This window comes from Copadichromis virginalis, linkage group LG4 (assembly GCF_057382275.1).
Source record: "Copadichromis virginalis isolate Kocher_CV1m ecotype Utaka linkage group LG4, C_Virginalis_male_GT1.1, whole genome shotgun sequence".
In the NCBI taxonomy this organism is placed as follows: Eukaryota; Metazoa; Chordata; class Actinopteri; order Cichliformes; family Cichlidae; genus Copadichromis; species Copadichromis virginalis.
The window spans coordinates 12,315,209-12,385,902 of record NC_140621.1 but is presented as its reverse complement, the minus strand read 5'-3'; the positions used below and the strand labels follow the sequence as shown (position 1 = coordinate 12,385,902).

The 70,694-nt window shown below is 42.1% G+C and overlaps 5 protein-coding genes across 5 annotated transcripts; 3 read left to right on the top strand and 2 right to left on the bottom strand.

Annotated features, from left to right (window-relative positions):
* Nucleotides 1-4,273: 4,273 nt before the first annotated feature.
* top3a (DNA topoisomerase III alpha) lies at nucleotides 4,274-22,212 on the bottom strand. The gene is made up of 19 exons (XM_085453617.1): nucleotides 21,687-22,212; nucleotides 20,505-20,564; nucleotides 20,342-20,415; nucleotides 20,175-20,250; nucleotides 19,909-20,017; nucleotides 19,649-19,792; nucleotides 19,377-19,547; nucleotides 19,178-19,278; nucleotides 17,804-17,878; nucleotides 17,597-17,679; nucleotides 17,094-17,304; nucleotides 16,767-16,952; nucleotides 16,484-16,613; nucleotides 15,711-15,824; nucleotides 15,452-15,617; nucleotides 15,176-15,322; nucleotides 14,424-14,546; nucleotides 7,316-8,064; nucleotides 4,274-4,845 (listed from the first exon to the last, which is right to left on the bottom strand). Exons 1-19 carry the CDS (start codon nucleotides 21,915-21,917, stop codon nucleotides 4,682-4,684), a joined length of 3,114 nt encoding a protein of 1,037 aa, XP_085309743.1. The 5' UTR covers nucleotides 21,918-22,212; the 3' UTR covers nucleotides 4,274-4,681.
* A 552-nt stretch (nucleotides 22,213-22,764) lies between these two features.
* Nucleotides 22,765-33,229, top strand: smcr8a (Smith-Magenis syndrome chromosome region, candidate 8a). The gene is made up of 3 exons (XM_085453616.1): nucleotides 22,765-23,944; nucleotides 25,572-27,344; nucleotides 30,034-33,229. Exons 1-3 carry the CDS (start codon nucleotides 23,343-23,345, stop codon nucleotides 30,488-30,490), a joined length of 2,832 nt encoding a protein of 943 aa, XP_085309742.1. The 5' UTR covers nucleotides 22,765-23,342; the 3' UTR covers nucleotides 30,491-33,229.
* Nucleotides 33,230-43,543: 10,314 nt separating this feature from the next.
* On the top strand, nucleotides 43,544-50,174 carry polr3h (polymerase (RNA) III (DNA directed) polypeptide H). The gene is made up of 7 exons (XM_085453614.1): nucleotides 43,544-43,621; nucleotides 43,842-43,976; nucleotides 45,033-45,129; nucleotides 45,309-45,395; nucleotides 46,335-46,398; nucleotides 46,529-46,763; nucleotides 49,619-50,174. Exons 1-7 carry the CDS (start codon nucleotides 43,604-43,606, stop codon nucleotides 49,667-49,669), a joined length of 687 nt encoding a protein of 228 aa, XP_085309740.1. The 5' UTR covers nucleotides 43,544-43,603; the 3' UTR covers nucleotides 49,670-50,174.
* Nucleotides 50,175-50,710: 536 nt separating this feature from the next.
* Nucleotides 50,711-58,389, top strand: csdc2b (cold shock domain containing C2, RNA binding b). The gene is made up of 4 exons (XM_085453615.1): nucleotides 50,711-50,881; nucleotides 52,375-52,745; nucleotides 53,468-53,590; nucleotides 56,318-58,389. Exons 2-4 carry the CDS (start codon nucleotides 52,564-52,566, stop codon nucleotides 56,478-56,480), a joined length of 468 nt encoding a protein of 155 aa, XP_085309741.1. The 5' UTR covers nucleotides 50,711-50,881; nucleotides 52,375-52,563; the 3' UTR covers nucleotides 56,481-58,389.
* Nucleotides 58,390-59,501: 1,112 nt separating this feature from the next.
* Nucleotides 59,502-70,377, bottom strand: pmm1 (phosphomannomutase 1). Its single transcript, XM_085453613.1, has 8 exons — nucleotides 69,951-70,377; nucleotides 68,817-68,934; nucleotides 67,881-67,957; nucleotides 67,588-67,679; nucleotides 67,261-67,360; nucleotides 65,677-65,752; nucleotides 62,634-62,749; nucleotides 59,502-61,413 (listed from the first exon to the last, which is right to left on the bottom strand). Exons 1-8 carry the CDS (start codon nucleotides 70,032-70,034, stop codon nucleotides 61,291-61,293), a joined length of 786 nt encoding a protein of 261 aa, XP_085309739.1. The 5' UTR covers nucleotides 70,035-70,377; the 3' UTR covers nucleotides 59,502-61,290.
* Between the last annotated feature and the right edge of the window lie 317 nt (nucleotides 70,378-70,694).

Below are 70,694 nucleotides of genomic sequence, written 5' to 3'. Positions count from 1 at the left end.
AGCCAGATTCTCAATTTTGTTTGGCTCATCAACTTAATTTCGCATTAATGCAGAAAAAGGAGGAAGAAGGTAGGATTCTTCTGAACAAGGCTAACAAAATATTGTCAACCACCTCCACCCCCCCAGTAGCAAAGGTCAATGTACACATGTAGTGTGTAGATGCTATCAATCTTTCCATCAAGCTCTGCACCAAAAAGCTAAAAAGTTCACTCACTGAAAACTACAAAGACACTATGTCAGTCTGGTCTAAGATCATAATATGACTTTTAGGGATTTATTGTTTTTTAATTTTCCCACTTTCACAAGTCCTTAGATGCACCACTGGACTCCAGCCTGAGCATGAAACAATATGAGCTCTATGTATTTTTATGTAACAGAAGTAAAGCTCAGCAAAGATCAGAATCTGCAATGGAAATGAAAGCCTCGCCTTCTCTCTCTCCCTCTCCCGTGGAAACGTCCACCCCTTCAACCACGTTTGATCCAAATATGGAACGAAAGAGCTAAACACTGACAGAAAGTCTTAATTTTACATCCTGAATGCTAAGCAACCTCTCTGCAGAGAGGAGAGCTGGAAATACAGCTGACTATAACTAAGATGAAGGTCTCAGCGATTAAATAATAACTGCTCATGCGATCAAGGAAAAAGAAAAAAAAGATGTTGTTTAACAGTGTGATCTCACGCACTTTTCAAACTTTATACCTGAGCATCTATTCACCCAGCCCCCAGGTGAGAACAGCTCATAAAGGTGGCACAAGTATTGTGGAAAAAGGGCCCAGAGCCAAATTCCTACTGTCTTTCATTGAGGTTGGTGTGGATCAGTTTACAGAAAAGAAAAAAAAACCTCTTTGTAACTCCACACAAACACAATTCATCCACACGGCCTGTGGTCCACGCTCTCTCTGCACCTGGAGCACTTGCATCACTTACGCATTGGGTGCCATGGCAACTGTTTCCACGGCAACAACTGAAAAGCTGGATGATGATGATGATGATGATGACACAGCAGGAGGAGTTGACAAACACTTCAAGGATGAAGAATGAGCTGAACTTGTCGACCTTTGACCTCCCAGTTTTGAGATTATATAAACATGTTAATCCAATGACACTGTTGTGTGCATGTTTAAATGTAGCCTCCGAGATATGAAGCAACAAACTGCTGTGAAAACACAGGACAGATGTGAATGTTGTTACCTTACACGCACAACATACTAACAACAGACAATTTAAAAATGTCAAGTGTATTTTTCAGTCAAGAGAAGCTTGAAATGATCCAGAACTTGTAAACATGTGAAATCATCCTATTGCAGCTTGTTTCTATTGCTCATTTAGGGCGGGGCTAATCCAGCATTTGGGCGGGGCTGATTTATAGACGATATTTGCTGATATGTCAGTATCGGCATTTGTAACGGCTAAAAATGCAGAATGAAAACATAACGGCGAGATGAGAGACACACCTTTCACCGTGTTATGAGTGTTGGATTGTGTTCACCACGTGTTTGGACCTAAAGCTACAAAGAACAACCTGCTGATCTGAGCAGAGTCAGGCAGACTAAACAAGTAATCTGTGACTTGTTGTGATGATAAAAGACGATTATTTTAAAGTTTTGTTGTCATGTTATTCTAGTGAAGACTCACAAATAACAGCACTGTTATGCTGGAATGTGTTTAGGTTTTGAGTGCCTGAAAGATAATAAAAAAACCCGTCTGAAATTGGCCACACTTTACTTATTTAACACAACATCAATGGAAAGCATTTTAAAAAGTAGCTGTAACATATTGTAACAACCTGATGAGATTGTGAACAGTGGTTATGAGAAGTTTGCAGGAGTATGAAATGCAGTAATTTACAGTGACCTTATTAAGCATTAATAAACTGTTAAGAACTGAAAGGTTATCAGATTATATGGTTACATGAAGAGTGACAGAAATATTAACACGTTTTAACATTTAGAATTAATTCCGTACTCACTGTTTACTTAAAACAAAGATCATTTACTGGTCCAAACAGCAGAGAATATACATCCTCATCCTTTGATTTAAGAACTACTGCATGATCACCATCATTATAAGAACCAAAGTCAGTCACCCCAGTTTATATTGACTGGGAGCATGAAAGCTAGATTGTGATTAGATTAATATCTTTACCATGACTCAGTGTTTTAATTATTACTTCCTTCCCTGGTCAGTGGCTGTGCCTTAAAAACTTTCAATTTTTAGCTGCACACACAATTTAAAAATTTAAATCTACGCCAAGATGCCCCTGATGATATAATGATGACCTCACTGAAGCTATTCTGTCAGAGTTTTTTGAGCAGAAGAACTTGTAAAAGTGGCAGAGTGCCCTTTTAATCTGATTTTGTGCAGTGAGTATTTCCACACGGGCGCTTTAATAACCAGCAGTGAGTTTGCACAGAGCGCTGTGGTGTTTTAGTTCCGGTAAAGTCCATAAAGCTCTGGTGATCTGACCGCCTGTTCTTTATGGTCCTATAGGGAAGAGTACACCTATCAGTCTGAAATACGGGATAAATGCGCCTCTTTTCCCGTAAGTAGGAGGTCATTCCTGCAATTCAGAGAAGAGATACGGCGGTCACATGACTCGTTATCTGCCCGGATACTACTGTAGCGGATTTGGGAGTCGGGATGGAGCGGCAAACACAACACGGCAGGACGGATCAAAGCGCTCGCTCCCACCCACATGTTATGACTCACATATGAGTCACCAAACGTGCCAGTAAAATCAGGGCTGCTTCACTGGAATACGACCAGCGAAAAACATTAGTGTAACTTACAGCCCAGTACCGGGAATCCACGGGTTTATTTCTCCTGTCCTACACCCGCAGGGGGTGCATTTCAAGGGAACAAAGGCAAAAGGCATTTATGGGAAGACGGAACCGGTCAGACTTTTCCCTGGAACACAAAACTGCACAACTTTAGGAGAAAGAACTTGTTTACGCTCAGCATTTGGTTTTAAATAGGCCTATGGGTGTGCGTTTCTGTAGTCGGGCCTTGTGGTGGAAAGATTGCAAAGTTGCAGAGAAATTTTGACTACGTCTGTGTACTCGAGTGTTTTTGCACACTACGGTTCATCCCGTGAAAAATCACGGAGTGATTTGAAAGAAGTCATGCAAATCTTACCTTCAGACTATTACGCAACATACAGTCTGAGCTACAGGCCTTAGTATGGCTATATTATCAAAAATAACTGTATGAAATATGCTCGCACTCCCTCTGTGTTACAATTATTTTTTAACACAGAAAGACTATATTTTATTTTATTAATACACAAAAAACTCACAAACATGAAGCAAGTGCAACAGAAATATATAAAAGCAAAGACGTAGTCATTTATATAATCATTAATGAAAAATGTGCTTGGTACAAACTGAATGTGACTGCATTAAATTAAAGGTGCACTTTCACGGGCTCAAAATTATTGGGGGTAAAAAAAAAAAAAAAAAAAAAAAAAAAGCACATTCATTACAATTATGAGATCCTTTAATGTACCTGTAAAAGTCTTCATGAAGGAAAGATTTTGCATGGCTTCATAAGTGTTATTGGATATGAAAGTTACATACTGAGAGATGTTGTGGGGAACTTTTTTTAGATTTGGTTGACTCTATTCCTACTTTTTTCAGGCCAGAGCAAGTCTGTTTTCATTCATGCATGCTCTGCTTAGTCATAAATTTTGTTTCGTTTCCAAAGTAGGGCCGACTGAAAGTTTAAGACTCAAAACCAAAAGTAAATGAACAAAGAGAAGCAAACAACAGACTCAAAATAAAAGCAAAAGCTAAAGCTAATGGAAAACCCCGAACACTCCAAGCGAAACCAAAAGTTCCCTCTGTCATGACTGCAGAGATTCAATGTACTATAAAATGTTAAAATGAGTTTATTAACTTTTATCAGTGCGAACATCAGATGACCAGTCCAACCTTTGCAGTGTAAAAACAATTTTTTTCCCCCCGCCTTTTTCTTCCACCTCCATAAATCGATACATGAAAATATTCAGATATCAATACATTTGGCCGATTAGTCTTGACCGGCATGCACGCCGTCTTTTAAAATGAAGTTCATTTGTTGCTCGGATACTGCTCCTGAGTCAGAAATATACAGGATTTTAGTTAGGATTTCGAGATTGTAAAAAGCAGAAAAAGACAGTGGAGTGGAGGATCGGTTGATCCAAGGCCATGTGAGCAAATTTTCAATAACTTGCTAAGCGCTTTCAGGTTGCTGTGGTTACAAACGCGAGTAATAAAACTAGTTCAGCACTTCAGCGTTTGTCTCAGAGTTTATTTTATGTGTGCTCTCCAGCATACATGGATCGTGTACAGTTCTGATTGGTTTGTTTTACACTTCAATATTAGCTTGACCTTATTTGTCCTCCCAAGCCCCACAGAAGAGTCGCTCATCTGGAACTGATCTGAGTACAGCTGAGGCATCGGTGCTGAGTGAAAACAAAAAGAAAAGCTGCAGTTTATGCTGCTGTTGGGCACTTTTGGTATTGGTTTGGCCAACACATGTGGGTGGAACACTTTCTGTTTTGCACACACTTATCCTGTTGACCCAGTTGCTTTGCAGATGCCCCACTCTATGTATAGTCCAAGTTGTTTAAAATTTAAAACTGAAGTCACAGACTTCATTAACTCTGCCCAATTATGGGGTGGCTTCAGTCACAGACAGCGGTCATCGCTGAGGACAGGTGACTCGGGTGTGTCCTGGCATGTGGCAGATGCCACAGGTGCGAGGTTTCTTAGCAGCAGGGGGTCTGTTAGCACTCGGACCTCCCATCATCTTCCTTCCCTTCCTCCCGCCGTCTCCATCACTATAAAATCCACCACCAAAACCACCTGACACGGGGAAACAGAGATCAGAGTTAAAAGAGTCAAAGTTACCAGTTATAGCATAGAAAGTACCAAAGAATTTTTTTCAGCATGTTGGGACTGCAGGTACATGTCATGTTGATGCCTCAAGGTCTCTGTGTTCGTGAGTCGTGACAGTACTTTCTTTTTTACCATCAAATGGTGAGCATAATATCCTTTTTTTTCTTAAACAAACATAATGTGCTTTGTAGAACTTTCGTAGAATTTTACAGCCAAATCACTGCAGTCAAGGTCCACTAAAACTCAATAGCATACACTGCAAATGCCTGTCTATAATACATTTATAATGTCAAGTACGCTTGCTTTTACTGAGATGACTCATCTTTTCAGAGAATCTATTAGAAAGTCTTGTATTGCTTGGTCTGAAAACCTGAATATGTCCACGAAGAATATAAAAGGTGGACGTAGTAACTGGAATGTGACAGAGCGCATCCAGGAAATTTTGTAGATCAAGTGAGCAGTTTGGCAGTTTTTCCATCTACTTCTGTACTCAGACTTCCTTCTGCCACCGAATGAGTCAGTCCCTGCTGGCCAGTAGAAGCACTACAGGTTTAATGAATGCACTTTGACTCTGGGTTCAATCTGAGACCTGAAAACTATGCCCATCCTTTTTATCCTAGACAGATAAGACCAGATAATTAAGATTAAGATGAAGATTAAAAAATTTCAGCTGGTAAACTAAAAGTCTTCATGCCAAGTTTTGATGGCGTGTAACAATAAAGAACACCGACTGGATTTCCCTAAGTATCCTGTCAATACTTTATTGGTCCATACTTTATTAGTATACATTATCACTTCTTGCATCAGTTTTATGATTTGTTGTTGATAATGTTTCGCTGTGTGTTACTTTCTTATCACATGTGAACTCTCGCTGCAGTATGAATAAAGAAATTTGGACCTGATAATAACGGTGTGTTTTGAAGGGTGACTATGCTTAATCAAACCACACTGCTTCAGTTATTACAGATAAAGCTTTAATTGGTTCATGTGGGCATCTACAGAGCCAAGGTTATTAAAAAAACACTTCTGTATTTATTTACAAGTATTAGAGCCCGATCAATATAGGATTTTTAATATCGATACCGATATTTTGGTTACTTAAACATCTGATATTTTGGCTGATATTACTTTTTAGCCACACCAAACACAAAGAGAGATCCCTGACATTTGTTATGTGTAGTTATTCAATACACTGTTGAGGTACCTAAGATAACAAGCAGTTTAAGAAACTGCAAGTGGATTTGCAAAGTGCACGTGGTCGACAAACTGTGCAACGTCAACACTAATAACGTGGCTGAAGGGTGCTTCTCCTGCCTTCGTCTTTATTTCTTTAATTTACATTTATTGACTGTTATAATTGTCAAGAACGACATAATAGTGCATAGTTAATATCAGCCTGCAGATGAATCAGTCAGGCTCTAACATTTGTCTCGTAATATGGTCATATTAGAGACATTTTGAATTTGTTGTTTACAAACATCTGCCAATGTCAACCATGTGACTTAACCCAGTGAAAGTGGGTACACCAGTATAAGATCAGTGTCTATGCGCTGCGAAGATCAGCTTCCAAAACATAAGTCAAACTAGTTTTCTATTTTTAGGCTGTATTTATGTTTTGGAAAAAAGATACGTGTAGTTTGTAGATGCTATCCATATGAGACCAACTTGTTGATAAAGGTTCACAGTGAAGGCAAAACACAATCTGAAAATGAGCTCATCCTCATGTTGTCCTTGTGACTCACTCGTTCCTACGCATAATATGTGTTTCAGGTGAAGCCAATACAAAGGCAGTATATCCGCAGCGCATCCACGTCAAAGCCCAGGCTCAATAGCAATGACCTCAATAGAGCTGGTGACTCCATACGTTGTAACAATAAAGCAGTTCTGTTAGGAAGTTTGTGACGAGATTTCCCTGAAAATCAAGCAGCTGCTAGAAACACTTGTTCAACTATTTGTCCTGCCAGGAATGTGTTTGTCCATACTTGTTAAAGGAAATAAAGATGAGAATTAATTTTATGCCCATTTAACAAAGTAATCTAACTAATTACATACTTTTCCTTTTCACTACCTGAGCCAAAGAAGTTACGTGATTGGTTCAGACTGTTTGTTTTTTCTGTCTGCCTGTTTGTTAAACGAATGACTCAAAAGGTTGTGGAAAGATTTGCATTTTTATCAGAGGCGGGGCCTAACTCATGTGTAAGTGACTGATGACTATGAGTCACTGTGTATGGATCCAGGAATTTTAGGAAGCATTCTTCACTGTTTTGTGTGTAATGTGCATCATATCTTCACAAATGCATATTGAATTGAAGTCAGAGATAACAGTGACACAGCTCGTGCATGTGTAGAGGGAATTTTCAGCCCTGTTGGAGGTATGTGGTCTGACATTGGATTATGATTAGGAGCTCAGAGGAGGATTTGTGTGTGAGAGCCCCACCTGGTGGAGGTACGTTCTCATCAGCCCACTGAAAGAAGCCACACTGCTGCTCTCTTGGCTTCCCACAGGTGTGGAACATGCGACCCTTGTTTGGACCGTCCTTCTGCACCGTTCGCGTCACGGCTGCCTCGTTGCAGTTGCACATCACCTGTTCCAAATGTCCTGGTGCACCCGCTTCCTGCCCTCTGCTTCCTTCAGATGTGTTTCTGAATCCCAGAGATGGCCTAGGAGGCTGGGAAGTCCCCGGTGCTGGCGGTGGCAGCCCTCGATTCTGTGGCGCCCCCTGCTGACTTGGTTGATCTGCCCAAAGAAAGAAGTTGCAGCTCCCGGCGTTGCACTTGTAAAACTGCCGGCCTTGATTAGGGCCGTCTTTGCGCACAGTCAGGAGGAGTGCATCCTGACCACAGTTGCACACGATCGCGTCACTGCTGGCGTTTATACTCATACTGCGGCCACCTGGTGGAGACGTCGGCTGTGGGGTCCAGGAGGGCACAGGCGGGAGAGAATGGCGAGGATTAGAGATTCGGGTTCTGGACGGATCAGGTCTGGGTGGCCTTGGAGGTGGAGGATGAGGGTCATCTCCTCTTCCACCCCCTCCTCCAACTCCTGCACCACCACCACCTCCCCCTGGTCTGAGATATTTCAGGTCCAGCACTTCTCGGAGGATCTCGTCACAGCCACCGATGCAGCCGACAAACTCCAGAGGCATCATGGGAGGAAGGCTACCCCTGCGGAACTTGAACTTCAACCTGAAGAAGGGAGGACACACAGGAGGCAACCTCAGTATGCACATCTAATAAATGAGCTGTGCTGTGTGGCAATCCATCACTTATTTAACATCCAAAGAGAGTAAGTCACTCTAAATGAGTCAAGTAAGCTACGGGTAAGCTCAGTCCTCTTAGCTTGCTTGACTCATTCAGAGTGGGCAATTTTAGTACAATCAACACAATCAGAATCAAATACCTCAGGTAATTTCAATTATTATACTATTTGTTCAGCAGGCCGACTGTTTCCACCCACAAAAGTCAAGTGGGTATTGTGATGGCTGTGGTGTGGAGTATTAAGATTTCACAGTTCACTGTTAAAAAAAATCCTCCTGCATAACGTTATTGCAGAAAAGATTCTTAAACACATTCTTGACATAAATAGTTATATTACGGCAGAGGAGGGCAGAAGGCTGGTGGCGCTGACTGGTTGGGACCTTTCTGGATTGGGATCTTCTCCCTGCACCTGTGTGAGTTTTCTTCAGATAGTCCGACTGACTCGTGACCCTGCCTCTCGCTCTGTCGCTGACAGGCTCCAGTTCACCACACTCTTGTGGATCTGCACATGTGCTGCAGAAACACCATGAAGCTAAGACATCAATGATGACAAATTTCTAAAAAACAAAAAACCCAAGCTTTGCTTTCTGCACTTTTTTCTAAAAAAATGTTTTCTATTAATTATTATTGGTCAATATTTGTGCCAATACCAACATGTATTTGACACTCCAGCATGGCCCCATGAATGGATCTATCAGCTTGCTAATCCACCCCTTTGATGCAGAATGACGATCATCATTGTTTGGCATAAAGTATGTAGAGATATGAATAAACTCTAGAAGATGAATCCTAATTACTTAAATATTTCCACTGACAATGAGGTTCATTCTGTTGTTCTGTGCTCGGCTGTGACTAAAAGACATTAGAAGGAAACGCTTAAAACCCCCACACACATCTGGATGTCTTAAGGTACAGGGTTTCCAACATGATATAATTGGCTCAGTGGTAACGACGTGTGAGTCACTTTTGCGCTTCTGCATGGACATTTGATTAATATGTGCTTCACTGTGTAACGTGCGGTGGAGATGAAGCCAGCCGCGGAGGTGTGCAGGTGGATAGCGAATGAGCAACAGCTTCTGACTTTCCAAAAAGTACTCATTTATTTACAATATCAAAAATAAGTGCTACCTCTACCACACATTACTGAAGAGCACACTAGTCCGCGTACACACGGGAGCATCCATTACAGGAGGAGTGCGAAGAAGAACAAAAAGGGGGTGACACCAGTCGTGAGACAGGAGGCGCCGCCATGTGGTGATACACTGCATTACGATAGCAACTGTTACAACTGGCGTAATTAAATTTGATCCACAGAGACGATTTATCAGTGAACCAAAGGCATATCATATAGAAGTTTAATTCCATGCAGTGACATTTTCTGTCACCCTCTGTCAATTTTAGTGGCTGTAGGTAACTGAAATTACCAGTAACTCAGGAGTATACACCATGACTTATGACTGAAATGTAATAAAATATATATTCTCATAGAAAACTGTGTGAAGCACTGAGGACAAACAGTCCACCATAAAGTGGCTTTTTCAAAAATCTGTACATAAGAAAAGTTGGTAAAACAGGGCAAGTTGCCGTGGCAACAAGTGAGGCGGTAGCACCAAGCAACAGTCTACTCCTGCGCACATCTGCATTTATCAGCATATGAAGTTATCCAACAAGCTGCACAGTGATATCTGATTTAAAAAAAAAAAAAAAAAAACTACATCGCTGACATTGTTCTGGAGAGAGGGCTGGAGCTCAACTTTGAGCTCGCCACCAGATTGGTTGCCATGGTAACAGATGCTGGTGTGGAGCACTTTGGCTCACTGCGAGTGAGCGTGCCCTATATTTGGACTGAGCTGAGCCACGTGCTCGTAGGGTTAACGCCTACTTGTGTAAACAAGATTTGGAGAAATTTCTCGAGAGCGTCAGGGCCGTCGCTGTTTGTTTGCCTGAGAGGGTAGCATAAGGCACGGAGGGAGTTTAGCACTGACGTGACCACTGAAAAAATAAATAAATACATGTTTTTTTTCAGTTAATGTGTGAGTTAAGTCTCTGTTGTGCTGAGAGGACGAATCTTTTACAAAAGCACTCATAACTTAGACATCCCTCCCTAAATCAGTCAAGTACAAAGCACCTTCAAAAATCATGCGTTCTGAAATATAGTTAGCATAACAACACGTGAAACCCCTCACAACATAAGGGCTCTGGCTTAATCGTGTTACTGTGCCTTATGCCTGTGATGAAAGAACATTCAACACCAGTTACAGGTGCCAGTTACCAAAAACACAACACTCAAACACATGCAGAAAGCTGGACTGCTCCTGCATGATTCGAGAACGTGTTAATTTCAGTGAGAAACCGAAACGATCGTCCAGGTCTGATGGAGACCTCAGAGCTGGATTATATGGAGCAATTTAAATGAGTTAAAGACAACAGGAAAGCCATGAAGCAGTTGCTGATTAAAAAGCATCACTGAGCACAGCGTGTGAGCACTCTAACAGAGAGACGTGAAGCATTGCAAATGTTTCTGCACATTTCTGCAAATGACCGAGTGTCCAGAGTTTGACCAGTTACTGGTTGAATACGTCTTTGTGATTAAAACTGATCACCTTCTATCAGTTGAGTAGTTTTGACTTCTAAAATATGTTCAAACTATTTCATTGTGTAAGTCAGCACATGCAGAACAATTCATCTAACTGTCAAAGTCTGCAAAGGCCACATGTCACTAACTGAGCTGAGATACATCTACCTGTAGTACAGTCTGCTTACAGACTGGTACTTATACGGTGCTTTTCTATATTATCTGAGCACTCAAAGCACCTTTTCCTAGAAGCCTCATTCACCTAGTCACACAAGGTTTGTTCAATGCACTTTGGAGTTCATTATCTTGTCCAAGCACACTTCCGCATGTGGACTGGAGGAGCCGGGGGTTGAGCACCGACCTGCTGATTAGCAGACTCTACAGACTCTCCTGAGCAAAAACTGCTTAAAGTCTGGTTAACTGATTTAGTTCCTCTTCAAACTTGATTTTTATTAAATAGTGGAGCGTTTCTCACACCAGGCCTCTGGTGTCCAGTTAGCTTGTAAGTCTAAGTCATGAGGCTGGAATTGTAAAACATTTTTATATAGCTCGAGAGCAGCTCAGGAGGATCTGAGTAGTGCAGCAAAGAGAAAACAACAGAACATCAGTGCAAATACTTTACAGCATATGGTTCTTTGGTATTTCCACTGTTAAGCTGGAAGATAGCGTGTTACTGGGAAATCTACACCATAGCTAAGTCATACACGCAAACCTCTCTGAAAATCTACACTTTAACCGTATGCCTGATGTGTACCTCCCTAGAAATGCAACAACACGTCGTGGTGACACAGCGTGCATCTGCACTGACTGGTCTGTTCAGTAACAGTTCCTCCTGTACATTTCCAGCTACCCTTTGTTGCAGCAGTTTTTGAATTTATCAGTGAGAGAATAACAACCATTGTACTTATATTGATGCTAATAATGCCAATAATAGATATATAATGACTCACACATGTCAGTAAATTCCTAAAAGAATGGACGTGAGGAAATGTACAAAGAAGTGGAAAAACAGAAGTGAAAAATTTTGTCCCTGACAAAAAAACAAAACTGACCAAAACAAAGAGAGGTGGGGGGGACAGGAAAGAAAAAAGCCCCTGCATTTCTATCGACTATAACAGCAGGTCACTAACACAGGGTAATTAACACATAATGCAGCATAAGTGCAAGTGTGAATAGGTTATGTGGCCCCCTGTAGCACAGACCCTGACAAAAGTCTAAATCAGCAGGCATGATTTAGGGAGATGATTTAGGTTGAGACTCTTTTCTGCGTGACGCTAGGGGACGTTTACCGAATCCTAAAACAGTTTTGTAACTGTAAGAGTCTTTTGGAAATCTGAGGCCAGAGTACATACTTTACATGTTATATGTTATTAAGAGTCTACATGTTTTTGTTCTGTACATATTCAGATTTTTTCTGCGTTGTACTGTATTGTGTGACCGTTGCAGGGAAGGTCGCTGCTCTTTAAATCAGCATTTGAACTTTGATACATAACAGTGGTCAGTTAGGCTGAGATAGATGTATCTCAGTACAATAAGTAATCAGTAATCATGCAGGACAAGACTGCTGCAGTTAAAGTCCACTCTTATTCTAACAGTACCAAACTTGACATTTGCTGGTTATCTATTTTTGGGGATGTGTCTTCAGTGCTGAGGACTTCAGAAATATAATTAGTAAACTAATATATTTCTCCTGGGTTCATGTGACAAGCAGGAAGTGAAACAAAAAGAGCACTTCATGTTAAAGCTGTGACTGTCAACATTAGTAGGCTGTCAAAAAAACAGGAGAAGAAAAAAAACAACACAAAAACCAGTCTGTCAGCTGTTTTTCCAACGTACTTATTACTGCTTAGGGTACCTTACGCTCTTCTGGTTAGAGCAGAGAGTTAGTGTTACACTTCCTGAAAGACCTTAAAGACTACAAGCATTAGAGACACACACACACACACACACACACACACACACACACACACACACACACACACACACACACACACACACACACACACACACACACCAAGTAGGAGGCACTCTTTGGCCTCTTGTGAAGGCCGTTTATCTACAGCACTGACCACATAATGTGCGATCACTGCTCTGGCTGGACAGCAGTGGATTGCAGAGGAAAACAATCCCAACTCCTTTAGTGCAGGACAGTCGTAAATACGAATGCTTCTTACCTATTTGTCACTCACATTGCATCAGAGGACATTTGCATAAAAACTGAGTAGCACTACAAATCTACTGTGCACAGTTTAAATGAGCCTAATGAAACACACAGAGCCAGAAGGACACAGTGAACAACGAGGACATGTGTGTGAAGACTCTTCAGCCACGCTTACAGCTCTGTGAGTCTGTATTTAAGGTGTAATTATTCTTCAGCTGGAGTGTTAATGACACAGTCAAATAATATGGCTCAATAAAAACCATATGCAAAAACTGATGAAAATATCAAAATAAATACAGGAAAATACAGAAGAAAGAAAATGGATGTTTAAAAATGTATTCATTTATTCAGAATCCATTCTAAACTGTGTCTCTGTGGCTTTTAAACCCCCCAAAACGCATAGTGTACGCTGTTAAGTGCCAGGAGGATTGCCAGGATTTATACATCAGGGAAACCTCTGGCGAAGCACATGGCACAACACAGAAGAGCTACCTCGTCAGGCCAGGACTCTGCAGTCTATTTACACCTGCAGGCCAGTGGACTCTTTCAGTGATGAGGATGTTCACATCTTGGACAGGGAGGAACGCTGGTTTGAGCGCGGAGTCAAGGAGGCCGTTTACGTGAAAAGGGAAAGAACATCTTTGAATCAAGGAGGGGACCTAAGGGTACATCTTTCACCATCTTACAATGCTGTGATTGCAGCCATTCCCCAACTCTCTGTGAACGGTACTCACAGCCATTGATCAGTGGTCTTTGATCAGTGAGCTTTGATCAGTGGTTGTTGATCAATGGTCATGAGAATTTGCATAATTATGATGAAGGAACTGACCTATTGTTCCTTCAGTGGTGCTAGCTTCAGTCATTATGCGAATGTACTGTTGATAAGATTGGGGAAACCTGCAGTCAGCTGAGACTGAAGAAGTCACTTGGATGAGTGACGAAACGTTTCTCCCACTGAAAACGCTACGTCCAGATTAACAGAATGGTAAATGGCCTGTATTTGTATAGCGCTTTACTAGTCCCTATGGGCTAAGGGCGCTTTACATTTTCAGTCATCCACCCATTCACACACTGGTGATGGCAAGCTACATTGTAGCCACAGCCCCCCTGGGGCGCACTGAGAGAGGCGAGGCTGCCGAACACTGGCGCCACCGGGCCCTCTGACCACCACCAGTAGGCAACGGGTGAAGTGTCTTGCCCAAGGACACAACGACTGGGACTGTCCAAGCCGGGGCTCGAACCGGCAACCTTCCGATTACAAGGTGAACTCCCAATTCTTGAGCCACGATCGCCCAAGAATCAACTTTTGGACATTTTATTTTATTTATTTTATTTTTTTAAAGGGAAAATACAAATAATCTTTTTGTACTACAAAGCAAATTACAAACTTGAGTCTTTGAGGAAGAGACAGATCAGCATTGTCACAGCATTACTCAACCCTTGATCCCAGTAAGCTAGCCTTACTTTATTTAGGACATTTCAGTTTGGTAACTTATCAAGCACTCCTATGAGGCTTTAATACTGTCCAGATTAATACAAATCAATACTCACATATGAATGGGGTGTGGCTGACAGGTAGGACATGTGCTTTCATCTCTGCTGACCTCGAGCACCACGTCGGGAAACCACACTGCTGTTTTACAGGCTGGGAAGCCCACACACGACAGGTATTTACTGCAGGAGGAGACAGAGAGCAGCTGAGAGGTCAGAGTGCAGCGAGGGTGCAAAAAGCGTTTATGTCCGCTACGATGGTAGAAACCTCCCCCCCCCAAAAAAATAATCAAAATGAATAAATGTAACTAAAAAAATAAAAGTAAGATGTGATGGGTGCGTCAGGTAAAAAGTGAATCACATGAAGTTCCTACCACACAGGACTGTGGTGGCAGTGTTAGGATCTGAGGTTCCTTGAACTGGTCAAGTTCAATCTTTTTCCATTAGTATGCCCCTTGGTGGCACATTAAAGATGGCAATGCCAGAACTCATCAGGCTCAAACTGTGATAGTTCAGCTCAGGGAGAATGACACACCATTTTCACACACCACGGAGTCCAGACTTTAACCCCAGTGAGAATCTTTGGGATGTGTTGAGAAGACTTTATATAACAGTCCAACTTTCCCACACTGGGAGATGCCACAGCGCATGTGTGCTTTTACCAAAGGTAAGGACCAAAATATTAGAAGGTGTGAGTTTCTTTTTTTGCCCAATCGGTGTATTTTTAACAAATACATCTCTACTGCCTGCTGAGGAAGGTTGGAAGAACGCATCCTTCTTTTTTACAGCTTCCGTTGTTTCCATCGTCTCACCTGTTTCCCTCTCTCTTCTTCTTCAGCACCATGTCCCGACCACAGTTAGGGCACTTCCTCACCGGCAGCGGGATCTCCATGTCCTGCTGCTCTGCTTCAGGGATCTCGTGAGCTGCACCGAGATAGGGAGACAGCGCTTCATCTAACCTGAGGGAACAGCAGACATACGACTTCTTACCAGCAGGATGCAGCGATAGCAGGAAAGGTTATGCACTAGTTTTAATATTGAGGATGCAGACATACACACGTGTAAACTACAAGGTAAATGCAACTAACTTCTTCGCTTTCCTGACAGACTCAATGAAGACGGTCTTGTATTTCTGGATGTGATGCTGCAGCACGCTCTGTTTGTCCTTTCGGCCTTCTGACACCAGCTTGAGGTCTGCTTCCAATTCAGCACGCAGGTTCGGTTTTGACATCTCATAGCCCATGGAGTTATAACCTGCACGCACACACAAACACGCACACATTGATATGTACGCAGCTTAACTGAGTGACCGAGCTTTACATTGAGTGCGAGCGTGCGTGCACATACCCTCCACCAGCCCCATGCCCAGCTCTCCAGGCGTAAACCTCTGGTCAGCTGTCAAGCCCACATACATGCGACTCTTTATAGTCTCAATGTGATCAGCGTGGGTTGCATCTGTACCTGTAATGTGAACAGTTAGCATAGTAACACTCACATTAGACACCAAACTGTGAGTACGGAGCAAAGAAGGTCTATACTGAGAGAAGCACGTGTTAGTAGGTGGAGCTGCTTTTATTAAACCAGATCAACACACAAAAAATATCCACATACACTCACTAGACACTTTATTAGGTACAACTTGTTAGTTGGGTTGGACCAAGTTGGACTTTCTTTTGCCTTAATTGTCCGAGGCCCCAATTCAACAAAGTGGGGGTAAAATGTAATATTCCCTCATTTGCCGAATACTATTGACCTGAGTCAATATAATCATGAATCTCTTTATAGAGATCACACTTTAAAGGTAATATTTAATTTAAACTATGATATTTAATTCACTAAATGATCAAAAACTAACAACATATTTTATAATGAAACATTTCTTCCATTAAATCACATGACAGTGAGCTGGTCTTGTATATATAATATTTTAAACTGACACTTTATGTACTGGGTCTTTAAATCTCTCATCCTGTGAAAAACCACACATTACATATATTCATCATTTAAAGTATTTATGGACTAGTGACAAGTCGACAAATACACAAAACTAACTAACAAACAAACAAACCTAACAACCCACAAAAAAACAGAATTTCTGACTTTGTGCGTCAATTATATACCAATGCCGTGCTTCTCCATCAGCGATATGAGGTCGGCTTCAGTGAGCAGCTGCGGAGGACTCGTCTGTCCATCCACCATCTCAATAGCAGAGGGCTGGAACTGAGAGCCTTGTTCATACACTGGAATCACCTGTAGAGCACATTTGAATATGTTGTCCACAAAAAGCAATAACGTAGAGATGTGTAATGAATGCCAAGAATGTTTCAGTCACTATTTGAGCTGGTTAAGTGGGTTTAGAGCAAAACTGGTAAAGTTTGGTCAGTCTAAACACCCACACTGTACCTTTGTGCTCCACCTGTCATAGGGGTAAACATCCAGGTAGTTCCTTGCAATGATCATGAGTCCCGAGACGGAGAACTTCTCCTGAGCGATATCTATATCAACCACAGTCTCCTGTCCCAAAGCATCCTGGGATACACAAGCTAAGAAATGGCGAACAATGAACTCATACACACGTCCTTCATTGCCCTGGGAAGAACACAAAGAGACAACAAGCAGTGTTTATTGTAATTATCTTCTCAGATTCTGTGGTTGTTTTCTGTTCATAAAATTGAAACAATAGAAATGAAAAAAAAAAAAAAATCCCTGTTATTGATCACACCAAGCTACCTGCAGTGTGTTAGTGAACTTGGTGGGATGTATGGGAGGGTGGGCTTGGTCAGAGTTCTTGCCCTGTCTTGGGTTGGGTCCCCCCGGCTGGTCAAGCACTCGCTGGGCGAATGCCCCCCACACCGGGCTGTGAGCCTGCTGCTCCACCAGTGGGGTAAGAGCCAAGTTTGCTGGAAAAATGTTGGTCTCTGTGCGGGGATAGCTGATGAACCTGAGCAGAAGAAGAAAAAAAAAGAACAAAGAAAAGGACGCATGATTCACGATGTAGGAACGCTCTGGAAATGTAAAATCACTGATTGCCGAACCTCCAGAGTGGACGTTCTTTGTGTATAAAACTAAGAAAACATCTAAATGGACTTGTATGTTTCATTGAACCCACAGACACTCTCACACATCAGGCTTAAGAGTGAAATAAGTTCAGACATCGAGACATTAGTTTATTCTCTGGAAAGCAGTTTTTACATCACATAAAATGCTTTCGACTAAAAGATTCACACACTCACCCCTGAGTATAGAGCTTTTCTGCAATTTTCATGGTCTCTTTGGCACTTATTCTGAGCTTCCGTGAAGCCAGTTTCTCCAGTTCCTGTAGGCCAGACAAATGAAGAAGACTATTTGCAGTGGGCCAAAGCAGCAGGACAAAATCTTTTTTTTTTAAAGTTGCTGTGTGTTTTACATTTATGTGCAGCTGTTTGGCTTTTTATTCTTACCACAGTGTCCAAAGGCAGTGGCCTCCATTTACTCTTAGGTTTGCTGGTTACTGAGGTGACTGTTGCTATGGGATCCTGGAAATGAATGAAGTGATATTCTCTTTTCACACGCGGCTTTTATATCATTTTATTTGTGCAGGTTGAAAACACTTGAAACTTACTGTGGTAACCTCACACACAGTTGGTACATGTCCATGGTGCCTTTCAAGGTGGATACTAACCTTGGATTGTACTTTTCACTCTTTTACTTTCTGCTGTTGGTTAGATTTAGCATCCTCAAAAATATTATTGATGTTACTTATCTGTTTGCAACAGCTGAAATAAACACCAGCTATTCTGGCCCAAGTGGTGTGGGGTTTTTGTGCATTGAAAAGCTTCTTGAATGGCGACAATGACCCCCCACAATGGATAGTTTAATTTAGTAGTAACAGGACCTGTAGTGCTTGATAATGTGAGATGCCTACCTAATCAAAGACCATCTCAATCTTGAGTGTGAGGTGTAAATAATACAGATTTTCAAATTGAAAGCAGAAAAAGGAACACAAATGTTAAGTGAGGAAGGAAATTGTTTCAGCACCTGTAGTCTGTTTTGGTGAAAAGCTGTGAATGCAAACAGGAAATGTGAACTTCTGTTTGTCTCCTCAGGACACATTTTAAAGTCTATTAACAGTTTTTCTCTGCCAACACGGGGGAACAAATTTAAAAAAAGAAAATAAAAGAAAGCTTAGTGGAGCCATAAATGGACCACACAACTGAATGCTGAACTCTTTGGTTTTGGAACTACATGTGAGCTGTCTCACCATGTTACTATAAAAAGATAGTGTGCACTTTTAAGGTATAATGCAGGAACTTCCTTGCTGGCCTTCTCTAACCAGAATCAGGCTCTCATTGCCCCACTAGAATAAGTTCATCACATCTACAGTTTGACTTGTTATCCTCCAATACTCTAAAGAACTGCAGACTAAACCCAGCGCACAGAGACAAACATTGCTGAGTCTCTCTGACTTAAGTTTTTCTTCCGATTCTCACATTTCTCTCTGTGGGCAACAGTGAAAATGAAGTGTTAATTACTGGGCTCGACAGTAAACAATACACGTGTCTCGATGAGAGTCATAGAGCCAGATGACAACTTTGTTCTCTCATCAATAAGCAAAAAAACCCCCAAACCAAAATATAACAACACAAAACACTCATGGCTGTATAAACACACAGAAAAATCACAGCAGCTACAGTCTCACTTAGAATAACAACTAAAACAAACCCATAAAAGCAACAGATCAGAGGTCGTGACTATTTCACGAACAGCTCATGAGTTTTTAATCACTGAAGGAACAAAGTGTAGGATATTCAACATAAAAAAATGCAGGCACATACCTCCATGCAGATCTGGTAGAGCACTAGACAAGCTGTGTGATTGAAGAGGCGGTTTCGTTTCCAGTTAAACTCCACACAATCCTCCTCCACCTCGTGGATCACTGAGGCAAAGAGAGACACGAAGGAGAGAGGTGAATATCCTTTTAAAACCCAAATCACTGAATTTCTGCTGAGTATTGGGGTGTGTGCACGGACAAACCTTTGATCTTATAGAAAGTCTCGGGTATGAATGCCTGGATGGCTTTGAAGCGCTCCACCACAAAACCCAGAGTGGGAAACTGACAGCTGCCGTATGAGATCAGCTGATTGGCCAGGGACTCTGGGAAGATCTTCTGCAGGCGAAGTGTCTGGAATCGAGTAAAAGATGCACCTATGAAGGATGCATCAGACATTTGTTGAATCACTGACCTTTGACCCAATCCATTATCCCCACAAAGCCTTCCATGTGCTTAAGAGCGAGTGCTGTCTTACCTATACGCAAGTCCAGCTCCTGGCGGACATCAACTGCATCGCTGACGTTAGCATCAGGCTCTGTTAGAGTCTCACAGGCTCTTCGGATTGAGTTGGGCGTGATCTCAGAAAACTTTGCCCGAAAGACTTGTAAATTTGGCTTCACTGAAAGAAAACAAAATGCAGACAGAGGAGATGTTTTTAGCAGCAGGTTTTTCACATGAAGCCTGAACTTCTGAGGCCTTACACAGTCAACAAAAACATCCAGACTTCTGCTATACCTGCTTTGCAAACATCTATGATTTCGAAGCCAATGTTTTCTCCCTCTCTATCACAATCAGTCCAGATGACCAAGGCCTGGCACAGCCTCACCTCCTTCTCTAGCGTTCGCTATGTAAGAAAAAAAGGACAGAGAAAAGGAAAGTGAGGAGAGGAAGAATGTTATAGCAGTTGACTTAATAAACAGTAAACTTTGAACTGAAATACAAAATAATCATTTATTTCAGTAGATGTTTCCTATTATTAGGAGGACAGTTAATGAGCCTACCTTAATCTGTAACATATTATCCGGACAATATTTCTCTACTTCTGCATCAAACAGCAGCACCGGATTGCAGCTGTGCCTTTGGAGAGAAAAGGATAAAAAACAATAAGCTTTTTCTGTTAGCGTGTTTGATGCTTTATACCCCCAAAAAACAAAATTTTTAAACTTACCATTTCTGAAATGGAGCTTTAAACTCCAGACCCAGTAAATGCCCTGATACTGATGTCATTGAGACAGTCACATTCTGGTGAAGGAAGCACAGGGACAAAAATCAGACACAAAGCGAAACGCCAAAGAACAGACATTTAGGTAAATGTATGAAATTTTCCTTACTTGCCCAAAGAGATGATATTCATACTCATAGATTTTATTAAACTTCGACATTCCTTCCCTCTAAAATAAAAAAACAAGACAATGAGTGCTGGAGCAACCAAAGATTTGTTGTTGTATTGTCAGATGTATAGATGGAGAAATCGGTATGGTTGACAAGTCAAACTGTACAGGCGTTTCTTATTTTGCTCACCATATTTATGTAAGCTACACAATACAAATGTGTCTGTCAGAGATCTTGTTATTGTGTATATATATATATATATATATATATATATATATATATATATATATATATATATATATATATATACTTTTTCCCTGCACATATTATTTAAATGGAGTTTAATTTACTCGAGTTTAAAATACATCTTTGTTTATCAAATGACCAAAAATAACAGACAAATTCACAGAAACAAGTAACACAATCTCACTGCTGGTCCAGCTATATGTGGGACCAGTTGTGCTTCTGTGAGTGTTCATCCTCCCAAAGGCCTGTTTTTAGCCAGGAGAAACCCTGATATATCACAGTTGTTACTCACAACAATAACATATCCCAGGGTTGTAGAAAGGTGCCTGTCATAAAGCCATTCTTAAGGAAGTAAACAAACCCAAACTTGAAACTTCTTACTCAAATCTCTTCAGCATGTACAGAGGAAATCAGCCTGTCTACAGCTATCTGTAAGACACGGTGCCATGGTTTGGGATTTCATTTCAGTCAGTAATGTTAGGGAAATTATAAATACAGAATTGGATGGATTAGATTTGATCCACTCTAACTGTACTATCTCTGAAAATGTCCAATTGGCAACAGCTTCATTTTCAGCATGACAATATTCCCAAACACACTGCTAATGCAGTAAAAGCGTTCCTGGATAGAAAAAAAAAAACACACACACACACACACAATGGAACATCAGTCATGGATTGGCCTCCCAAGAGCCCAGACCTCAACATTATTGAAGCAGTGTGGGATCATCCTGAGAGAGAACAGAATAAAAAATGCCTTATATACTGTATTTCCATGTATGTTTGTGTATGTTTACTTAGCAAAATATAAAGAAATGATAGGTGGCTCAAGACTTTTTACCAGTGCTACACATTTTGGAACTGATAGAGAGTTGACACATTAGCCTGGTAGATTTGTCTGTCTGAGGTGAGTGTGTGAGAGGGGATGTGACTGACCCTCCTGGCCCTGCCGCTGGACATAATTTCAGAGATCCCCTTAGCAGCATCATTTTTCTCGGCCACGCAGAGGACCCGACGGATCTGCCCCCGGCTTCGGATCATGTCTGCCTCCTGCTGCAATGTGTCCTGGAGGACACTCTGCGCCGCACAGAAATACCTCCGCTGGACTCCCGGCCGCCGTAGTCCCGATAAAAGCACAGATCTCCTGAGGAGACACGCTACTAGCATACCCGCTCTCACGTGAAGCAGCCGGCTCAACGGACAGCTTCAGCGCTGTTCTCGTCCCATTTTGTTAGCATGCTAGCTGATGCGGGGAGCTACATATTATCAGCTCCCAGGAACTTCAACAAAGAGCAAAAAAGGCAACTAAAGCTTGACTAACTTCACTTCCCACAAATAAAACAGCGAACAAAGAGGAAATATATGCCTGCTACACGAAAATTACCAACAATTAGCAATAAAAAAAAAATGAAGAGGACCTTAGACACAGGAACACTCTTACTTCTGTTTACAAAATCCGCGCCTGCCTGTCAAAACTGCCGTCATCAAGGTCGGAACACTGTCGCAAATATCCTGACGCAAAACCTCAAATGAAAACCTTAAAACAGGCTTAGAAAGAATATTACAATACGTCCACTCAATTTTACTTTTGTCTAGATGTGTAGCATATGTTTTATAATTAGTTTTTTATAGAATAACGCTAACGCAATGTTACTCGGTTGTTAAAAAAATAAAATACACTATAAATACACCCATTTTTTACATGCCAGAATAACTTACTATTGGTAATTTGGAGTTTGATCATTGGGTTTTACTTTCTAGAATATATTACATTGTTGTTGTTTTTTTTTAAATCTCTAAAATGTAAAATTGATAATTAATTAGTAGCTTTTAAGGCTCTATAATAATTTTGGAAAAAAAACCCAGATCTTATTTCCTAATATGTATTTATACTCGTGGAGTGCTTTAAACCTCTATATTGACGAATTCAAATAAAATAAAATAAACTGAATTGACTTTCGGTTTCAGGGTGGATTTCCTTCCTTACGTTGATCACGTGACCGGGCGGCAAGCAGCTGAGTAAACATGGCGTCCGTGTTCGACTGTGGGAATTCAGTGCAGCGCTTCAAGCTGTAAGCGGCGTTTCTGCGGCCCCGGTGTTTGAGCCACGGACTCAGAAATTACCGTGATACAGGGCAGACGTGAAGACTTGAAGAGGAGGAAAGAACAAGCTCTCCGCTAAAGCAGCTTTATCCTTTTTTCTCCTTCTTGCACAGCAGGGATGGCCTGATGCCTCCTAGCACGCTGTGATTGGCGCTGGATAATTGCTTTTGTTAACACAGACGCTGATTTGTGTTTCTGTGAGTCAGCTGCTTTCTTTCTTTCTTTTTTAAAATAAGCGATCCTCTTCTGTGGACTAAACTATGCAGGGGCACAGATGCCTTTAGGGACACCTGTGTCCCCCCGCTTTATGACTTATATAAAACAGATTGATTTTCTTGGACCCCTTTCAAGTCGCTTAATCAGCATCACCTGGCGAGGTGCTTTATGGACTGTGTGAGTGCAGGATGACCAATTTAACTGTTTTTTAAGGCTATTAGTGGAACTGCACTCGTGTCTCGTGTTTCTCATGTCTTGCTTAGAAACACCACTATGATAGGCTCCCCGGATGTGGTGGCTTTCGCTAAAGAGGACGAGTATGGGCAGACCAGTCCTGATCCCTGGCCTCTCCCAGAGGAGTTCTCTGTCCCCCTCTATCCTCTGGCTGACTCCAACCCCTGGGCCAAAACCTCCTATGCCAAGTTCACCAAAGACTTCATCCTCATCTCAGAGTTCTCTGAACAGGTGGGCCCACAGCCTCTCCTTACTATCCCAGATGATCCCAAAGTCTGTGGCACTTTCGACCTCAACTACTTCTCCCTGCGCATCATGTCAGTGGACTACCAGGCCTCCTTCGTGGGGCATCCGCCTGGCACTGGCTACCCAAGGCTCAGCTTTGTGGAGGACTCCAGGGTGGTGTTGGGCGACTCGAAAGAGGGGGCATTTGCCTACGTGCATCACCTTACCCTTTATGACCTTGAGGCGAGAGGCTTCGTGCGGCCCTTCTGCATGGCCTACGTTGCAGCAGATGAAAAGAAGATCATGCTGCAGTTTCAGGAGCTTTCTCTTCGCTTCTCGCAGGCTTCAGAGTGCCTGAAGGCCGGGAACAGGAGGGCATTTGCCAAGGAACTCCAGAGGAAGCTCCGAGACCTTGAGTAAGAATGCCAGCGCAACCTTAACTGTTCTCCTACATACAGTTTAAAAAGACTTCATCCAAATGAGAAGTTTACATCAGATAGTTGTATTCAGATTCTCAGTGAGCAGGATTTCTTGGCAGCTTGATCTACTGATGTGTGCTAGAATGATGCTTCTGTGTTTCTGTGGGCTAGAAGGATCAGGGATGGGTGTCATTGTAGAGTACTGACACTCTATAACACAAACAGGTGCTCTAAATGGAAGGTAGGGGATTCTCAACCCTTAAAGGAAAAACCATGTGTGTTTAGACATTTTGCCAGCAGAAAATAAGTGATGAGAGATTAGTTTGATTTGATATAATTTGATTAACTAGTTTGATTTGAACTGTGAGGCTGAGCTTTGGCACAGCTGTTATTTGAATAAAATGTTAACATGATGGCATTAAAAATATGAGTAATCTGATATTTAATTGATACTATGTTGATAGGTTTCAAAATATTTTTAAACTGCTATAATGCTAAATGAAATGTGAGAGGATTATCCTGTCCTCCGGCGGCAATGTGCCCTCACCAGACACTTTATTAGGCACATCTTTGAAGCACCGTGTTGGCCCCCCTTTTACCTTCAGAACAGCTTTAAATCTTCATGGTTTAGATTCAGCAAGATGCTAGAAGCTTTTCTCAGATTTTGATCCATATTGACATGAGAGCATCACACAGTTACTGCAGATTTGTCGCATGGACATCTGTGATGTGAATCTCCTGTTCCACAGGAGAGCTTCCACTGAGATCTGGTGACTGTGGCAGCCGTATGAGTACAGTGAACTAATTGTCATGTTCAAGAAACCAGTTTGAGATGATTAATGTTTTTTGAAATGTGTTATTCTGTTGAAAGCAGCCATCAGATGATCACTGTAGTCATAAAGGGATGGACATGGTAAGCAACAACACTCAGGTGGACTGTGACGTAACAAGAAACTGTAGCCTCAGTTTTTTGTTCTTAGCTGACCGGACCCAGTGTGGTCTTCAGCTGCTGTACATGTTGTGTGTTCAGTGACTTTCCTCTGCATAACTTGGCTGTAACAAGCAGTTATTTGAGTAGCTGTAACCTTCCTGCCATCTGGAAATTTCCCTTTGGTGTCAAGAAGACATTTTCTCCCAGAGAACTGTCGCTCACTGGACATTTTCTGTTTTTCAAACCAGTCTCTGTAAACCCAAGAGATGTTTGTGTGGCACAGTCAGTAGTAATAGCAGTCGCTTCTGAAATATTTCAAACAATCCTTAAATGCTTTGAGTTGCTGCCACTTGATTGACTGATTAGATATTTGAACAGCTATATCTCGTAAAGTGGCCTGTGATTGTATTTCTGTACAGAATTTAATCCATTTTGTAGCTGTCAAAAAATCCATTTGACCATTGATTAATGTATTGGTAAAATCAGTTAGCAGATCAATACAGATATCATTGGAGCCACAATAATAGCATTGCTAGAAATAAAATGATCCCCACTCTGCTCCAAGATGTGGGTCTCAGCTGCAGGTATCCAGTGTTTCCTGTGCTGGGTTAGTCTTATCCTGTTGTGTCAGGTAATATTTATATCCCTGTGTGAAAAACAGGTCGATCACTATCTCTGTTGTGCTCTCCTCAGGTACACTCACTCTGTGCTGCAGCGGGAGGAGGGCCTGCAGAGAGAGGCGGGGCCTCAGAGCATGTACTCTGCTCATGCTGTGGAAAAGGCCAACGAACTGGCCAACGTGGAAAAGAGCATTTTTGAACACAGGGACTTGCTGAAGCAGATCAGCTCCTACCACCGCCGTCCACGACGGGATCCTCACGCTGTCACCTGCCAAAAGTGTGTGGACGAGTGCTTGAGTGAGTGCGAAGAGCTGCTGAACAAATACGCCAAGATTGCCTACCCTTGTGGTTACAGTGAGAAAGCGGGGAAAGGAGAGGATGGACAGGGTCATCCTCGTGGACAAGGTGAAGATGATGATGATGATGAGGAGGAGGGTGTTAAACGCAAGCTCTCCTACACGCCACAGCTGATCAAAGCTAAATCTGCCAAATGTTTTGACAAGCGCCTGAAGACCCTGCAGGAGCTGTGTGACAAGACTTTCTATGAGGCCACTGTGGCGCTCCTGAAGGAGACAGAAAGAAGTTTCCGGGGTGACCTGTGTTACCTCTACACACGCCGCCTGGACAAGGCACTGCAGAGAAAACAGAGAGTCACTGCCTTTTTGTTTGAGGAGGACCTCAGTGATGATGACGAGGATGAACTGGGAACACTAAGACCATTCTGTGCTGTGAACCATGCTGTAGATAATTATGTACTCTTAAATCCGCCTCCTATTGTTCTGACACCAGAACCTCATGAGCTGGATGCGCTGGAACGTCCGGAGCATCTAGACCCGGCTTCTGAGACCAGTGTTACTCAGGAGAGTGAGCTCGGACTTGGGGAGAGTCATCTGGAGTCCTCTCCTTCAGACCAGACTCTTGAAACCCAGGAGAGCTCAGAGGAGACCAAAGGAAGCTTCAGCAGTGATAAGAGTGGAGTGGGTCTAGCAGAGATGCAGCAGGGTCTGGTTAGTATGAAGTCAGAAGCGCCTGATCCTGATCCTGATCCTGACTCTGACTTGACCCCTGACCCAAACCATAACCTGGAGAGAGAGAGCAGCAGTGAAGAGATGGAGACAACTGCAGGGGAGGATGAAGGTGAGAATGGTGGACACCAGACACCCGTGTCTTTGTTGGAAGTGATGTCTGAGCTTGAGGCCAACCGGGAGGAGGAGTGTGAAGGAGTAAGTGGGTCTGAGTTGCTGGCTCCGATAGACACAGCATGCTGTATGGCCCAGGAGGGTTTCCTCTATGAGGCTTCTGCCCCAGAGGCGGTGCCTCGTCTCTGCCAAAACTCCCATCTGCAGCCCTCTCAAACTCTTGTGGTCAACCAGGAACCCCAGGCCCTCCTTCCACTCCAGGATGACTACACTGTCGGCTCTCCGTGCTCGGAGAGCCCTGTGACTGGGTTGGAGCTGCCTAGCGGCCTCCTTGGAGATGCAGTTTCCCGTACTTCGGCGGAGGATGGGTCAGACTGCACCATGAGTGCCTCCACGGGGTCCGATCAGACCGCGTCACCTCTCGGCTATGGGGCGGTGGTGACCTTGCGTCAGAGGAAGAAGGCTGGCCAAGGAGCCTTGAGGTTTGTGCGTCAGTACCCCTTTGCCATCCAAGCCCTGTGGTGCCTGCTGAGTGGCAGAACCCTGGTGGTGCTCGGAGCAGACGAGGGGAGAGTCCGCCGGTTGGTGGCGGCTCTGGCTCTCTTCGTACCGGCTCCGGGGAAGTGTGGAGAGAGGGTTCAAGCTTGGTTGTCCTGTCCCTTCACCCTGACTGACCTGCAGAGGTGGAAACTCATTGGATTACAGAGGTATGAATGGAGTCAAACTCTGATGCACTTCGGTATTATAGGTAGTTAATCACAGACATTCATACTTTCTAAGCTCAGGTAGGGTAGTACTAGGAAAATCAAACCAATGAGTGAGGATGCTTTTAACAAAGATTAAATAAAGCATAAAGTTTGCTTTTCACAGAACCTTAGCAAGTCTCCATCAATGTGAAGTTTGAAGTGACTGTTTATTCTACATTTTCTTGTTTGTGTTGCGCCGTACGCTACTCTTACTCATCCCCCGTGACTCACACTTTGATGACTCACACAGCCAAGCGTACTCGTACAAACTCTTTTTGTATCTGCTGTTCTATATACCAGAAAAATGACAAATTTTACCATGCTTTTTAATGTTTTACTCACAACCTTGAGCACATCTGTCCCTGAACTTCTTTTTCTACTCATCTTTCTGGTGACAGCGTGGGCTGCGAATCCCCCAAAGTCATTCACACAAGATGGTATCCAAGGCGACTGAGTGTATTTGTTACACTCATCCAGTTGATACATACACAACAAGTATAACATTCAGAATTGTGCAATGCTAAAGCTGTGCAGCAGGTAATGTAACACTACAGTGAAATCATTCATAAGTAGATAAAGTATCAGAATTGGTACATAAACTCTTTTATTATTAAAAGACTTGCCTTTTTAAATGATCTTAGTGTGAAATCACAAATCATTAATCTTCCATTTAGAAGTCAACTTTAAAAGTCTAAAGACTCAGAAAAATTACAGTCTATTTAATTCAACTCTCTATCACCAAATCACAACAGTCACTTCAAGGTGCTTTATATTGTAAGGTAAAGATCCTACAATAATACAAAGAAAACTCCAACATTAGGAAATCATCTGTGAGAAAGCACATGGCAACAGTGGGAAGGAAAAACTGCCTTTTACCAGGAAGAAACTTCCAACAGAACCAAGCTCAGGGAGGGGGAGCTATCTGCCAAGAGTAGTTATGAGTAAGGGGAGGGAGACAGGACAAAAACACATTGTTGAAGAAAGCCAGAGATTATTTTTTTCAGTAAAAGGACTACATGTTACAATCCCTGACAATGCAGATTACATGCAGAGTGTTGTGTAAACACATATTGAGTGAAGAAGAAACGCCCAGTGCACCATGGGAATCCACCAGCAACTTGAGGCTGTTGCAGTGTGACAAAAATAAGGGTGGATTGAGGTGACCTGATCCAGCCCTAACTATGTGCTTTATCAAAAAGGACAGTTTTAAACCTAATCTTTAAAGTAGAAGAGGTGTCTGTCTCTTAAATCCAAAGTGGGAGCTGGTTCCACAGAAGAGGGGCCTGGGAGCTGAAGGCTCTGCCTCCCATTCTACTTTTAAATATCCTACTTTTCTTTTTTTTTAATATGCAGATTGAAGGATATATATTCTGGTCAGAAAAAGACTCAAAGATTCCTCACTGTGTTACTTTACAATGAAGTAAACAAGAAAAGGGGAGAACATTAACTAATCTCAAACACCTGGTAGCATAGTTAGATTAGTTACACAAGTTACTGTATATAACAAACAGCTGGGCAGTGCAGTGGTGTATCAGTCAGCTTGAACCTGTCCAAAGACCAATATGAAGTGGCTGTTTATATGACCGTAAACGGCTATCCATCTTCCTGTGTTAGCCTGTTTTTAAAAATAAATATATATAAAAAAAAAAAAGCCAAATCAAAAACGTAGGTAAACAGCTGAATGCATGAAATTAAATGAGTCACGTGCAAATAAATTGTAAGTGGATGAGAGTTAAATATCCAAACCCAGTTGCTACCCAGTTGATGGTGCTATCAAAGGGATAAAAAATTAATTCCTTGATCTCCCCAGCTCTGTGCAACTGTAGCTGTCCTTGGACTGTTAAAGTAACATTTAGGTTTTCTTGCTCTGAAGACAGTTTGTAGTCTTGCTTATAGCTAGCAGTATATAAAAAAACAAAAGTAAAACCTTCAAAATGTATCTAGTGATTGAAATTCTGACATAAAACAGCAGTTTTCCAAAACTGTAATACAGGCCAAATTGGAAAATTGTGTAACTGAAAATTCAAATGGCTAATGGGATTGTTTTTTAATTAATGGCTCCACAGAGCCCTTAATTTGGTGCTTTTACCCACTTTTAAAATATTGTTTCAGTTATCTGCTGCACTGTACATCAGATGTGATTTTTTTGTGTCCCATCAGATTGTTCTCATTAGTCTAATTGTTTTTCCAAATACAGCCCTTTGCATACTGGGTTTAACTATTACATGCACATGCTACAGTATAGTTTGGCCTGTGATTATATTCTGTTAGGTGGTTGCTAGGCAAAATAGAGATATCATAATGTATCATGCATACGTTTTTGTTTTTTGTTTTTTTTTAGAGATTAGGTGTTATTGGCATAAAATTAAAAATGACCTTGTCCTTTACCAGGTGTTATAGGTGCATAAACCCTACACAGGTAATTTTTGCCAGTTGCTAGGCAATGTGATGATGCCAAAAATAAGGGAGGATGCAATGAGATGAATTTTCAGGAGCCTGAAATGTTCCAAGTGTGGTTGCTGTCTGAACTCCTGATAGTTCCTTTTATCATGAGACTCATGAGTAGCATTCAGAATTGCCTTAGTTGTTTTTGAGTAACGGGAGAGAGGGAGAACTAACAGGGATCGCTGTCTCGCTCTCTTCCCCACAGGGTCGCATCCCCGCTGGGCTCTAGCATGCTTTACTCGCTCTCCCGCTACAGCCGCTACATCTCCATCCTGGACGCTGACCAGACGACCTTGCGCTGCCCGCCGTATCGTGGCCAGCTGCTCACTAACATCGCTGACCACCGCACCTACATCCGCCGGGGCTCCACCTACTTCCTCCACTTACAGAGTACGCTCTGTCACCTAGCGGCCAAGGCCTTCTTGTTCACTTTCACCCATCACCTCCACCTGCCAGTCAGCGCCACCGAGGGGCCCGAGGTCGTGGAGAGCCGCCGCCGGTGCTTCCTGCAGGAGCAGCTGGGGCTTGGCGAGGAGGACAGCCAGATACTGCTCTACCTCAGTCAGCTCATCACTCAGCAGTACCTACAGCCCAATGGCAGTAGTGCAGCAGCACCGTCTTTTAGTTTTAACTACACCACCAGCATTTTATATAAGATCTAATACTACACAGGGAGGAGGATTGTTACATTTTTGCAGAATTCATCTGTGATATTTCACTTTTTAATGGACCAAATGTGATCTTAATAAGGTCTAAGGTCAGTTTAGTTTCAGGACAAAACTCACTGCACTTGTTATTGTTTTATCCGTGCTCCATCTCCCCGTCTCTCTCTGCCTTGCTGTCTTTTTTCCTTCGGAGCAGAGAGAAGGATACAGAGTGAGTTGTGACTGTGTGAGTGGATCACTTGAGTGTATTCGATCTGGAGCATATTGATGCAGCCACCGAGCAGAGCAACAGAGCGGATGAAGGCTGGCGCGCGCGCACACACGCACACACACACACACACACGCACACACACACACACACACACACACACACACACACACACCTGTTAAATGTTACAGAACTCAATCTGACGCCACTGCTCGTGTGTGCTCAGCCGGCAGCTTGCAAGCAGGTTCGGTCTCAGCTAAGTGTCACCTACCAGTCACGGAGCAGTTTGTCAGCTTTGACTTCATTCGCGCTATATGTAAACATGTTTTTCAGGCTTATGGGAACAACCTCACATATGCTGACACTTTGTGCCCATCGAGGACAGACGTCTGCTTACGACACCTAATTAGCACCGCGGAGGCTTATTACAGCAGGTTTTCGTGACATTCCTATCTATTTGAAAATCACCGCAGAACTTTCAAAGGTCAAAAGACTTTAATTTTCTTCGTTTTGCACATCCACACTTATTTTTCATCCTCTCTTTGTTATGAATTAATTTTAAAGCACATTCCTGCACAGATGAATGTCCTGCTACCGTCTGAATTTGACCGAGTTAGACTTAACCCGTGAGAGCACTAAGGGCTGCTGGGTTGCTCATGCATGAAGAAGTTAGAAGAACTTGGATTCATTCAGCTCCATGTGATAAGTTGCATGTATTGTAATTGCACACGAATTTAACCATGTATAGAGCCAGCAGCTGCCGAAACCTGTTGGTATTCACTCCTGCTGAGCATTTTCACTATTATTATTCCTCACACAGTCAGGAAGATTTTATAGCCTCTTAACCTAAATGTATTCGATTTCACTGTTGTCTTAAACTTGTGTGAGGCTGTCGTGGTGTTGGGGTGTTCGCTGTACTGATAATCTTTTCGGTTTCGTCGTGTTTAGATGAAGTGACTTTGACCAGACGCTGAACAGTTTTGAGGACGCTTTTTGTTTTGTATAGTTTTTATTATGAGAGGAAATTCTTTCTCATGCCATCTGGGATTTGATTTCAGACAGTTGCCTGTCCTTTATTTAACAAACCTTTGCTGGGGATGTGTTCTGAACAAATCTCTGTTGTGTATTTATTGTTATTTTTGATTCTGACCATTTGTCTGTGATTTGTGCACATTTGTGTTTGGACAATTGAAGAAGTAAGACATTTTAAAGTGTCTGTATTATTATTCTAATTTACAGAACCATGCTTTCATTGCTGAGCTCCAGTAGTGTAACTTCCCATGATTCACACAGTAGTCGGTATTTATCTTACTTTATATTGGGCACCTTAGTTCATCCAGTGTGTGAAACAAGCTGTCCCTTTTAGCCACCTTCCTGCTGATTGGCTGCTCTTCACCTGACTTTTACTACAGAATCTGGTGCAGGTGACTGGCGCCATCTCCATGTACCCGTTTATAAAGTTCTGAAAACAAACTGTAAGCCTATTAAAATGCACAGTTTCACGACTTCCCAATTCGATCCAGAAGAAGAAGATAGTGAGTTTAAGGTTTTACAGACAAGTTTACGCTGTCTGCTTATTGTGGGACAGAACACTGGATATTTATTTCAGCGTTTGCACAAAGTATATCCTCTTTAATAGTTGTATAGATGAGGAAAGTGGCTGAAATTGACACTAAAGTGGAAAACTGTAAAGAAATACCAAAGGTATGTGGCCACTAAAGTGTTCTGACAGTACAGTATAACTGCTATTACTTCTAATCAAAGCTCGCAAGCTTTAGCATAACTGCAAGAGCAGCTTAGCTAAATGTAAATGTGCCCTTCATTGTAATTACTAACTTACAGGTCACTTATAGCCTGGGGTTCGGACTCCTCAACCTTTAAGCATAATAGGTCCACTTTAATTATTGAAGTTATATTGGCCAGTAATGAAGAAGCGTCCTCGACAGTGTCTTTAAATTTTATTGTTCCTAGTTCTGTGGCGTCAGTGATTGGAGCTGTCATGGTAACTGTACTTGTGAATGCATGGTTTTAATGTGAAAGGTCAAACAGCATAGGATCAAGTCTGCTGTCTTCTAACTACAATCAAGGCTTTTTAAAACAATTGACAGCAATCTGAAAATTTTAAAATTCCATTCAGTGTATTATTTCCGTTTAGTGCAGTTCGGGCTTAGTGATTATCATTCTTTTGCTGCATGTGATGTCTGTTTAAAGCGCTTGAAAGCTACTTTTTGTTTCTGCTCAAATCTTACAGCATTTGTTTTTTGTTTTTTAGTAGCTAATGTCTCCCTAATGCAAAAAGCTGAATGTAATCTGAAAAAGCCATACCACAGTGTGCTTAACATGTTGTCACTCAGTGTCCTTACGTTGCCATATCATGTCTACCTTTCATCATGAGGGGGTGCTGAGCTGTCTTCCGCTCCGTACGGCGGTGTGTTTGCCAGTGACCTGAATAAAGCACGTTGTGAATGTCTTGATGTTTTTAATGCCATGTTGATGATATTCATTTATTAAATTATTTTTTTGCCTGATTAAGCACTTGTAATTGTGTTGATAATGCTGAACCTTACTGTGAGAAACTGCAAAGACAGACCAGCACAACCTGCAGTACAAATCACCCTTAAGCAGGACAGAGACCAGCAGATTTGTGTCTGCGTGAGTGGCTTTAGTGATGGCAGAGGTGTCAGTGTTTGAGGTGTCATGAATAATAAATGTTCAGCTGTGAATACATCTAATTGCAATGCTGGAGCAGCAGAAGGAAAAGTGGCTGAGGGTGGAGAAAGTGCCAGTAAATGAATAATGTGGGGAGAAAAAAGTCTGCACCAATACAGAAATGATTCCTCTTGATTTTATTTCCATGCTCTGCAGGAAGTGAACGTGTGGGCAGGTCAGTGTCTAACTTGTGATATTTGGTTCAGTCTTTAATGATCAAATGATTTTGTAAGGAACATGCCTTGATGTCTCTGGTGTTTGTTGTTTAGCATCTTGGTAAAATTCAAAGACGATAAACTGTCTTCATTATATCTTGCTTTTGAGAATATGTTTTTTGGAAGAAATATATAAATGTGTAGTACTGTGCAAAAGTATCAAGTCACTCCTCATTTCTCTATATTTAGCTAGGAAATGGAAATATAGGTGCATATACAGGGAGCGCAGAATTATTAGGCAAATGAGTATTTTGTCCACATCATCCTCTTCATGCATGTTGTCTTACTCCAAGCTGTATAGGCTCGAAAGCCTACTACCAATGAAGCATATTAGGTGATGTGCATCTCTGTAATGAGAAGGGGTGTGGTCTAATGACATCAACACCCTGTATCAGGTGTGTATAATTATTAGGCAACTTCCTTTCCTTTGGCAAAATGGTTCAAAAGAAGGACTTGACAGGCTCAGAAAAGTCAAAAATAGTGAGATATCTTGCAGAGGGATGCAGCAGTCTCAAAATTGCAAAGCTTCTGAAGCGTGATCATCGAACAATCAAGCGTTTCATTCAAAATAGTCAACAGTGTCACAAGAAGCGTGTGGAAAAACCAAGGCGTCAAATAACTGCCCATGAACTGAGAAAAGTCAAGCGTGCAGCTGCCAAGATGCCACTTGCCACCAGTTTGGCCATATTTCAGAGCTGCAACATCACTGGAGTGCCCAAAAGCACAAGGTGTGCAATGCTCAGAGACATGGCCAAGGTAAGAAAGGCTGAAAGACGACCACCACTGAACAAGACACACAAGCTGAAACGTCAAGACTGGGCCAAGAAATATCTCAAGACTGGTTTTTCTAAGGTTTTATGGACTGATGAAATGAGAGTGAGTCTTGATGGGCCAGATGGATGGGCCCGTGGCTGGATTGGTAAAGGGCAGAGAGCTCCAGTCTGACTCAGACGCCAGGTGGAGGTGGAGTACTGGTTTCGGCTGGTATCATCAAAGATGAGCTTGTGGGGCCTTTTCGGGTTGAGGATAGAGTCAAGCTCAACTCCCAGTCCTACTGCCAGTTTCTGGAAGACACCTTCTTCAAGCAGTGGTAGAGGAAGAAGTCTGCATCCTTCAAGAAAAACATGATTTTCATGCAGGACAATGCTCCATCACACGCGTCCAAGTACTCCACAGCGTGGCTGGCAAGAAAGGGTATAAAAGAAAGAAAAACTAATGACATGGCCACTTTGTTCACCTGATCTGAACCCCATTGAGAACCTGTGGTCCATCATCAAATGTGAGATTTACAAGGAGGGAAAACAGTACACCTCTCTGAACAGTGTCTGGGAGGCTGTGGTTGCTGCTGCACGCAATGTTGATGGTGAACAGATCAAAACACTGACAGAATCCATGGATGGCAGGCTTTTGAGTGTCCTTGCAAAGAAAGGTGGCTATATTGGTCGCTGATTTGTTTTTGTTTTGTTTTTGAATGTCAGAAATGTATATTTGTGAATGTGGAGATGTTATATTGGTGTCACTGGTACAAATAAATAATTGAAATGGGTATATATTTGTTTTTTGTTAAGTTGCCTAATAATTATGCACAGTAATAGTCACCTGCACACACAGATATCCCCCTAAAATAGCTAAAACTAAAAACAAACTAAAAACTACTTCCAACAACATTCAGCTTTGATATTAATGAGTTTTTTGGGTTCATTGAGAACATGGTTGTTGTTCAATAATAAAATTATTCCTCAAAAATACAACTTGCCTAATAATTCTGCACTCCCTGTGTGTGTGTGTGTGTGTGTGTGTGTGTGTGTGTGTGTATATACACTGAACAAAAATATAAACGCAACACCTTTGTTACTGCTCCCATTCCCCATGGGATGGACATAGAGACCTCAAATTCATTCCAGATACACAATATAACCATCCCTCCCAAACAGTGGTCACAAATCAGTCCAAATGTGTGGTAGTGGGCACATCTGCTATATTGAGATAATCCATCCCACCTCACAGGTGTGCCACATCAGGATGCTGATCTGACATCATGAGTAGTGCACAGGTGTACCTCAGACTGCCCACAACAAAAGGCCACCCTGGAATGTGCAGTTTTGTCTCACAGCAAAATGCCACAGATGCCACAAGCAATGAGAGAGCGTGCAATTGGCATGCTGACAGCAGGAATGTCAACCAGATCTGTCGCCCGTGCATTGAAGGTACATTTCTCAACCATAAGTCGTCTCCACAGGCGTTTCAGAGAATATGGCAGCACATCCAACCGGCCTCACAACCGCAGACCTCGTGTAACCACACCAGCCCAGGACCTCCACATCCAGCAGGTTCACCTCCAAAATATATATATATATATATATATATATATATATATATATATATATATATATATATATGTGTGTGTGTGTGTGTGTGTGTGTATATATATATATATATATATATATATATATATATATATGTGTGTGTGTGTGTATATATATACATATATGTATATGTATAGCAGCTGGATAGCGTAGTATAGCAGCTGGATAGCGTAGTGGTTAAAACTACACGCCTTTGGAACAGAGGATCGCAAGTTCGATTCCTGCCTGGGGCGTCTGTATCCAGTAAGGGTCCTAAGGCTAGACCCCCTATGCTAAGCAAGCCTACCGCAGACATGAGCGAGACAGATAAATATGAAGGCATGCCGGCTCGGACGTCGCCCGGATCAACAAGGTCCGCGTCAGGTGTTGAGGAACCAGGGCACCCTGACGAAAAGTGGGCTACTGGAACAAGAAGGCATCGGTGGGCAAGGGACGAAAACAGGGCGTTGTTGGAATGCTACTACGCAAGTAACCCCGGCGGAAGGGGCTACATGAATAGGATGAGGGACCTATGGATTCTTCGATACCCAACATCCACAATGACGGCGAAACAACTAGTAGCTCAGTGTTCCAACATTCGAAAGAAGGGACTGCTCTCACAGCTAGAGATTGACGAGATACAACACAAATGCTACGGCAAGGAGGAGTCAGGACGCCAGGTCAGGGGGGAGATATCATCACCCCCACCCAAGATTGGGTACATAGCCCCAAGTGCGATAGGAGAAGGATCGTTGAGTGCGAGAGGAACTGACCTGAAAAATAGGATCATGGCCAAGCTTGAAACCTGGATCCCCCGTAGCCGGTTACCAAGATTACGTGAAGTACCCTCAGAAGGTCTGCTAGATGATGTTAATGCAGCACTACGGGCAATACCTACAACCACGATTACCGACACTAACAAGCTGATCTACAATACGGGATCAGTGAGATGCTTGGCTACAAGTTGAACAGCCACAAGGGGCAGTACCCTCCATGGAGAAGGAGGCTAGAGGGCAAGATCAAAGTAGCACGGAGGGAGGTTAGCCAACTAACGGAGTTGCAGAAAGGTGCGACAAATAAGGTGCCTAAGAAATACAGCAAGCTGTCCAATACCTGAGGCCTTGGAAACTGCCAAGCAAAGACTCACAGCCTTGGCCAGCCGCTTGAGGAGGTACACCAGAGAGATAGAAGGCAGGAGAATAAACCAGCTGTTCTCCACAGAACGAGCAAAGGTGTACTCTCAGTGGCAAGAGAACAGCACCACCAAGGCTGGAGACGGAGCAATACTGGAAGAGCATATGGGAGAAGGATGCAACCCATAACGGCAATGCTCAGTGGCTAGTGGATCTGAGGGCAGACCACAGCGACCTCCCTGAACAGGGTCCAGTAACCATCACAGTGGCAGATATCCAAGAAAGGGTCTCCAGTATGAAGAGTTGGACAGCACCAGGGCCCGACATGGTTCACGCCTACTGGCTGAAGAAGCTGACTGCACTCCACGAGCGTCTGGCAGCACAAATGAACCAGCTGCTAGTTAACGAGAGACACCCGGAATGGCTAACTGAAGGCCGGACGGTCCTGGACCCCAAGAAGGGACCGGTCCCCTCCAACTACCGACCAATAACCTGCCTCAGTACTACATGGAAGCTCCTGTCAGGCATCATATCGGCTAAGATGAACAGGCACATGGGTCAATACATGAGCGGGACACAGAAAGGAATTGGCAAGAATACCAGAGGTGCAAAACACCAGCTACTGGTAGACAGAACAATCAGCCGAGACTGCAAGACCAGACTGACCAACCTGTGCACTGCCTGGATTGATTACAAGAAGGCCTATGACTCAATGCCCCACAGCTGGATACTGGAATGCCTAGAATTGTACAAGATCAATGGGACCCTAAGAACCTTCATCAGGAACTCAATGGGGATGTGGCGTACAACACTAGAGGCCAACTCCAAGCCCATAGCACAAGTTACCATCAAGTGCGGGATCTACCAAGGAGATGCTCTGTCCCCACTGCTGTTCTGCATAGGCCTGAACCCCCTCAGTGAGATCATTAACAAGACTGGCTACAGATACCGACTACGGAACGGAGCAGTTGTCAGCCACCTCCTGTACATGGATGACATCAAGCTGTATGCCAAGAGTGAACGAGACATCGATTCACTGATCCACACTACCAGGCTATACAGCAATGACATTGGAATGTCGTTTGGACTGGAGAAGTGTAGTCGGATGGTAACAAAGAGAGGGAAGGTAGTCAGAACTGAGGGGATTGAACTACCAGAAGGCAACATTGCAGACATAGAGGACAGTTACAAGTACTTGGGGATCCCGCAGGCAAATGGGAACCATGAAGAGGCCGCTAGAAAGGCTGCAACCACCAAGTACCTGCAGAGGGTCAGGCAAGTCCTGAGGAGTCAGCTGAATGGTAAGAACAAGATCCGGGCCATCAACACGTACGCCCTGCCCGTGATCAGGTACCCTGCTGGGGTAATAGGCTGGCCAAAGGAGGAGATAGAAGCCACTGACATAAAGACAAGAAAGCTCCTTACCATGCATGGAGGGTTTCACCCCAAGTCCAGCACCCTGAGGCTGTACGCTAAGCGGAAGGAAGGGGGCCGGGGACTGGTGAGTGTCAGCACCACAGTCCAGGATGAGACAAGGAACATCCAAGAATACATTGGGAAGATGGCCCCAACTGACCGAGTGCTCAGTGAATACCTCAGGCAGCAGAAACCCAAGAAAGAGGATGGAGACGAGGAACCATCATGGAAGGACAGGCCCCTGCACGGTATGTACCACCGGCAGATAGAGGAGGTGGCTGATATCCAGAAATCCTACCAGTGGCTGGACAAAGCTGGACTGAAAGACAGCACAGAGGCACTAATCATGGCAGCACAAGAACAAGCTCTGAGCACAAGATCCATAGAGGCTGGGGTCTATCACACCAGGCAAGACTCCAGGTGCAGGCTGTGTAAAGATGCCCCAGAGACAATCCAGCACATAACAGCAGGGTGCAAGATGCTAGCAGGCAAGGCATACATGGAACGCCATAACCAAGTGGCCGGCATAGTGTACAGGAACATCTGTGCTGAGTACAACCTGGAAGTCCCGAGGTCAAAATGGGAGATGCCCCCAAGGGTGGTGGAGAATGACCGAGCTAAGATCCTGTGGGACTTCCAGATAGAGACGGACAAAATGGTGGTGGCTAACCAACCGGACATAGTGGTGGTAGACAAACAGAAGAAGACGGCCGTAGTGATCGATGTAGCGGTTCCGAATGACAGCAATATCAGGAAGAAGGAACACGAGAAGCTGGAGAAATACCAAGGGCTCAGAGAAGAGCTCGAGAGGATGTGGAGGGTGAAGGTAACGGTGGTCCCCGTGGTAATCGGAGCACTAGGTGCGGTGACTCCCAAGCTAGGCGAGTGGCTCCAGCAGATCCCGGGAACAACACCGGAGATCTCTGTCCAGAAGAGCGCAGTCCTGGGAACAGCTAAGATACTGCGCAGGACCCTCAAGCTCCCAGGCCTCTGGTAGAGGACCCGAGCTTGAAGGATAAACCGCCCGCAGGGGCGTGCTGGGTGTTTTTTTTTTTTATGTGTGTGTGTGTGTGTATATATATAGGGCCATCTCAGGCCCATCTCTGGGTGATATCCTTGAGGCCTGGAGTTGCCCACCCTGCAGTAACTGTTGGTTGTTCAGTGAGAGGAGCCAAAAACACATGTTTACAATCCATTTCATTTTATAGGTCTGTAACAAAGTGAATCCATCTAAACACCACCTGTTTTTGTGTGACTGGACAACACTCCCACTGTTGGGGAAACTGACAAATAACCAGAAGAAAGCCTGAAACAAAAGCTTACAACACTGAGTCACAATTTATTTTCTGAGCTTCAGAAAATGTTTTTTGACCTGCAATAAACACCTGCACTCACACATTTTTGGAGATAAAATAATTTAATTTCAGGAGCAGGCCCACACCTCTAAACATGCCCTTTCCGGTTCTTATACGATCCCTCAGTTGTACAAGCTGTTCTCGTTTGAAAAAGTCCAGCGCTGCCCCCTGCTGGATGATCCACAGCTGCCTTCAGGAGCTCTGATAGACTGAGCCAAACACCTGGGCAACTTGACCTTCAACATCTGGAACAACATGAAGAACATGGTCTCCTACACTCCTCTCATTCTGGACCCAAACACTGCTCATCCAGACCTTATCATGTCTAAAGATCTGAACAGTGAGAGAAGGAGCGAGGCAGCGGCTTCCTGATAATCCAGAGAGGTTTGATTGGTTCTATTCTGTCATGAGCTCTGAGGGCTTTAACTCAGGGACTCACAGCTGGGATGTCGAGGTTGGAGACAGTACAAGCTGGATGCTTGGTGTGGTAGAAGAGTCTATCAAGAGGAAGGGAAACACAGAGTCTGGATTTTGGGGAGTAGTGGTCTGTTTAGGTAAATACTCAACACGCTCACCATCAGCTGGATTCCCTGCTCTCTCGGTTCAGAAGAAGCTCCAGAGGATCACAAATCAAAAGGATCAATCAAACAGTAAACACAAATCCATAACGTCTCACCCAATTTCCCAAACATTGTATTGTTGGGTCAAAATGAAGCTCTAAACTCAAAACCATTCACTATTGCTGAAAAACCAAACTTTGCCCACAGACATCACACACAAGGCCTCAAAAACACACACACTATAACATAGTCTTACACATTGGTGCAATAAATTAAAAACAATATTTCCAAAACTGGCAAGTTACGTTGCTTGTGGTTCTTCCCCTCTAAACCTTTTCACATAATGAACACAAAAGACGCAACCAATGTATCTACAGTGGCACATTTTTATTCATGTACCATACAGTACAACACACACCAAAAACATTATTCCACCTCAGCATCTTGTCTTTGGTCTGAGTCAGGCCAGAAAATCTCATCCACATCACAGGCTATATTGGCCCTGGCCAGGCAGTGGGGGTAAAATCCTCATGCATGCCTGATCCACCCCTGGCATGCATCTACTGATATATCTAGGCAGGCTTCTTCCATGGCCCGTAGGAGGTGAACACGGACATAAGGTTCTCTGTCGTACACTTTCCACCACCATGCCGAAAATAACTCCTCTATTGGGTTTAGAAAGGGAGAGTATGCAGGCAGAAAGACATTAGTGTTTTTGGTAAACCAGTAATGAACCAGAGCAGCACGATGGAAGCTGACATTATCCCAAACAACAACTTAGTGAGGCTGCTCTGGCTGTGCTGGTTCCCTGTAGTCCAGCTGGAACATATGTTGTTTTAGACCATCAAGAAAAGCAAGGAGAAGCATAGTGTTATAGGTTCCTAGAATTGCATGGCAGTGGAGTATTCCTCGTTGTTCTGATGGCTGCGCACATAGTGACATTCCCTCCACGCTGACCAGGGACATTTACAAGAGCCCGATGGCCAATTATGTTCCCCCACCTCCTCCCGGTGTCCTAGACCACCTCCTCCTCCTCCACCTCTTCCTTTGCATCTCTTTGGATCCATTGCTTAACCAAAGGTTTTTAGTGGGAAGTTTTTGCAGCATGTACAGCATAAATAAGTGCGCTCGCATGCTCTTTTTTGTCAGCATCATAAGATCTGCCACTAACACCAGATGGTGATTGGAAATATATTATCTTCGAACTCTTGTAAAAGTCTTTTGGAGATCTTTTTAGTTTCTGGTAGTTGGCCTCCATCGTCCTCTGTTTTTCCACACCACACCATGAGAATAACCTTGTTCGTAGTTTTCGCTTCTTTCGGAAGAGGCGATCTTTGAATGACCACTTCCTGGTGCGGCTGAGCTACAGCCAGTGCAGTCTTTATGGAATATCCAGCACCTTTGAAATGTCTTTAAAAATGGCTTTTTCAAGACTTTTGATCCTCTTTTGTTTGATATTTAGTGGTTTTTCTTTAACTTGCGCCCACAGAGACGCTGACTCTTCGGATGGTGACACCTTTGCCTTTCTTGAGGCGCTTGTAATTACGGCATTTATGATCTCTTTAAAGAGCATCTGTTCCTTGGTGCATTTTTTGGGCCCTCTGCTACGGAGAGATCAGACTCCAGATCAGCTGACTGTGGCTCCTCCTGATTCAGTTGCTGGGTGCACGGATGTGGGCAGCACACACAGTGCTCTAATTTCTCCCCTGTACTTGTGCCAGTTTCCCACAAGTACATTTTTGTGAGTTAAAATCTAACAGGCAGAAGGCAAATGCATTTGGCACGATGTTGGTGCAGGCGACTATAAATCACACTGTTCACACAAACACAAACCCTGAGGCTTCATGCATTAAAGAAATGCACATTTACATTCCAGGTGTCAAAAAAGAAACAAAAAACCCAACTTAGTTTAAAAATACACAAAAAGCTGAAAAGTGTGTTTTGCTGTGTTAACTCAAGTGGAGAGTAAACATCAGCTGTCATTAAAATATGTTCAGAGTTTTGCAAACTGTGGAGGAGGAATTTCGACCGACTCTTCTTTACAATGTTGCCTCAGTTTATTGAAGTTTGGGAGTATTTGTTTATGCACAGCTCTCTTAAGGTTAGGGTTAGGACCATTGATCAACAGCCATGGCCTCCTTGACTCCGCGCTCAAACCAGCGTTCCTCCCTGTCCAGGATGGAACGCTGGTTTGAGCGCGGAGTCAAGGAGGCCATTTACGTGAAAAGGGAAAGACCATCTCTGAATCGAGGAGGGGGCCTAAGGGTACATCTTTCGCCATCTTACAATGCTGTGATTGTAGCCATTCCCCAACTCTCTGTGAATGGTACTCACGGCCATTGATCAGTGGTTGTTGATCAGTGGTCATGAGAATTTGCATAATTATGATTAAGGAACTGACCTCCGAGCCCATTGTCCCTTCAGTGGGCTGGTTTCAGTCATTATGCAAATGTACTGTTTATAAGATTTGGGGAAACCTGCAGTCAGCTGAGACTGAAGAAGTCACTTGGATGAGTGATGAAACGTTTCTCCCACAAAACGCTACGTCCAGATGAACAGAATCATCTTTTGGAGATTTACTTTCCTGGATGATTGAGCATGCATCAAGATGTAACACTAATATTTTTTTTTAAATGTACACTAGTATGATAAGACAGTTACCATGGACTGACATGAGTTAAACTTAAACATGAATTATTATTGTTATTATTAATAACAATAATTTACATAAACCTATTAAATCTTTGTTGTAATGAAAATCAATCAATCAATAATAATTGTCGATAGAACGAAAGTCAAAATGGAATTTCTTTACAGATTTGTCGTCAGCTCTTAAGGATTTAATTATTACATGATTTATGACTCATCACATTTTTGGTTATGATTTATGATGTATGTATAATAATTTATTATAAAAACCTGTATTGGATTAAGTAGCAGAATGTAACTTTTGCTAACAAATTAACAATTTCAAAATTGCAGCGCAGACTTCTTATTCAGCTACTCAGCACCCTTACCGTAATCTCGGTAATAAAGTAGCAACCAAATTCAAGGTGACTTTGGTAATTGCCCTCAACAGACCAGGTTTTCTGACTTGACTTGACCCTTCTGGACTACACAGCCGGGGGTATGAAGTACCAGAACCTCCAAGCTTTTGGCCCTTTCTGGCATGTCGTGGCAGGCCGTGGTATGTTACACTAACGAGTCCATGGTTTGCGGTATTTTTTAGCAATTGCAGTGTTACATCCACTAGGTGGCACCAAAAACCTGCCGTAGCCGTTTAGAATTGCGACATGCCGTAAATCAGCTGTCGCAAAAACAAACAAACAAGAAACGTGGATACTACTTTCTAATCATTAATTAATGTTTTTATTGCTTTTATTATTATTTCAACGCATGTTAATTAGTGGGTAGGTGACCAGTGTCCGGTCATGTTCGTGCTGGTGGAAATGGTCGACACGGTGCGGATTCCGCCGTGGAATTTTCACCGGCAACTCAACGAGGCTGTTGCGGAGGAACTGAACAAGAAACTGGCCAACAAGGTGATGGAGACAATTCTAGCAGACTTAGGATCAATTTTCACCACACAAAACATAAGCTGTACTAACAGTTCATCCAGGGTCCTTTATAAATTCATCCTCTTATTTTTAAGCTATACGCGTGGGTGGCAAATGCAAGGAAAAACCCGACCTCTGCACTGAGTGGATTCAGTGGCTCTGTTATTCAGTACGATTTGGTTTCACTTTGCCCTTTAGCAGATAAAACTAGTGTAGGTCACTAAACAAAGGGCTTAGATAACTCGAACACCTGTGTGAGATCTTGGAAAGCACTCACCATTATCATCGTTATCACTAAAACATAAAATGAGGGCGTATGTTGTGGAAAGTGATCATCCCTCTAATAGAGTTCAAGAAAGGCTAATGTTTCCATGGCATCTGGTGACCCTAAACCTTGCTGAGACCCATCCAGGTTATCTGAACTACTCCTGTGGTCAGAGCCTGATCAAAAAAGCCTTTAGATACCCATTACTAGTCTCCTTCAACGGTACAAGCCTTTAAACACTGAAGTTCTTGATAGTTCACCTCATGAGTAGTACTTTGAGAAGAGATGCAATGTATTGAGGCATCTTCAGTAAGAGAAGACATGGCATTGCCACCTAGACTTGAGATACAACAATTTTAATAGGGAATTCCATTTACAAACATTTTTAGGATAAGACTGGTCTTTCTTTCGGAAACTGAGCCTCAGTGCTGTAAATAAACCTGCCATCATCAGTACTCTAACCCATAATGAGGAATGGAAATGATTCTGTGAGAAATGTAAATATTTACATGTCTTTAAAAAGTGCACACAGCTCTGAAAAATATTCTTTACTTTGTCTTTTTGGCTAAAAAAAAAAGATACATTTAATATTATTCCTTAAAAATATGTTGCTACTGTATTTATATTAGGCATATAGCAGAGTCCTGATTTATAGACAAGGAAGCATTTATTAGCAAGCACATAATACCAGTATTTGGCAGCTAAAATACTGAACATATATTGTCCTTTTAGCAGAAGTTTGTGTGTTAAATTGTGTAGTGCTGTGCTTACATTAGGTGGTCTATAACGTGGGACTCTGCATCTGCTTGTACGACATCACAAAACTCGAGGACTCCTATATATTCCCAGGAGATGGAGCCTCTCACACCAAAGGTATGACGATCATCATCAAATAGCTGAGACAGCCTTGCTGTAGTTGAGTTAAAGTCATATACTGCTTGTAATACCTCAGACATCAAAGCAAAACTCACCTTTTTCTACTGTTAGTGCACAAACAAGGTAGATGGTGGTGAGTGGTACCTCCTCCTTACCTTCTCTGGTCTTTGTGTCAGTTCATTTCAGGTATGTTGTTTTTCACCCCTTCCTTGATGAGATCCTCATCGGCAAGATCAAGTACTGCAGTCAGGAGGGAGTTTACGGTAATTTTTGACATCTGCACAGCACCATTTTAACACATGTGTCTGCACGTTTATTCTCCACACCCTCAGAGGAAGGTTAGGGCGGCAACAAACAAGCATTCTCCTTGCTGACTGATATTAGCCTCGAAACCAACCATCAAAATCTCCCAGAGTTCAGGGTGACATCTTTAGAAGTTTTTTTTAACCAGTATTTAAGCTATTAACTGTGCAGTAATGCAGAGACTGTCTACAAATCAACATTTTGGAACCTTTTGCTTAAAAAATATAAATAACTTGTCAGTGTCTCCAGTGCCAGAAGGTGCCACCCTCATGTATGCTTTATTGGTACCCTCCAAATAACTTTCCATTATGGTTAAGACAGTATGGAAGGCACAGCAGGAACCTACAGAATGTCAAACACTGTATCAAAAGATCATAGAAACAGGAGAATACAAAATCAGTCCCACCGCATCATTCAAAATCATGGATGAGCTCATCTACCGTGTTGTCAAACTTACTGCACAAGACCCTGTTTCAAGTCTACATACCAAACAGCTTTCAGTTGCAGTTACTGGAGTGTTACCACCACGATCATGGGATTTTTTTTTGGCTTTAAATATTGGAACAATTAGCACCGTGCGTTGTGAATTTTAGTAAATCAGTTTGGACGCTTGATTTAAATATTCTCCTCCCTGTTTTTGTGCCTTTAGAAAGAAGTTCATATGCAAGCGGGTCGGTCGCATCTTATGTGCAGTCTTCTCATTGCGCAGTCTTTGTAAATACTGTATATAAAAAAACATCATTATATATGATTTTTGATTAAAATATTTTCTACAAGGTATTTAAAGATGATCGTGAAGCTTTTCTTTAAAGTCTGCTTAAGAAACTTCCTGTGTCCCTACTTTCATCTGCAGCAGGCAATATAAAAGTACCTTTCTAAAGCACTTCTCTGCTTCACAGTGACCATGGGCTTCTTTGATGACATTCTCATCCCACCAGAGTCACTTCAGCAGCCTGCAAAATTGTATCCTGACATACGTTTCTGTGAATTACATAAAGTGCAGGTTTGTTTCCAAATCCCTGTTATTATAATCAAAATGATGTTTAGGTTATTTTCTTAGCTTAAGTGAAGCCTTCCTTAGTTGCCACTTCAGTGATGAAGCCGAGCAAGTTTGGCTTTGGGAGTATGAGACCGATGAGGGTGCCCATGACCTCTACATGGACCAAGGAGAGGAGATCCGTTTCAGGGTGACAGATGAAGTCTTTGTGGATACGTCACCAACAGGCCCGGCCACTGCCGCCTCTGATACGGCGGCACAACCGGGACAGTCAACGGCACCACCGAAAGAAGACGGCGGGGAGAAGAAAGAGGCACCATATACGCTGATTGTAAGAAAATACACTTTCTTATCGTCTTCATTAAACATCATAAAGCTGTGTTTTACTACCGCAATCAGTTTTAAATCAAAAGTCAGATGTGACTGAAGTGCAGTGAAATTGCAGACTTTCAGCTTTTAATTCAAAGCGTTTCACAAAAAAAAGAGACACTTTCATTAATGGAAATACAGAGAGTTTATAGCAAAGTGCAAACTGCTGGTTACACTCAAGGATAAGAAGGTAAGATTAGATCTCACCTGAAAACATCTAAAAGAGCAACAAGGAGAAATCAAGACGAACTTGACTGACAGATAGAGGAAAGTATGAAGGAGTGATAAGCCACATAATACCGCATTGCCTGTCAAACATGGAAGTGTTGCAGTGGAAATGTTATTGCATATATACATATAGACATACCTGTGTAACTGGTTTACTGGTGTTTATTGATGACGTTACCCATTTTTGAAGCAGCAGGATAAATTGTGAAGTGTAGAGCGCTGAACTCGCTGTTGAGATTCAGACAAATGCCGCAAAACTGGATAATGACCCGAATTAAACTGTAAATTTAACTCAAGAAACGGGAGGTTCTTCGGTGGCTGAGTCAGTCACCTGACACCCACAAATACAACACAAACAAGCAGCTACTGAATGAGGTAGAGCATCTCAAAGGAGGAGACGGAGCATTTGGCGATGACCACAGGTCTTTCAAGACTTCACAGTCACTGACTACAAAGTGTTTCCATCCAGTTTTTAAAAACTATCTCTATTTTTAAATGACAATTAACCAGTTGATCAGTTAATTCTGAGCCTTTGTACATGACGGACTTTGTATAAAAATGTCTGGAGTATTGGGATACATGTACCGGCGTTACGTATTGAAAATACAAAATATGAGTAACTGTATTTTGTTACAGTTACCATTTCAAGAGGTGGTATTCAGAATAAAGTTACTTTGTTGAAAGCGATGGATTACACAGCGGTCTTTTCCTGTTTCATATGTTAGGCTGTGCGCTCTCTATTTTTGGTAATTCCACGCTGGTGGAAACCCCAAAAAACATGCATTAAGAGGCTCCAATGCCTGTGTCTCAATCTCGCGGCCCAGGTCACCTCTACATGCAGCCTGCATTATGACGTGAAGAAATATTTTTTAAAATTATTGTTCAAAAAATCTTTTAATATGAGGGCAACAGGCAGAGTGTTACAGGCATAGCCCTAACGAATGTAGCCTCATGGGCAGTGTAGTCCAGTTGTAAGTAAGCTATTAAGACTCGACTGTACACTGTGTTCGTGTTTTCCTCCGAAACAATAAGTTCTGTTGAAGCAGCCTTTCAACGCTTCTCTCTGTCTCTCGCTAGCAAAGTTGACCCAGACAAGAAAGTAAAGCTAGTTTTTGGTTACGAGCCCGACACGGAGCCCAACACATTAGCCAGAGGTCCCTTTACTACGGTTCGGAGCCGTGGACCTGTTTTATATATGCACGGAATAGTTTTCTATATGAGATCGCTGCAAAATTTGCAGCCTTACCTAATGTCCACCCTACTGTTACTCATTTTGGAATACATTTTAATAGTAACCTTCCCAACACTGGTAACACTTAATGCAATGCTTTCCTTTAACCCCTTGAATTAAAGCTCGCATTATGACTGATCGATATAAAATCCACTGCAGTGATGTTGAGAGGCAAAAACGACAAAAAAGTGCCCAACAAATTATGGCGCTAACTGTAACCGTGTGGTAATTAAGGCGTTGCCTTCATCTGTATGGCTGAAGGAGTCAACCAGGTTTTTCTTACCAAGCTGTCTCTAAATGGACACAAGAAAAGTTTTTTTTTAAACCATCCTTTTCATCGCTCTAGTGAAAGAAGTAATTACCACTGTGTGACTAAAGTGATCAAGACTTTTGCATCCCTCTGTGTTAGGCAGTGGGATGTGTTGTGTCAGTGTCACAAGCTAAGAAAAAAAAAACAAGAAGGCAATAGCAGTTTTGTTCTCTAGCTTTTCTGGGGGGACCACCTTTGGAGCTAGACCTCGTTTCTTATGGTCGTGCTGTTCGGTCTCATGAAAATGATGCTGGGAGCTCGGACATCTAGAGATAGCAAGATAAAACACTTGATTAAAGTAGATATTTCCTATGAACTCCTGACTCCTGTTTGCAGTGCAGTAGAAGACCATAAACTTTGCTATCTTTACCTAACCCGACTGATACAGGACATTTACATTAGTGTACAAAGAAGTAAGAGGAAGGTGCAGCACTGATGCGAGACAAATATCATTACATTCACGTCTAAAAATGGGTCACTATTAAAATGTTATGTGTGTGCATGTTAAAAAAATTTATCAAGCCCCAAATAGTTTTGTCTCTCTTTACTCATGCATACAAAATTAGGTACATGCTTATTTATAGATAACTTTTTAAATGCTGGATTGCAAAATAATGTCAAACTTGTGGCAGTGGAGCTTTTAGCTTTTTGGAAGCTTTTTTTCTGCTGTTTCTGTGTTGTGTTGTGTTCAGACCCGGGGATCATTTAGAAGCTTAATTGATGCTTAAAACTGGAGAAAATTGATGGAAAATTCATAACGAACAAGACCTGTAAGCAGAATAGATAATGTGAGTGGCATCTGTAAAATCTGAGTTCTTCCATAGTGACAAGTTGCTCTTTTCAGCTCTTCAGCTTTATGTGAAAGCATAGTAGCCAGCATTGATTTTCTTTGTGTCTACTACACCAAGAATTGAAGTATGATGTGACCGGTATGTATACGTTTTCCTGAAACAAGAGACCTACACAGCCTTGTGGATGTGCAGTGGCTTGAACTCTTCTAAAAGTCAAGGATCACACCCACCCTGACCTTTTCCACTTTTTGTTTCAGGGCACCATCTGTGAGCCAGGGCTCGGGCTGCTGTCATGGTGGAACAGCTAGCACTGAGTCTTTAACGCTAGCTGTTCAAACATCATAGCTGATCTGAGGCACGAGGGACCCTCGGCAAAGGTCGCTGAACCCCACTGTTTTGGTGCCTGTTTCCACCCATGTGGCATCCGTGTGATGGAGAACCAGTTCTTCCTTGGTGCCTTTTGAGCAGCAGTCCTTTCTGTGTCACATGCACAACGTGGGGTAATTTAAAAGGGACGAGACAGTTTGTATGGAAGCACTGACTTTATGCAAGAATATTATTTACCATTTAATGTAATTAAGTTGAAATCTTTCAGGCAGGGGGGAGAAATAAGTGTGACCCTACTGTATATATAAACTGCATCCAGCGGCAAAATCAAAAAGAATATGTCACCAGCATTGCATGTTGTAAAAGATGTTATTTTTATTTGACATACCTCCACCTCCAGGATCTGCTGCACACATCCTCAGTGTGTGCTAACCCCCCACCCCTTCCTGTTTTTTTCCTCCACAATAAAAGTCGAAATGAGAGCTAGCTGCTCTGTGGATTTTTCATTCTGTGTGATTATAGAAAGTATATCAGAAAGGATTAGTGAGCAGCCTTTAAATCCTTCAGTGTAATGGGCAGTGAAGGACACAGTCAGATCTGCCCTCTGCACACTTAATGTCAGTCTACACACACAGATGTGTTTATTGTGCAATCAGTGGGCTGTTTCATGTGACAACTGCATGGTTGATGTTGTGAAACAAGGACAGTCTGCGCTGGAAAGGGAGCAGCAGAAATGTTACATATGAACTAAGTCAGCATTTGAATAAGTAGCGTTATGTAGGGTACTAAATAATGTGAACACGAGCTCATTTTTGCATCCTGACTCTGTCAGCAGTCATCAGTATAAATCTATAAATGCAAAGCCGTCAGTAGCAGCGCATAAACGACATACACGGTGAAACCAGCCTTCACCACACGAGGCTGGCATGGAAGTCAAGGAATGAGGGAAGTCATTTTCTCTCCCACACACAGTCACATCACGGCATCGGAATCTCCGCCAGCTGCGCAGACTCACCAGCACCCCCCCCCCCCCCCTACACTCGCCCCGCCTCTCTCTTCGTCACATCAGGGTTTTCCGTCGATCTGCGCGGATTTGGCTTATTTATTTAATTACTCGTTATATAATAAGCACTGACTTAAAACACACGCACTCACTCCCTGTCCGTCCTCAGCCTACTAACGGAACAGATGCAGTAAGTATCATTTCTGGGAATGCATACGTGTGTAAGTGCCAGCAGAGAGGGTGTGTGTGTCAGTGTGTCTTTGTGCTTGGATCGGGACGTACTGTATTCTTTGCACGCCTGATTGACAGTCAGAGCTGGATCAGAAAAAGACAGGCTTGATGTGTGTTTTCCTGATTGTGTGGAGGATCGGTCGCCTTCCGTCGTCTCTCTGACTGTTGACGAAGCCACTTTTCACCCTGCTTTTGTTCCAACTTACACAGAGCACACAGAGCGCTTTATCCGCTTATTTTTTCGCAGAAATTGCACACTTGCAGGTGTGAGTCGAGGAAAATGTTTCTTTACGCTATGAAAAACGAAAACAAAGGAAACGACAGTTTATCCGGTTGTAAAGTGTATAATAGTGGATTCTCTGAGGACAGACTTCGCAATCAGTCAGGCCTTTCCATCTAAATTATTTTTGCTTGATTCATTTTGTCATTCAGATGTTCTCCAGCTGTTGCATGTGGGTAAAAGTGAAAACTGTCGCTTCATTTCTTTCCCCCCTCTGTGATAAACACCTTAAAAGTCACCTATCATTCACGCAGAGAGCTGCTTTTCTTTAAATTTAATTTAATTTATTTATTTATTTGCATGCAGACTGCCATATCAGGTGCTAGTATAAGTGGGCCTTCTAGTTAGTCCTCTGGGATTACACTGACGTCACGAACGCGCCACTCTCCGCGGACTTCTGCAGCTGTTTTGACGTCACGTAGCGTGTCTGCATCATCAGATGAGTGGGCGTAAAGAAAAATACACCCTACACACACACACACACACACACACACACACACACACACACACACACACGCGCGCGCGATATCCTACCCAGTTTATATGAAATATAGGCTATTAGTGTTATATAGTGTTATATAGAAATATAGTGATGTTAGTTTTCAGGACCATGTTATTAGTTTTAGTTGAGTAAAATTGATACATTGGAAGTGGAATTCAGGTAGCTGTAAGTTGAATATTATCAATATTTGCAAAGAGGCAATCCCAAAATGAGTTTATGCACTTATCCAAACACAGAAACAGCTAAATAATGCTTTTAGTGACTCTTCTTAACCTGAAAGGAAGAACTGAGCTTTAACTGTGTCATCATGTGCCATGTCTTATACATCTGCACTATAGGACCTCTGCTAAGGATTTAAAAATGTGAGATGTTGGCATCCAGTTGCATTGCTCATCTTATTGATCTGTCAGTGACAAATCTCCCAGCTTTGTGAATCATTATGTGCATGGAGGGCTGCAGATTTATAGTGTATGTATTGTTAATTAACGCGATTTACACTACTCGCTTGCACAATAACTCTTCTCCTTCAGCGAACTTCATCTATCTATATGAAGACATACATTTGGATCTAGTTCTTTGAATTGTTTGTGGTTTTTGGCTTCAACCATCAGGCCAAAATATGACAGCTCCTTGATCACCCTGGTCTCTCTTGCTCTCTGTTTCCTCACAGCTAGTCCTCCTAACAGACCTGAGGCAACAGCGCTGACCTGAATTTCCCCCAGACCTGTTTCCCAAACTGAGGCGGGCCCCTCTGAGCGTACGGGCTAACAGATACACAGGAAGACAGACAGCAGTGTCAGCAGCTACATCTACAACATCCCCCCACCCCTAAATCGTCCTCTTCTTTATCACGTCTGACATGGCGGACCCCAGTCTCACATCGCCCTCTGGGACCCCTCTGCGTTCCCCCAGCAGCTCTGTCACCCTATCCTTCCCCTTCTTGAGCGAGAGGAGCCGGGTGTGGGAGGAAGGAAGGGAGCAGCCCCTGCCGCGAGAACTGCCCAGCCCACTGCCGACCAAACGCACCCGCACATACTCTGCGTACGTATCATTAGATTATTTACAAAGCAGTGAGAGATGAAAAGTTCTCATGCACTTGCATCTTACTTCAATGTTTCCATCTCTTACTTTTTAAAAAAAAAAAAATGCTTGGCTTACATTTAAGAGAATAATCAGAACCAGAATCAGAGAGACTTTATTTATCCCCAAGAGGCAATTAAGATACTGCTTTAACTTAAGTATGCTTAAGTTAAAGGTATATAAAATAGTTTAATGTAGTTCCACCTTGACTCAATACAGCAGCAACATTAAACTATCTGATCCAACACTGACCGACAGGTTACCCCAGGTTGCTGAGTACTTTTACCTGCTACAGAGTAATTTTAAATTGCAGTATTGTTACTCAGAATGTGTGAAGGACTGACACATCGTGGGACGATTGTGCCTCAGCAGATTAGTGCTCTCGTCTCTGCTGTCGTTGCGCCGTGACGTTGTGAGGCAGTGTGTGTGGGAGCAGATTTCATCAGCACTTCATCTGCTTTTCTCACCTCCTTGTTAAATGCTTCTCTCTGTTATCCCACGCCTGCATTTGTCAGGCTGAAAGAGTGTGACCCATTAAATGTATCACATAAGCATTGTTCCAGACTGCTTTTTGTCTTATTTGTTTACTCTCCGCTGGAGGAACAGAACAGCTTTTGGACTATAAAAAGCCTATTTTATTGTTGATGTAAGCGATTTCATTGTCTTCCTCTTTCTGTCCACAGCACTGTGCGCGCTCACTCAGGTCCAGTTTTTAAAGGAGTATGTAAGAACTTCTCCAGGTCACAAGGTCACGGTTTCATCCAACCTTCCCACGGCGGTGAAGACATCTTTGTTCACATCTCAGAGTGAGTGGAAACAAAGCTGAACGCACAGCAGACTAATATGTTGTGTTAGCTGAATAAAAAATAGCGGATCTGCAGTGTCAACTGCACAGGAAGGACAGGAAGAACTGAGCAAACATCTCTGTACTTATTTTCAAATCGAAAGCATTTTTCTCTCTCACTTTATTACTTCTCTTACTCTGAATCCAGGAAAAGCTCATCTGTAGTGATTTTTTAAAATGATTTTTTTGACAAGCAATGTGGCAAATGTTAGTAAAGACTCTGCAAACTGGTGCAAACTGATTATGCAGGATGATCCTGTTACCCTGGGGCTGTCTTCCAATTTTCTTTCTATGAACGGATGTCTGGACCTTATTGTGTAAAGGGAACAATTCCTTTAAAGAGAGCAGTCTTACATTTTGGAGAGGATTGAGTTGCTTGGATGAGGCGTTTTACTACTCTCACGTCTGTTTGTGAGAGTGGAAGGAGGAGGCATGTAGCTTTCTCTGTCAGTACACATAAATGTAAAAACAACAGCCACTGTTTTAAATCTTTTTAAGTTAATTGGTAGCTCAGAGGAGACGAGAGATCGATGTTAGGCTCTGAATGGAGGGGAAAGAGCTGCTTTCTCCTCTGTGTGCTCTAGCTCCACACTTCATCATGTGAATGGTTTTGGTATTTTCCCAAATGTCAGCCTATCCCTGTAAGTCGCTGCTTCTTTGGTTCATTGTGCAGTGTGGAGGAAATTTAGACAGAATAGTTAAAATAGAAGCGGCTTCAAATGGTTGTGATTTTCAAACAGGTTCTCACATGTTGTGTGAATAACGCGAAAAAGTTAAAAACAGATTTTCTGTTGTAATTTTTACATAAGCGGATTATAAATTGTTGATGGCGCCTCCTGTACAGCTAGGAAATACTCATTTGACCCCCTGCTGATTTTTGAATTTCCTAACTCACAAAAAAATGATTTGCATGTGACTGTGTGAAATAAGTCTTTGATCCACTACAAACCTGCAAGAATTCTGACTCTCACTGATGTGGCACACAGCTTACAATCAGTCAGTTACACATGTTTATGATCCAAACTCATTATGCACATGTACCACATCTGTTGACAGTTTCTCCCATTCCAACCTCTCCACTATGATACTCAAAACCAAAGGCCGACCAAGGGACATCAGGGACAAGACAGTAGACCTGCAAAAGAATGGAATAGACTAAAGACCTTGGTCAGAAGGAGACACCTGTCTACATGATTACTGGGAAATGGAAGAAATATAATATCAGTCGTCCTCGATCTGGAGCTTCATGCATGATCTTGCCTTATGGCAGCCTGGACCACAGTAACCAAGAACACGCTGCAATGGACTGAAATCTTGCAAGTCCCTCTGCTCAAGAAGTTTTACAGTTTTACAATGAACACCTAAATAACTCAGAGAAGGATTAGAAGAAAGGATTATGGTTAGGTGAAAGCAAAATCTAGGTCAAGTTTTGGACCCATGGTGGGTCTCGAACTTGACCCGCATGGGTCGTTGATGGGTCTTCTAACATGACACTGACCCAAAACATACCGACAAAGGAGAGGCTAAAGAAGAAACACATTAAGGTCATGGAGTGGCCAAACTAGTCTCCAGACTTCAGTCTGATTGAAAATCTGTGTCAGGGCTCTGTGTGCGGGCAGGTGGAGATGTGGATCCAAGTGCAGGACTCTCAGATGGAAATATAACTGAAAACCACAGCTTTATTGCTGGCACCAACAAAACAGAAACCAAACATGAAACCACTAACTGGAACACAAAGGCGGGATCTGCGGGTACGACGCGACACTGGGTTGAGGACAACACAGGGCTAATATACACAGGGTGGTAATCAGGGAATGGGTAACAGAAGGGAGACACAGCTGGGGGAGATCAGGGCTAACGAGACGGGGGAGCTAAGCTGCACACCCTAACATAAGACAAAGACTTTCACAATAAGACAGGAAACAAGGAACCACTAAACAAAGATGCAGACACGACACAGAGACAGACTAGACACTGAACAGAAACTGCAATACACATGAGAACCCAAAACCTAAGAACTGATACCTCACCAAGAATAACTGAAACAGATCTATAATAATAATAATAATAATAATAATAATAATAATAATAATAATAATAATAATAATAAACAAAGCACCAGAACATCAGAAAATAATCCATAATGCAAAAATAGACCAAAATATAAGAAACTCAAAATGCTGGGTCAACACTGACCCAGAACCGTAACAATCTGTGGAGGGAGCTGGTGATTTAAGTTGCCAAGCAACAGTAAAGAAAACTAAAAGATTTCTGTAAAGAGTAACATAGGAGTAGTAGTAAAGAGAAGTAGCAAATCCCTCATGAGATGTGTGCAAACCTGGTGACCGACTATAATAAACTGTGCTAACCAACAAAGACTTCCCCACCACATGCTAGGTCATGTTTTGCTTGAGGATCAAATACTCATTATTACTCAATGACATGCAAATCATTTGATAACTTTCATGTAACCTGTTCTTTTTTTTCTGGATTTCTTTTGTTGCTTCGTTTTCCATTGAATCTACCATATAAATTAGAGACTTTGTTTTTTGTAAGCAAGCAAACTTACAAATTCCGGCATGGATCAAATAATTGTTTCCCTCACTCTGTGTTCCTGTCAGCTTTTATCCTCATTGCAAAGCAAAACGCTCTAATTCTGTTTCATTGTCCTGAATTTTCTACGTTTCAGCATCGAGGGGGAATACGTCCCAGTCGAGGGAGATGAAGTCACATACAAAGTATGCCGGGTCCCACCCAAAAACCTGAAGGTGCAGGCGGTGGAGGTGAAGATCGCACACCTCAAGCCAGGAACGAAACATGAGACCTGGTCTGGGCAGATCATCAGCTCGTAGGGAGGGAGCTGTGGGCCTGTTGGGCTGCACTGGACTGGATTTGGTGTGCGCTGAAAGAGGGGCTCTGGGACTGACACTTTTTTTTTTAAAGGTTTTCCTTTCACAGAAAACATGCCCGGTGTTAATAAGAGTCAATAATGAAGTTGTTTTTGTGTCTACCCTACAGAGCTGACATGTCCTGTTCAAAAGTGTCCACTGCTCTCATGAATTTTGTTTGGGATTGTAAACTGACCTGTGAGAGCTTTGAAAGGATGGGTCTGTAAAGGATGAAAAAGTAGAAAAGACATCATGCTGTTATATTATTCTGAAAACTGACATAAGTGAGGAGTAAACTGGGCAGAGAAAGTTGAACAACAGGCTGGATTCGGTTTTACTTCCCCTGATAGCAGCTCACCAAAGTTTCAGGGATCACATGTCTGGGTCAGATCACTTATCACAACATACTCACATGTCCAACTTTGAACAGATGAGTAGGAACTTTGTATTCAATGTGTTAAAATATTTAAAAAATAGTATTAAGTCTGAAAAGATCTAAAGAAGTTAAAACTGGTTTAGCATTAAAAACCCACAAAAACAAAATCCCTACAAATCTTACAGTAACTACTTCCATATTTGCACCCATGACAGGACCTCCTTTTTGTTTCAGATCACCATTTTAAGACACAACTGAGAGGGAAATGTTCTTCTGTGTTATTGTCAATGTTAGAGTAAACTTTTAAATGTTGTCTGTTGTGATGGGAGACCGAGGCAGACAAGATCAAACATTAACATTTCAAAAATATGAAATATATACAGGTTACTGCAAGCGTTTCCTTTAAGAATAACCACCTTTTACTGTATTGTCTTGTTTGTGGTCACTTCATTTTATCGTTCGCTTGTTGGTTTGTTTGTGCGTCTGTATGTCAGACTGCTTTGTTTTTCAAATAATGCAGTTAAAAGTTGCACTTAAGAAACTTTCAATACGAAAACTGCAGCGGTACTCGAGACATTTGTCTTAGTTTGTTTTTAAAAAAATCCTTTCGTCAAAGGATCTGGAGCCATGGATTACTTGTGTGTACATTTTGTTTTCTGTTCATAGAAACATATATGTGTGTGATTTACTGAGTCATTGTGATTGTGAACTGCCAATGCGTTCTCATCCCAGAGCGTCAAATCCTGCTGTTCTCTCAGATGCGGCTTGTGTTGCCAAATTATGCATAAGATGTCCTTTGACGTCTGGACCTCAACACACTGCCTGTGGCATTTGTGCACGCTGCAAGTTAATGGTCCTCTTTAAAGTCCACATGAGGAGGTTGCAGGGATGGTGGTGCTGCAACTCAGAAGATAGTTTGCCAGGATTCATTTGTTTGCTTCCTGTTTGAGAGCTTAACACTTTGAAATGTGGTTTACTTGGTTTTTGCTGGATGATTTTAGTTTTCAGGCCTAATTATTTCACCACTTTCCTTTCGCTGTACTAACTAACAAATGCAAAAATGTGAAAAATAAATCCTGAAAGATGGGGAAAAATGTGATCCCAAAGGGTTTTTGTTACACACCTAATGTCTAAACCTAAAAGGCCACCGTGTGTGTGCGCCAGTGGCTTTACCAAAACGGGAGTATTAGACGCCATGAGAACGAGAACGGGCTGCAACCAACTTGACTGCAGAGTTGCAGAGCTGGGTGCCAATAGTGCATATTGTCATATTGTTGTTCTTCAGGTTGAAAACTGTACTGTAAATCATTTTATGCATTCCACTGAGTCTCTGTCTTTCTGTCAGTGTCACTGCCTGATTTTTTTTAGTTTTTTCATTGTGAAATTTAACTTCATTAATTGGTGTTTTTGTCTTTCTGTAGACGAGCCACCGTTGTGGTAATCCTAGTCATCACTTCTACTGAGCCTTGAAAGAACATTAAAGCAGGTTAGGATTCACTTGACTCTTGGAAGGTGTGTCTATTTTGAAAAATGCTTGACCACTGCAACTCAGGCAGCTTGTGTGGTAGACGGCTTGCAGAGGAAATGGCTGTTTCTTGTGGATGTAGCTGCTGGAGAGTCTTGTTTTAAACTGTTATTATGTATAAGAAATAAGCACTGATAAAAAAAATCACATAAGTAAACAAGGAAAAAGGTGATTTTTCTTTCCCTTAAACAGTTTATTAGAGACTGATTAATTTTGCTTTTTTTTATTTTTTATTTTGCTTCTAACACAATAGAAGTTCTCGTTGAGACCATTTTAAATGTGAGTATGTGCTGTATGAGTAACAAGCCTCTATGGTAACTATTTCATGCACAGTTAGTTACATGAAATATAATATTCAATGGTTTAATGGGTTTTTAATTAGAAAAGAAATTATTAAGGTTTGTTTGAGATATATTCAATATAAAACCAAGTATTAACAAGTACAGCCTGATATTATAATCCATCCAGTGGACAGTCAGCCAGTGCAGTGATGATGTTTGCAGCTTGATTGGTGGATAGGACAACTTGAACATGTCCAGTCAGTGGGAGGAAAGCGTGGTGGTCAGGGTGGAAGGCAGGATGTGGATCATGTGCAGGAATAGGGGCTTATCACACCATAATCAGCTGACAACAGTCAAAGAAGTTGACAACAAAGAAGGAGGAAGCGAGAAAAAGAGCTGCAACAAAAAGCATGAATAAAATGACAATCTTGCAGCTCTAAGTCAGAGGCCATCTAGTGACTGGGTATAGAAAGACAGGTAAAAGGCTGTTTACTGAAGAGCCACCGTCCCAATCTGGCTTTGTTTCTGGCTTCAGTCTCCAATTCAACCACAGAGAGGTGGAGCTGGACTCTTTGTCTCTGCAGTGTTAGCACACCCAGGAAAGGAATCGTGACAAAATTACAGAGAAAGTTTTTGTCAGCCTGAAGTGCTTCACATGTAAAATAGCTGAGAAAAACACCAACACCAACAGAGAGCTCTGACTGGAGAAACAAGTAGACAAGTGATTCCTGCACACTTTGATGTTCAATAAAGAGTTACTGGAAAACACATTGAGGTCCTTAGACAACATATCACACTGAACAGAAAATGAATAAACATTTAATACAGTTCATTTTCATCCATATGTTACCAATCTTACAGTCAGTTTACAGGCTCATATCCAGATGTGCATGTCAGTCTACACGACCCCTGTAGTCTTTCAGGTTGAAGGAGTGCTTACAGTCAGAAACAGATATGTTCCATATATGACTTACTAAAATCCACATATTCGCATCAATGATCCATGAAGTACGATGATTTTTTTCAAACCAATAACAGATGTGACTGAAAAATGATGCCAACACATTTTAAACATCATTAAAAGGCATTTTTGAAACACTTTAACCTCCTAAGACCCGAACTCTTCCACAGCATGCATTTTTAATTTCTCTTTGATATTTGGGCTGATTGGGGCCCGATGAATGTAAAAACAAAGAATTACCAGATTTTTATTTTTTTTTACCTTATTTTTGTTTTTAAGAAAAATAAGAGCCACATATGAGGATATTCGTTTAAAATTTCGACAGAACAGTAGCAGCATAATGTCCTCGTAAGTGGATATCAGGCCCTTGTAGAGCAAAATTGAGTATTTTGGTCTAAATAACCCAAAATGTGATGTCCACATATGGGGACACCAGGAGGTTAAAGAGGACCTATTATGCTTGTACATGAATGAACACCTCAAGCTTCAGACTGCTCTAAAACCTTAGTTTCACTGAGTTTTTTCCAATATCGGCTCCATCTACTGATATCCTCAGAACCCAATTCTCTCCTGTTGTTCTCAAACCTTTGGTTTAGGACAAGCAGCCAATCAGAAGAAAGCTTGCATAAGAGGAGAGGAGCTAAAGTGGCTTGTTTCAGACAGAGGACGATCTGCAGCAAGGCTCAATGTAGGATAAATAAAGACTAGTTTGATCAGCATGAGTCAAAGAATAAATATAAGCAGCTGGAAATGAGCCTGAATGTTCCACTTTAAGCAGCTGTTGATAATGTCGTACAACTGGAAAAGCATCAGCAGATGCAGTCACGCGTATCACATGCAGGCAAAAGCCCAGCTTGTAAGAAAAAGTTTCCATATTGAGCCACGTAAGTATACAGTGACAGTAGCTTAATTCACTGATTACAGTAAAGAATCTTTAGAACCTTCCCTTGGATGTGATTTATAAAGCTTTGAGAAGCAGAATGAGAAATGGCACCAAGCTTCTTTCTGTTAAAGAAGTTAAAACAAAAATCCAATGTTCCTGTGATCACATGGTAAAACAGTCAAACACGTACAGTTCAGACATTAAAAACATCTGGAATGATTCCTCTGTATCCTCGACTTGAGATCTAAGAAAGGCCCTTAATTCCAATCTCGTTTTCATAGAAAATCCCATAAATCACCTGTTTAATGTCAGTCTCTCACACTGCTCGCCTCCATCAGCAGAGTTAAAAAACAATACATTGGCAAAAATTATGTCAGCATTAGTGCAAGTCTTACATTTTTAAAAAACTGCATCAAGTGTTACAATCTCTCAAAGTGAACGTGATAACACGTCACAGTAACGCGACTCTCCGGTCAGAGCACATCTCCGGGCACAGTCCTCCGCACATGTAACACTTCCCTCGTCAACGTCCCTTCTTTAAAAAAAAGAAAAAAAGAACTGCGACTTTCCGAACAGGTGTAGCTCATTCACCCCGCTTCAGTCCATTTAAATTTAGTAGAAATATTAAAAACATGGAGAGATCGGTATTGGTACCTTTCATCACTTTAAAACAGTCTGAGCTCGCCAGCAGACGGCCACAGACTCGTGTTCAGACGGGGCTTGAGGAGAAAGGGGGCAGTTCGGGACATCAGGACTCATGTGGTAAAGCGTCAAAGAAAAGCTCCCGACAGAGCCGAGCTGTGTCCTCTGGAGAGTAGACCGTGAAGCCGATGGTCCGTGGGTCATTGAAAATTTCATAGTCGTTTCCTCCCTGCAGAGAGAAAAGAAAAACCATTAGATTAGTGCCGCCTGGTTTGGCTTGTTTTGTTCTCTCTGAGCAAAACAAACCATAAAAAACAGATAAAGCTTCATTTGGCTGAGGCCTGATTATTCTGGGACCGTTGGACTGAGATTGCAAAACAACTGAATGGACACTTAACAAGCAGGAGTCTTTCCAGGGTTTCCCAGAAGTGCAGCTGTTTCTCTTCACATCTACACCCTTTTACATCCTCATAGAAAAACTAAGTTATACGTCTCCACGTTATTTCTGTCAAATATGGTAAAAATGAATTTTGATCAAAACTTATCAAACTGATTCAAAGAGAGATTTTGGTCCAAATCAACATGATAGCATCAGACAGTTGCTGAAAATTTGTCAGATGGTACGAGGGATGAACATAGTCAGATAGGCTGATGTGTTTAAATGATGCTCATTGGTACACACACCATTACACCACCAGCTGGCAGGATGGATTTCATGCTGTTTACAACAAATCTTCTGCTTCTGTAGCCCGCTTGATATTTTCTATTTTTCTGTGTAAACGCTCACGTTAGGCCATCTGACATCAACAACGACGGCACGTTCAAAGTCACTTCTTCCCCATTCTGACCTGTACCTAATGAAGTGGCCAGTACATGTAGAATCTAATGCTATTAATCCAGGAAGTCACTTTGTCTAATTTCTGCACTTCTTCTAGATATGCAATTGCTCATAAATGAAAACATCTAGGAAAAACATAAACAGGCTTACTGAAACTGCAAAACTCCTTGGTGCCAATTAAACATCTCATGTAAAAGTGAAAGCAAGTCAGATTTAAACCTTTAGACCAGCATTCTTTCTAATGGCCAGAAGGGGGAGGACTTCTCTGTTAGCTAAAACAAGTCGGACTGGATAGAAATCATAAACACTTCCCTAGGAAGTTATAGTTTCAAGTCATTTTTAATAGAATAAACATTCATTTTATAAATTATGGTCATCATAGGAAAACAAGAGGTACAACAAGGCCTTACTTAGAGAGTGGTTACACTGTGGCTGATGAGTTGTGACCATGTGAAGAGTTTTTCACAATTGTCTTCAACATGCCAAAGCACAAAATATGAAAAATGAAAGCCTGACTGGCCAATCAATGAGCTATTTCACAATCACATACAGTTGGGGTGTTGTAGTCTCCAGAACATTCCTGCTTTTTAACCGTTTATGACTGAACTTACATCTGAGGTCTCATTGCCAAAAAAGTAGATGGCATCCAAGCCTTCCCTCTCCAGCACCTCTAAACAGAGTCTCTTGTCCCAGCCCTCTGGGAAAATGTCAAAGCTGATGAGGCCACCTAAGAGGAGATAATGACAAGAAACATGGCTGTCATTATAATGACTCAGACTTTAAATGTACACTGTGTGTTTCGCGAATGATAGCTTCAAAGAATAGCTTGTATTATAAAGTAAAAAAAAATTCTTTTGGCTTCTTACTGACAACATACAGCAGTGTTTTTCTAGGAACTTTGTTGGCAGAGAAAACAGCATACTAGGAAAAGGAATGTGTCCCCAAAACACACTTGTGTACGTCAATCTTTGTCGAAACAGCGCTGAGCACTTTTCTGTGTTTAAAGAGTCACAGAAAAGGGAGCAGAGATATTATCATGGCTGCAGGGTGATTTATGTTGCAGCTCAAGTTTTTTTTTAAACTCTAAATGTAACAGAAGAAGCTCTGTCGTTGCTCTGTGCTGACTTGAATGACCCCGGTGACATTTAAACTGTGAAATGTGGGTGAAACATCTCGCTCGGAGGCCTTTAGCAGGACCTCTTTCTCTCTTTCCCCCATCATACCTTACATTTTTTTGCCATCTTGTCTTTCAGTTAAAGCCTTTAGAGCTCAAAAACAACAACAAAAGCCGAGAAGCTTCCAACCAATCAGAGCGCTATTTCCCTCACACACCCTCCACACGCCTCTGTCCTAAACACCTTCAACCTCAGACTTTAAACATGGCAGTTCTTCAGTCACATCTGTAATCAACCCACCCCAACCCTCGACATGCATTCTTCACCCTCATCAACTGCCCCCAGATGACTGCTGACACTGCACAGATGTACACATCTGACCTTTATCAAAACTTACTCAACCGCTTCAGCTAAATAGTTATACATCCACCTCTTAATCGCCTTCCTCATATAAACAGAGCCTTCTTTAAACTACAGGCATTATTTAATTGAAGAACACACAGGGTGTCGTTTACCTCGTGTCAAATGTTTGTGTGCACAGTGTCCCTTACATTCTGTACTCTCAATGCAGATTGGATAGAGTGTCACTCAGTTATATAACTCCTATCGCAGAGATCAGCTTATATCAGCAGGAAGATAAACTCTGAGCAAAACAAACTAATAAATCACCACCGCTGCACATCCTCTGGATTGACTGACCTGTTTCTTTAGGTGTCATTAATAAAACACACACAGCTGCTTTAAACAAAAGAGAATACAAGTATATGCTCAGCAGAGATGGGCAGTAACGCGTAATCCGATTACTTTTTTCAAGTAACGAGTAAAGTAAGGGATTACTATTGCAAAAACGGTAATTAGATTACCGTTACTTTCCCGTAGGAACGCTGCGTTACTGCGTTACTAAAACCGTGATTTTTTTTGTGAGAATGTCTCACGACAGTGACGTAAGCGAGTGCGACGTTCGTGACAACAGTTGTGTGCAGATCAACAATGGATCATATATCGAGTGCGGGAGAGAGTATGAGCGTGCAGCGTTTAAAGCTTGGAAGTACTGACCTTACTTTGAGTTTGATTCCATAAAAAGCGACAAAAACATTAGTGTCCATCGTGCGTGGGAAGAAAACTTGTTTTTACAGCGAAAAAACACCCCTAAACTTCCAAGCAAGCACCGAGTGCGCTACGACGTAATGGGAAACTCACAGAGAAACTCGCAGATTCTTCAACTGACCGCTGCGGCACACCTGCACCAGGGTAAACCTCCGCCTACCCCACTCCTGCTTTACAGGTGAAAATAGAGCAAAAGGACCGCTAGTCTTTGACTTTATTTATTTTCTGCTGTGTTTTACTTGCATCTATTTGAAAGACTGAGTGTAAACACACACAAAAAAAATATTTTATGTGCTGGAATGTGCAGAAAATAGGTTTAAATATGAAACAAATTTCTTCCAGTCAGTGAATGTTGCATATAATTAAATTTTTGCTTGATGCATAAAGTTAAAAGATTAAAACTAATAAAACAAGTTTTAAAAAGAGACTTTTCCATTTGATTACATTCTGTATGATGGATTATGTAGAAAAAGTAGAATTGGGCTGAAAGATCTATCACTTTATCACCTATTCAGGTTGTAAATCGTGTTTTTAAAAAGTAACTAAGTAACTAAGTAATTAATTATTTTTGAAAATAAGTAATCAGTAAAGTAACGGGATTACTTATTTGGGGAAGTATGTTGGTCAGTGTTGGTCAAGTTACTTTTTTCAAGTAACTTGACCAACACTGATGCTCAGTATCTTTCTATTCATTTATCTGGGGAAGTAAGATCTAATCCCTTCTTTTGCTGCTACATGTCGAGGATGTTCACAAGCAGGTTTGCCGTGGGTAAACAAGGCCAGCTGTCTCGCATGTGGGCAGCCTTCATGCATCACCAGCTGAAGTTCACACCTCATGGAGCACGTAAGCAAACATCAAGTACTTGATTCACCTTCCCTGACACACTTTAATAAAGCAAGACAGGGAACAGCGAGTGTGTAATAGTTAACCGAGGCCTCAGATCAACAGTACAAGGTCCAAGACACTGCATACAGGTGGGAGACAGAGGGGCCTCTTTGTAAACTGAGATAAGATACAGCAGGCAGATAGATGTGGTTTGTCATTAAACTACATGGTATTGAGCTGAATACTGACTTAACTGAACATGAAAACAACATAAAAACAAAGGCGGTCTTACTGGTCTGACAAACCAGAAGAGTGAGTCGCTTAAAATAGTTCAAAGCCTGAAAGAACCAGTGTTAGGCTGATGATGGTGAACTGATTTGGCTGGTTCAGGTATGAAATAATAGCTGATGTTTTGATGATAACTGAAGTGATTACCAAGACAAATAAATTACAATCAGAGTGATAAAGTATCAGTTGCATACTATTTTAATCATCGCTTCAAGAGGTGTGTCCCAGTAATGTCAGCTTTCTTGCATGAAGATTTACAGAGAGCTTTATTATATTTATCAGTGGGTGTGACGATGCTTTCAGTTTAAACTCTCTCACCTTTAGTAAACCGTAGTCCTTTTCCAGCAAACTCCTTTTTCAGAGCAGCAACAAATTTCTCTCTGATCTTCTCTCTCTGTGGAGGGAATGACAACCCAGTTAGCTCGATGGCAAAAACGAAGTAAAAGTGCTTTTGCAATGTAAAAGTTCGTCAAGTTCACAGAAACCGCTGCAGTAGCCATGTCATTTTCTCTATGAATACAGCAGAGAATGCAGGAATTTAAATGTTAGCAGGTAACTGAAGAGTTAACCTTCGACTTCCTCCATATCGCCTGTGTCTGTGAGCCATCAATGGGCAGCTTGTTAAGCGGTCCTGAAAGCTCGCCATTGTTTAACGTCCTTTGTCTTTGTAACCGAGACAGTAACACGACTTGCTGTAACTCTCAGTGACTGATATTTGATATTTAATTTTAAGGTTCATATGTCAGGACATAATAAAATCAATCATCTGGTCCTTCAGCTTCTAAAATTATTTAAATCTAAAACTAAATCAAATGCAGTGTGTGGAAAAACTTCGTGCACCCCATGAGTCAGTAGATTGTAGAAACACCTTTAGCAGCAATAACTCGAAGAGCTGTGGAGGAATTCAGTCCGACTCGTTTTTGCAACATTGATTCAGTTCATTGCGATTTGTGGATATTTGTTTATGCACAGCTCTCTTAGAGTCCCACCACTGCATTTTAATCAAATTGAAGCCTGGGCTTTGATTGCAACACCTTCATTCTTTTCTCTTTCAGACGTTCTGTTGTAGATTCGCTGATGTGCTTGGGATCGTTGCCCTGTTGCATGACCCAATTTGGACCAAGCTTTAGCTTTTAAACAGATGGCTTCGCATTTGAGTCTAGAATACTTTGGTATACAGAGGAGTTAACGGTGAACTCAATATCCTGTGAGTGTAAATCAAAGCTTAATTATCACTGTGCTTGGTAGAAGGATCAGCAGACAGCCAGAGATTGTTTTTTAGACTTAAGGAGGTTGCTGTCCTATTTTTACTCATGCAGAAATACTGATCCCTTATGTTGATCTGAATTAGCAGAGAGCTTTGTCAAGGTAAGCGTGTTCAGTGTTGGATGAGTTTTCAGTTCAGCTGATTAAATGCGAGTTTGCTCGGTTAATGTTATCTCTAGAAAGCAGTGCATGTTCACAGTATTCAGTCTTGTTCACAGGTATTCCCAGAATGTCTTAATTTAATTTATAAAATATAAATATTTACCTGTCCTTGTATCCTTATCAGTACAATATTGCCACACAAATTATCATAATGCTATGCTTTATCGATTTCTTCCACCGCCCCTAGTGTTTAATGGTTGGTCTAAGGTGTTCATGCTGATATGCTGTGTTTCGTTTTGGCCAAACATCTTAATCTTGGTCTCGTCTGTCAAAAGGACTTTGTCCCGGAAGTCAGATGTTATTCAGATGTTTTTTTTACAATGTTTTGTTGCTTTCTCACCCTTTTTTTGTAGCAAAGAAATGGCAGCTTAACTGCACTGCATAAGTTTTGCTGTTACTAAAATGCCTGCAGGGACAATAAATAAATACATGGTGTTTGCTTCTGAATAAAGTACTTCTGCCAATGAAGTTTACCTTGTCGATTTCAGAAAATTCAATTCGTTCCTCTGCCGTGCAGCTCCGACCGATGGGGGAGATGTTGATCATTCCGTTCCTGAACTCAATAAATGTACCCCTGCGGCAGAAAGGCATCGTCAGGATATAATACTTGAGTTTAAACATAATGTTATAGCTTCATATTTGATGAGAAATCACAACACAATTGTGTTTTCTTGCTTCAGTGCCTCAGGTCATTGCTAAAATACCTCACATTCCTGAAAAGCTGGAATTCAGGTTTGTCTTTCTGCCTTAGGTTAAAATAGCTTGTAGCCTAATTCTTGTGAGCTCTTTTTACCATCTCACCTTTTCTTTGGCAGTTTGATAAGTCCCATGTAACTGAGGCAGAAGTTGATCAGGTCCTGCAGCAGCTCCTCCCCGATCTGGTTTTGAATGGCCTGCAGGGATTAAAATACACGAAAAGACCAGGGTAAACAAATGGAGTAAAACTAAGTTTTACAACATGGTTTATGACAGCAAATTACTTTCTTTATGCTTTTGTGCAATCTTCCTTTCATTACAATTCTACTTGTATTCTTGTTACTGTTATTTTTTGAATCAGGACATAAAAACGTGTATCTGAGTATAGGAGGACTTACATGTTTTGAGAGGAGTTTCCCATCTTTGTACTGCACTGTCCCATTTTCAGCAAACACATAATCAAACTTGTGTATCACTGCAAGAAAAGAGACGGGTCAAATGTACCTAAATGTGCTCATCTATTTCTCTTTAACCTACATACTAAATTTGGAGCAGCTCCTTCGCTAATCGGAAGACATAGCTGCTATATTTACCCAGCAGCAGATTAAAGTGTATGTAACGCTGGCTACACGAGTTTAATCCTCCTGACTTTCACACTCACTCTGCACTAAGACAATGATGAGGAAGCTCTGTAGCTGAGCCTGTGTTAAAGCTGCTTTTATAACTTTAACAGAGGCAAAAGCCAGTAAAACAAAAGCATGCAGAACTGCATAAAAACATGTTAGTTACAACAGCTGTATCAAATTTCAAATACGCAACGTTAATATTACCTGTGACATTGTAACACAAAGTAAGTGAAGGTTCACCTTTGGCACACTTGGCAGGGTAAATGAAACTGCCGAGCTCTTTTTAAGCACAATGCAGCTGCATTCCAGCGGTAACCTCATATTGACTGACAGACAGGTTATCAGCCTGCCTGCAGCAGCTGGGCGTGAACTCAGCTGAGAGGCTGCTGGTGCAATGCCCGTGTTACAATTGTGTGCTTTGGCTGCTGGTTTGGGGAATCACAAGATCATAAAGTGAAGTGAACATACATGCAACACACATGAAGTTAATGACTGGCCGAACCAGCTTGCGCTGTTATTTATTTATGGCAGGTCTCGCGTTTAGAAGGAAGCTTGCTTTAGTTTAATTTGCGGCTTAAATACAAAATTATTTCCAGAATTAATCATAACCTCAGCTCTACTCCCTGCAGCCTGTGTCAGGGCATGTTGGGTGATGGAGCTTGCTGAATCACAAGCGTCTGTGGCTGAGACAGGAAGAGATCTCCTCACCATCATCTCCCTCCCCAAGCTGCTCTGCAATCTTCGAGTAGTCCGACCCTCCCACGATGCCGATCTTCACCTTCTTACGCAGAGTCTGGAAGAACTCATCCAGCTCTGGGTCGATTTTCTACAAACAGGAAAAACACACTTTAATTATCACTTTATGTTTTAATGACACAAACACACCTAAACAGACACACATATCGTCATCAACAACAAGCTCTCTATCTTGCAAAGAGGTGTAGTGTCATTTATTTGGAGCAGATTTAAAGTTTCCCAATGTAAGGAGGAAAACTCCCCGAACTGCACTCAAAGGAGACCACATTATGCAATATCCGGGCACTGACGCGTCCTGCACACACGCACACTCACACACACACCAGTGATCCTGCATGAAACTGAGCATAGAAAGTCAAAGACAAAAGAACAAGAGAGTGTGCATAAATCAGACGCTCCAGATACAAAAATCAAAGGCTCTATTAAACCTTAGATAACTGGTAACAAAAATGGTTATTTTAAATTTCCTGCAATAAGCCAGCTGAGCAATGCATTCTCAGTTATTCTGCACAGCAACATGTGTACCTTACTGAGAGGCTTTGCATGCAGCTGCATGGCGAAGCCTGCCTTCAGTACCTTATGATAGAAGGACTTTCTGATGCACAGTTGATGTTGTGAAAGGTTAAAAACTTGGTAATTAAATTGTAAAAAACACCTCAAATAATAAATACAGGTTTGAATTCACATTGGATTGAAACCTCCTGGTTGACAGTTATGAGTTTATTGCATCTTAAAGTGCATAGTGTCGCCCTACACTTTTTTTCTCCGAGATGCAACTATTACATCACAGCCCTGTGATTGGTCAGTTGCAGAGATCGCCATGGAGCACCATTAATATAACACTGAAGATATACACCCATGTGCATCCCCGCAGACCCGTACCTGGGTATGTGTATAGGAGGAGCAAGGAGTGCAAAAGGAAAGTAAACACTGTGAGAAAGAGCACGTGAAGTCATCAGGACACCGTGTTCTCTACAGTAAGGTGCCTCTCATCAGAGGTCAATGATGAGGGCAGAAGAGGAGAGAGCTGTCATGAAATCTGATCATAACAATAATAATAAGATTATCGATGGGAAGCGAGCTCACCTCTCTCGGTGGTGTCAGAGTGCCGTCCACATCAAACAGGCAGAGGACGTTTCTGTCCGGAGAGAAGCCCTGTGCTTTCTCCATGTCTTCTGCTCCCTCACTGTTCTTATCTAGAAATGTTCAGCAGAAATGCTACTGCAAGGTCCACTCTCGTGTAAAGAGGCGCATAAAAATATCTAATTTACATAATGGAGAAAAAAATGCATCCGCTATCAGCTGCAGTGCAAAAACCAACAAAATAAAATATAAAATGAGCTTCCAGCTTTATAAATAAGGATGGTTATCTCTCTCAGTGCGAGGCTCTTCTCTCCCTTATCTTTCTTCTGAGCCGCAGTCCTGCTGGTTTGTTTTGGGTCCGCTTGGCTCAGTGAAGCAGCTCTGCTCACACTTCAACACACGCTGCGTGCCGTACGTGTTGGATTTTTCTGTTTCTGTTCTGCAGCGCTCATTAAATCACCAGCCAATCACAGCCAGGGGACATACGTGACGTCAGGAGGCGGGGCAGGTTAATTTACTCGCCATTCAATGGCCGACGGCCTTTCACCTACAAGCGATGAGCAGGAGCTAGGAGTGGTTGGAATAAGGAGGGTGCTGTACGTTTGACACTGAGTAAAGCTTTGTTTATGAATGAGAAGAGTCTGAATAACAGTGTAATTGCGGAAGCCCAGGTTCAGCAGGATATCATATGATGCAGGTTTTTCTAGAAAAGTAAGCCACAGTATTTCTAAAATAGATCCAGATGAA

Excerpts from the sequence above, each read along its gene's own strand:
- top3a (XM_085453617.1), bottom strand. The coding sequence starts at position 21,917 with ATGCTAGTAGCGTGTCTCCTCAGGAGATCTGTGCTTTTATCGGGACTA. Across the intron at positions 20,565-21,686 it reads CCAGCGGCAGGGCCAGGAGG|AGGGAAGGAATGTCGAAGTT; the intron begins GTCAGTCACATC and ends TTTTTATTTTAG. Across the intron at positions 15,618-15,710 it reads GGGCATGGGGCTGGTGGAGG|GTTATAACTCCATGGGCTAT; the intron begins GTATGTGCACGC and ends GTGTGCGTGCAG.
- smcr8a (XM_085453616.1), top strand. The coding sequence starts at position 23,343 with ATGATAGGCTCCCCGGATGTGGTGGCTTTCGCTAAAGAGGACGAGTAT. Across the intron at positions 23,945-25,571 it reads AGGAAGCTCCGAGACCTTGA|GTACACTCACTCTGTGCTGC; the intron begins GTAAGAATGCCA and ends TGCTCTCCTCAG. Across the intron at positions 27,345-30,033 it reads AAACTCATTGGATTACAGAG|GGTCGCATCCCCGCTGGGCT; the intron begins GTATGAATGGAG and ends TCTTCCCCACAG.
- polr3h (XM_085453614.1), top strand. Across the intron at positions 43,977-45,032 it reads ACAAGAAACTGGCCAACAAG|GTGGTCTATAACGTGGGACT; the intron begins GTGATGGAGACA and ends TGCTTACATTAG. Across the intron at positions 46,399-46,528 it reads CTTCAGCAGCCTGCAAAATT|TGATGAAGCCGAGCAAGTTT; the intron begins GTATCCTGACAT and ends TTGCCACTTCAG.
- csdc2b (XM_085453615.1), top strand. The coding sequence starts at position 52,564 with ATGGCGGACCCCAGTCTCACATCGCCCTCTGGGACCCCTCTGCGTTCC. Across the intron at positions 52,746-53,467 it reads CGCACCCGCACATACTCTGC|CACTGTGCGCGCTCACTCAG; the intron begins GTACGTATCATT and ends TTCTGTCCACAG. Across the intron at positions 53,591-56,317 it reads ATCTTTGTTCACATCTCAGA|CATCGAGGGGGAATACGTCC; the intron begins GTGAGTGGAAAC and ends TCTACGTTTCAG.
- pmm1 (XM_085453613.1), bottom strand. The coding sequence starts at position 70,034 with ATGGAGAAAGCACAGGGCTTCTCTCCGGACAGAAACGTCCTCTGCCTG. Across the intron at positions 68,935-69,950 it reads CTCTGACACCACCGAGAGAG|AAAATCGACCCAGAGCTGGA; the intron begins GTGAGCTCGCTT and ends TCCTGTTTGTAG. Across the intron at positions 61,414-62,633 it reads TTGGCAATGAGACCTCAGAT|GGAGGAAACGACTATGAAAT; the intron begins GTAAGTTCAGTC and ends TTCTCTCTGCAG.